At 37.8% G+C, this 72,089-nt stretch overlaps 1 protein-coding gene across 1 annotated transcript; it reads right to left on the reverse strand.

The window, feature by feature from the left end:
- Positions 1-14,334: 14,334 nt before the first annotated feature.
- On the reverse strand, positions 14,335-53,872 carry CRISPLD1 (cysteine rich secretory protein LCCL domain containing 1). Its single transcript, XM_019725209.2, has 15 exons — positions 53,438-53,872; positions 52,180-52,499; positions 31,227-31,345; positions 30,739-30,871; positions 29,604-29,719; positions 28,771-28,871; positions 26,958-27,098; positions 26,699-26,759; positions 26,523-26,589; positions 26,187-26,317; positions 24,458-24,501; positions 24,291-24,363; positions 22,178-22,253; positions 17,736-17,866; positions 14,335-15,328 (listed from the first exon to the last, which is right to left on the reverse strand). Exons 2-15 carry the CDS (start codon positions 52,435-52,437, stop codon positions 15,277-15,279), a joined length of 1,503 nt encoding a protein of 500 aa, XP_019580768.1. The 5' UTR covers positions 52,438-52,499; positions 53,438-53,872; the 3' UTR covers positions 14,335-15,276.
- Between the last annotated feature and the right edge of the window lie 18,217 nt (positions 53,873-72,089).

Genomic DNA, 72,089 nt, shown 5'->3' on the forward strand with positions numbered 1-72,089 from the left:
GTTGAAACACACAACTTGTTGTGTTATTCTTATTGGTGTTGACTACACCTTGTTGCCTATACACAACAAGAACTTCTTTGAGATACATTTTACACATTTATGTCATCTACATCCTACTTAGATGAACTATAGTTGGTTTCTTATCAGAAGACAGAAGGAGAAAAGGATGACCCCCCCCCAGAGGGGCACTGTCAGAAGCCAAGGATATTTACAAGGGGAGTAGGGACATGCCACCACACCACAGAGCTCATATGACATAGGACCTCAAGTCACAGACATTGCAGATACCATTGATCCGCTTTAACAAGAAGTATGGAGATTATGGTAGCAGGAACTGTAATAATAACCAAAAGCATAAGGCATCTGATATAATAATACCTGTGTTTCTCCAAATGGACGATTTAATGGACAAAATAATGACTTTTCACACTTCTTACCAACATTTAAACATGTGAGACTAACTGGAATTTTTTTTAAATATGAATAGTAAACCACACCAAATGTAAAAAATATTACAAAGGAAACTGATAAAACATGTTAGTACAGGCCAATACCTAGATCAATGGGTTAGAAGATAGAGCCAATAATCATATCAAATATTTATAGACATTTAGTTCAAATATGGCAGCATTTTCAAATTTATGTGGGAAAGATGAACATTCAAAAACATTGGAAAAAGATGGATACCCACTTGGAAAAATATTGTTGGATTTCTCCTTCCTCAGTCCTTACACCAAAATAAGTTTTGGATTAATCAAACATTTAAACATGATAAATAAAAATCATAAAGCGTGGTAAGAAAACATTGAAGATTCTTTTTTGAACATATGCTTGAAGTAAGAATGGCTCTTCTAAGCAGGGTGACACAAAATTCAGAAATCATTAAGGGAAAGATTTGATAAATTTAACAACATACAAATATAAAGTTTAAAAATGAAGAGAAAAAGGATTGGCAAAGTGTTTTAAATTAATGAGGAAGTGTTAATTTATTCATTAAAGTGGCATAATGGTTAAGAGTTTACATGCATGTATGCACAAATTCATAAATACATAAAAAGACATTCATATCTGTGATTATAAATGCACACAAAGCTTAGTTGACTTTATAAACAATAACTGGGGCCAAAGTAATACATTTTCACCATATATCTTCCAAGTTTCTGAAATTTTTAAATTGTTGTCATGGGTAGCATTATTTTTTGAATAAAATACAATTTATAAAAATAAACAAATGTTTGGGCAAGGGAAACCAAAGAAAAAAGAAACAAATGGGACTATATCAACTAAAAAGCTTTTTCACAGCAAAAGAAACCATCAACAAAACAAAAAGACATCCTACTGAATAGGAAAAGATATTTTCCAATAGTACATCTGATAAGGGGTTAATATCCAACATTTATTAAAAAAACTCATAAAACACCAAAAATATAAACAAGCCAATTAAAAAATGAGCAGAGGACATGAATAGACATTTCTCCAAAGAGGACATACAGATGGCCAATAGACATATGAAAAGATGCTCAATGTCACTAATCGTCAGATAAGTGCAAATTAAAACCACAATGAGATAACACCTCACTCCTCTTAGAATGGTTGTCATCAATAAATCAACAAACAACAAGTGTCGGTGTGGATGTGGAGAAAAGGGAACCCCCATGCACTGTTGATGGGATTGTAAATTGGTGCAGCCACTATGGAAAACAGTAAGAAGATTCCGCAAAAAATTAAAATTAGTACTTTATGACCCAGCAATTCCACTCCCAGGTATTTATCTAAAGAAACCCAAAACACTAATTTGAAAAAAATATATACACACTTATGTTTACTGCAGCACTATTCACAATAGCCAAGATACGAAAGCAACCCAAGTGCCCATCAACAGATGATTGGATAAAGAAATTTTGGTACATAAATACAAGGGAATATTATGCTGCCATAAAGAAGAATGAAATCTTACCATTTGCAACAATGTGAATTGACCTAGAGGATATTATGCTAAGTGAAATAAGTCAGACTGAGAAAGACAAATGGCACATGATCTCACTTATATGTGGAATCTAAAAAACAGAATAAACAAGCAAACAAAACAGAAAGAGACTCATAGATACAGAGAAAAAAACTGAGGGTTGCTAGATGGGAGGGGGGTTTGGGGATGGAGGAAAGGTGAAGGGATTAGAAAGTACAAATTAGTAGTCACCAAATAGTCACAGGGATGTGAAATACAGTATGGGGGATATAATTAATGTTATAAAGACTATGTAGGGTGTCAGATGGGTATTGGACTTATGGGAGGGATCATTTCATAGATAATATAAATGCCTAATCCTGCGCTGTACACCTGAAACTAATAAAAATAATATTGAATGTGAACTACAACTAAACATATATATAGTTATATACATATATATATATATATATATATATATATATATATATAGAGAGAGAGAGAGAGAGAGAGAGAGAGAGAATGAGTTATGGGTTGTAAAGTACAACATAGGGAATACAGTCAACGGTATTGTAACAGCTATGTACGACATCAGATGGGTAGTAGATATGGGAGGGGTTATCACTTTTTGAAGGGTGTATATGTCTAATCATTATGTTGTTTCATACACCTGAAACTACTAAAAAAAAGAATATTTCACATCAGGGAATCATAAAAAAATAAATAAATGTAATGGGTTGCATTACATTTTCTGAATAAAATACAGTTTATCAAAATAAACATTTGTCTGGTTCCAGCCACAGTCAAAGAGCTTGCTTTGGACTAACTCTCCAGCACAAAACAACTGAAAAGCCGGAAACTTTTATAAAATATGGACTTAGAAGTTTTGGAAAGCATCGATATAGGCAGGGCTTGAAGGGCTAAAATCTTTGAGTGAAAGGAAGTCTATAACGTGAGATTCACATTCTTTCTGGCCTTTTCACTTAAGTCATTTTCCAAATATCAGACCAGGGAAATAGAGCATCGAAGTGTACATCTTACTGTACTGAGAAGACTGAGACCAGATTTGGGGACTGCCATACTGGCTGGGATTTAAAGGGCAAACATCAGGAATGGAGGAAACATCAGAGTAGGAATTCATAAATTAGTACACAACTCACCCCTAACTCATCAGCGGACTATTATTCTAAACTGTGCACTGACAGGAAAAGACTCAAATTAAAAAAAAAAAAAAAAAATCTTAGTAGATACAGCAAGTGGGAGGTTAGAATGCTAAAGCAGAAATGACGGCAGCCACATGGGGTTAGGAGAATGGTTAGAGATCAACCCTGCCAAGGTGGGGTAGCTTTGGTAAGTGCCCAAGGCTTTCATTTGAGGCCCCCGAAGGACTATGCTCTAACAGTAAGGGCCACACCTTGGAAATAAAGACAGAAATAAAATAAGTTGCCCTATGAAAGGCTGAAAACAAGCTCTCATAGGAGCAGGTGATCCACTAGTGCTCTGTTTTCCAAAAGAAAATTTAGCCCACCTGGAGGAAGACAACATCATTTAGAATTTCTACCATTTTCATCCAATCCAAACATATGAGGCATGCAAAAAGAAAACAAACAAACAAAAAACCCACAAACAACAACAAAAAACACTAACAACCAAAAATCAAAGAAAAATAAGAAAAAAAGAGAAAAATCTACAGGTGATTTAGATAATTTATATGCCTCTTGTCGCCACTCAAGCTGACAAAAAAAAAAAAAAAAACAGAGAAAGACATTTTTAAGAAGAGCCAAAGAAAATCACACTTTACTTTCAAAGGAGCAAAAATAAAAAAGCTTAAGTGTCATCATTACTATGGGAGGCAGAAGACAATGGAATATCTTTAAAGTGATCAAATAGAAAAGATAATTCACCTAGAATTCTCTCTCTAGCAAAAATATCCTTCAAAAATTACGGTGAAGCCAAAAGGTATCAGATGAAAGCTGAGCTAATACACGATCAACAGGCCTGCACTACTGGATATTATAAGACAGTTCCTCATATTAAATAAATATGACACTAGATGGAAACACAGAACTTCAGAAATACAGACAAATACTGGAAAAGGTAAATATCAAGGAATACTGACTGCTGCAATGAACAATAATGTCATACAAGGCAGATCACCAATGTAAAGTAAAATGTATAACAACAGGAGCACAAAACGCAGGAGTGCAATAAATGGAGTTCAACTGGTTGAAGGTGTTTGCACTGAGACATGACAAATGTGCTAATTTAAAGTAGACAGTAATATATTTTTAAAAATGCACATCAGAGTTTCTATAAATTACCACTGTAAGAACAGTAAAAGAATACAAAGCTAAAAAATGACTGGAGAAGGAAAAATGGAATAATTAAATATACCCGATTCATCGAAGTAAGACAGGAAAGGAGGAATAAAGAAATTTGCAAAACAGATGGGCAAATAGAAAACATACTAAGTGCAGGGAGGGGGCTCAAGGAATTGCAGAGCTGATCAAGGAAAACTATATAACCACAAGATGGCAGGGGCACACACGAGCTTCACTGGGCAACACTTGGTTGGACAGGTTTGCATTGGGGCAAGGACCCTCATAACATGAGACGGATCAGAGGCTAAGGGGTGGGGAAAAAAGATGAGGAAATATAACTAAGACACCTGGATATCAATAGGGGACTTAGGATATTCTAGGTGATGTCCCTTAGCAGCCTGGCGGGGAGCTTGTCTCCCTGGTTACTGGAAGTCTCCTCTGAGTAGATGACTTCTTTCCAGGCATTTGCTTCTGACAAAAAGATGTTCACACTTTGTACCAATTCTGAAAAGTACGTTTACATACAGAGATCAGGCTATCTACATACCCACCAAAAAAGATGCTGGCTGTGGAAGGGTAAATACTAATAGCACAGAATCTAGAGCCATATTTTAAGAGTTTAAATCCTAGCTCCAGGATTTATTTTCTAGGTAATTCCGAGGAAGTTACCGTATTCCTCTTATCATCTATAAAACGAACAGGGTAATACGTGTACTCTTCTCACTGGACTATAGTGTGGATCATGTGAGTTTATGTATAAACTGCTTAGACCGTGCCTGGTACAAAATAAGCACTGTTTGAAGATGGCTACCATTAGTACTATGTTAAGAAGCATTTGATAGGCTTCTGAGTACTCCACACAGAAATACCAGTTGTCTCGTAGCTTTTTAATATCTTAGAGTGTGTATGTTGTAAAAGATGGTGTTTTTTACTTTTTAAAAAATAACTTCTGATGCAACAAACCCATATGCTTCTAAATTCACATGTTAAACTAGCTAATTGGGTTTATTGCCACATGTAGAGTGTTTGTAATATAATCGCTGGGTTTTGATACTTTTCGAAGTTTGTGAGAATGTGTTCAAAGTTCTTAGGCATCAGGACTCTAACATTTGCTTTGTGTTCTTATACTGGCTTTATCTGAGGGAAACAGAAAATATTATTGGAAATCTAAAGAACTTATTTAAAATTAGTTACAGCTCTTCGTGACTTGGGCCAAGTCAGTGCATATTCAGTTTTTTCCATCTGCAAACTGACTGAATGGTAGTTAGATGAACACTAAGACATTTATCTAATACACCATTAATCTGTGAAAAATGTAAATGTATACACATACATAAACTCACACACAAAATAGGCAGAGGTTGCCCAACCACAGTTCTCAAAGGAGACTAAGATTTTGTTTTGTTTTGCTTTGTCTATTAAAACCATATCAAAGTTATGAGCCAATTTCCAGCACATATGTTCTGGATAATATTATCATAATTATTTCCTTCCATTGAACGTCTCAGCGGTGCCAGAGCAACAGGCCAAGTAGGAGCAAAAATCGTATTATTAAGTAGTAACAACAGTCTCCAATTCTTTTCTTCCTCTAATGTACTATAATTGAAGCCAATTAAAGACTTCTGGTGGAATTCTTTAAGTTAAAATAAAAGTTATTTGTATTTAACAGCTATAAATGAACACTCACTTCTCAGCCAAGTGCAAACACAGGATTGGGCTCGTTTTTCTTACTGCAGGGTCCAGTGGGCAGGGCCAACGTCCAGCATGCGTGCTGCCCAGCCAGGTGTGGGCAGTCGAGGGACTGGTCGGGCCACAAGCTGGGGCTTCTGGGGCACACATCCTGCAGCCAACGTCCAGGGTACCCCACAAGAGAGGTTCCTGTTCCCCACAAGCCAGATCTCAGGAGCTCCTTAGTCTTGCCACCGAAGGCAGTGCCAGTAAGTCAGCTTGTTAGGGACACTGGGCGACCTGAACCCCACGGAGGCCTGCGTGTCTTCTCAGCACAGTGCCATAGGGAATGGCTCAAATGACCTTCCGCAATCAGCCTCAGAAGTGCAGCGAGGGCACCGCGGGTCCCAGGAAGATGGGCTGCTCGCTGCGTCGGCCCCTTGCGCTTGCAGGCTGGGGTTCTCGGATGCAGGAGCACAGGTGAAGCGACCTGTGCGTGTCCTGCTGACTTGGCACCCGGGATCCGTGGACTCGGCCCCGGGGTCTGAGCGGTGCGGGACTAAGCCTGGCCACAGGTGGGGGCTGCTCGTGGACACGCCAAGATACTGCACGGTCCACCCTGCTCGGCTCCAGGGCTGAGTTGCTACAGCCCCTGAAGCCAGATCTCGCGGGATCTCGAGCCAGATCTCGTGCAAACAGAAGCCTTTCCCGAGCTGCCCAGAGCTACGTGGGAGGGGAGACACCGGCCAATCGGCTGCCAAACAAGCCCCACCTGGCCCAGCAGGACCAGGTGGGGTATGACAGTGATCACCTTTCCTGACTCTGAATCAGTGAGGAGTGGGGGGAACCGCTGGCCCCAGAAACATTTCCTGGTGGAGGAGGGCAGCCCTGTGCAACAGGCCGAGAGGGCCTGATGCCTGAGGGCAGGTGCCGGGGCCACCTGCACTCCCGCTGCCAGGGAGAGCCAGGATCCAGGCTCCCTGGGGTCTGTCCTGGGACTGGGGCAGGTCTGGGCCCTGTAGGGATGGATGGAGCCTCAGGCAGGGACTTCAGGGGGACAAACGTGCTCCCAACTTGCAGCCCTGTGCAAAACAAATGCCCGTTCTCCTGAAGCCAGATCTCAGAACTCTTCAGTCTTGGCATCCAGGGCAGTGTTGGGAAGTCCGCTGATTTGGAGACACCTCGGAGTCCTGCTTCCCACGGAGGCCTTGGGTGTCCTCCCAACGCAGAGCCATAGAGGGGTCTGGCCCCACGGACCTTCCTCCGCATTAGGAGTGCACTGGGGGAAACTAACGGCCCCAGGAACGTGGCCTGCTGGGTTCGCCCGGGTTCTGAAATTTTCATGGGGTTACCTTGAATATTGGCTTAATACCAACCTATTCACATAAAGTAAAGCCCCCAGAGACTGAAAAAGAGCAATCTGAGAAGACTTAACTGTTTCCAGAGCTCAGGAAACAAACAAGCTCACGTTAACCTGAGTTGGAGATTCCTGGGAACACTTACTAGACCCCAGATAGATCAGACCATAGTATGAGACTATACTATCTTTGCATAGTGATAAAAAGAAAATCTTAAAAGTTGCCAAAGAAGGAAGGTATACATGAATACAAACAGGATTGCAGAGGTCTCAGGAAAATACCTGTCAGAAGTCAATGAAATGACATCTTTAGAATGCTAAAAGCAAACAACACAGGATTCTATACCCAGTGAAAATAATTCTCAAAAGTGAAAGCAAAATTCTTTTGAAGAACACCTGTAACAATAAATTTTGAGTGGATAAAAATGAAGTAAATGGATGAAAATCTATAATTCAAGTATTATCATAAGAATCCTAGAGCGGTAATGTTAATGTAAAATAGTCTCCTGAACAAAATTGTTACCAGGAATTTTTAAATAGATTATGTGTTGAAATGTTAATTTTTGGATGCTTTGAGTTAAATGTATTATTAAAATAAACTTAATCATTTTTTTCTATTAATGTAGTGATTAGAAAATTTAAGATCATATAACTGATCTTATAAATTTATAAATTAAACTGTACATTATATGACATAATTTATATAAATATGAGCATATTTAATAGTTACATAAATTATCAAATAATTATATTAATAATTATATAAATTATATATAATATTATACAAATATGTATAACTGATTATATTACTTATATATTTAATTTCTATAGGGCATTACTGGAACAGAGTATCCAGAAATAGACCCATATATATATATGATCAGTTTATATTTAACAGAAGTATCATTGTAATTCAATGAGAAAGCATAGTTTTTTCAACAATGGTACTTGGAAAATTGGATATCCATATGGAAAAAAAAAACTTCTACCCTGACCTCATACAATGGACAAAAATTAAATCAAATGGATCACAGACTTAATCTTGAAATATATATATATATATATATATATATATATATATATATATGTATGTATATATATACACACACACAATACACACACGAGTATACACACACACATATGTACGAGTACGTATGTATATATGTATGTATGTATGTATAGGACAAATAACATGAAATGTAAAGCAGTGTATCCAAGATATTAAAATTTTTACTATTATAAATCAATAATAAAAAGATCTAATTTTAAAAGGCAAAAGATTTGAGTAGACACTTTACAGAGTAGATATACTTCACAGAGTAGATACACAAATGACACATGAAAAGTATTAGTCATCAGGTAAATGCAAAGTAAAACCACAATGAGATATCACTACATACATGTTGAAAATCTAAAATTATCTCTAACAAATTTTCTATGTTTTCCATTTCTATACATCTCTCAAAATTCCTACTTTTAGACCACATCACACTTTTGAAGCATGTTTTCTTTCTCACTTCCTGAAGTGCAATAGCTAAGTCTTGGGTATTGTAAACTCTTCCAAGTCCTGTTAATTTTCATGTTCTCTGTTTCTTTTCTATACTGGCCTATACTTGTTCTATGGGTATAGTGTCATCTAGATTCCCCTTAGGGATATTAATGATAATATTTTCAGAGGTACTCTTCTCTGAAATGTCTGCTTCTAATCTTCTAATATCAGTTGATGTGATATTTGCTTATCTGTACATATGTCTGTTGCTCCTTCTGTCTGTTCATATATAAGTTTGAGAAACTGGTTTGATGAACATAACTATCTCTTACTGTCAGCCTGTTTCCTGAATGAGAAGGGTCTGACTTCAAGTTCTTTGTGTGTGGTGGAATGTTGATTACTTGAACTCATTTGAGGGTATGTGGGCAGGTTGGGTGGGGTTTGAGAGTAAACAGTGAAGTCAGGGAAGCCCGGTGAAGGGAAATAGAAAAGCTCCTTCTTCCGTCAATTTGGTTTATGGCTCCACCAATAAGAAAGGCCCGCTTGTTAAATGTAGCCTTCCCTTGTGCAGGTTCTGAACTGAGGGCCCATGTGCCATCCGTTTTATTTCTTCATCTTTATTATCCTTTTAATGAATTTGGGGGAGGGGAAATATTTAATCTATTGTCTTGAAAAAGCAGTCCACTAGTTCAAAATCTATAGAACACAAACCTCATTCTTTTCTGGTGTTCCCTGAACCAGTGTTCTTTTTCATCTTGTTGGCCACTTCTAAAGGAAACTAATTCTCTAATTTCTCCTCTGAATATCTTCCCACATCTAACACATTTTGCATATTTAAGGATTATAAAATTTTCTGCAATAGTATTTCTCAGCCTGATGTGGGAGGAATTAGTGAAGTCGTTCACAATCTCCATGGAAATATCTAGCAGGGATGATCTAGCAGCAAGAGCATGGGCTTTGGAATTGGATGAATGGAGACGTGAGTTACGTATCTCAAACTCAAGAGCCTAGAGAACATTGCTTAACCTTTTAGAACCTACTTTCTAAATACATAAGTTTGGAAAAGTAATCTTGTCTCACAGGTTTGTTGTGAGACTCAAGTAATAACATGAAATGTAAAGCAGTGTTAACACATAGTTGGTGATCCATACGTGTCATTCCCTCTCCCCTGTCTTATACAATCATCTACAATCCATGCTTTAGACATGCAAATCATAGAAGAATCAAACTTTTTAGATCCCAAGAACATTAAACAAAACTCTAAGATTGGTATTATTATAGAATGTATTCAAATCGTTTGCTTCTCTGCTCAAACTCTGAATACCTGAGTGTCTTTCAAGCACATTAATATGTGTCATGTCATAGGATTACTCGATTTGGGCATCTCTTTGAGCTGCAACCCTTCCCTATTTACTCGCACTCATCCTTAAGAGCTAAGCTTTCATGTAAATTCCTTGGTAAAGTCATCCTTCCTCTCCCCAACTAAGTCCCAATTTTAAGTACTCCCACCATACTATCAACATTTTCTTTGTCACTGCAGTTCTACAACTGTCATGGTTTGTAATCATATTATTTGTGGGATTGATTAATATCTGTCTCGTTCACTAGATACTAATTTCCTGAGGGCGTTTTTTATTATAAGCCTATCTACAGTGATCAGCCAGTCCTTAAGCAAATTCGAGGAACTCTATATTTTTGGAAGAAATGAAGCAAAAAGCTTTAGGAGGGGCTATTTATTTGTGTTTATCGTTATATTGTTCCTAACCAAGTTGTTCTCATATGGCTTTAAAAAAAAAAATCCTTGTTTGAGCATAAGGGCTCAATCAGGTTGGGATTTAACATTTCCAGTATTATTTTAAATCAGTTAATGCACTTTTAAATATTTATTCTTGATTTGTGCTTCGTTTTCTATACATGCTCTTTCTTAAAACTGAGCTTGTCAATCTTGGCCTTGTATAGGCTCTCTGCTTTTCATCTTCATCAACATAGTCATACAAGTCATTGACAATTAATTATGAATTTAATTAGAATTTTTTAGTAGTCATGAACAGTTTTGTTTTCATAATTTAATGGTCTAGTCCAAAGATGTTTGCTTATCAGCATGAGTTTACACTCTTATTATTTTTGTGGAATACGACACAGGGATTGAATGGTAAAAGCAAAAGAGTATCTAATTTCTACGCATAATAGCAGAGTTCTAAAGAGTTTGCCTGCCTTTTAAAAACCTCAGACCAATATGATTTAGCCTTTAATTCCAGCAAATTAGTGAAAGAGGATCAGATTATTTGGCTAAACTATTTCCTCAGCTCCTGAATGTTATGGCCGCAGGGTTGAAATACCACCTCAGATAAGTACTTTAAATTAACTCAAACAATGTAATTCTTTGTGCAATAACTTAGCTTAAACCCCAAATCTGAAGTTTGTTATGTTTGCAAAGGATAGCTCTATTTCTTTGCTTAGCTTACCGTGCTCTTCAAAAGAGTTTACATTTCTTTTAATAATATTAGAAATCCTAGAGAACATTCAAGACTAAAATAAAATATTGACTAGAGAAGGACACCATATAATATACCAATTACCTAACAGATTGGGAAAGAATTTTTTGGAGAATTCTTCTTTGCTTGAACTAAACAGATTGTTTTTATTCGATATGGAACATTAAAGAAATAATTAAAATGTGGTCTGGTAAACTTGGAAAGCTAAAAGAATGATGTTGATACTATTTTATAAGCATTGACATCTGTTTTAAATCCACATTTAGGATGTTTATCAGTAAACTACTTTCATTAGCTGTAATGTGTTATTTTTGCTACCATAATATGCAATAATACTCACTTATGTTGTCAAGAATAAAGTCAGGGATTGTTGAATATTCATTTAGTAACATTGACCTATCATTTACAGATGATAAAAATAACTATCCTTGGAGTAGAGATATCAGTAAAGAGTATTATTAATCTCCAGGAGCTTATCCTTAAGTTTAAGAACTAAATATGATACAAAGCAAAATTTAAATATTAACATGATCAAATTAAAAGGGCATATTAAAGAGCATTATTTAATTCTTACCAGGATAATTGCAGGCGAATTCCTGTAAGAGTTCACATTTAGTTAAATGCTGAAAAATAACTGGTGTAATAGATGTGTAGTTTCCCCAAGGTAAACAACAAAAATAATTATATTAATAAAAACAAACATATGTTTACCACATACTATGTGTTTGATGTTCTTTTAAGTACAGTATACATAATACCTCAAGTAATTCTTAGAGCAATCCCTATGAGGTATTATTTGTCCCATTTTCATGTGAATAATTAAAGCATAAAAAGTTGAGTAACCATTCATCTATTAAAGGACACTTTGGTTGTTTCCATGTCTTGACCACCGTAAATAAAGCTGCAATGAACATAGGAACACATACAGCTTTACGGATGTTTTCAGTTGGGTAGATACCTAGAAGAGGGATTGCTGGGTCATATGGTAATTCTATTCTTAATATTTTGAGGAAACTCCACACTGCCTTCCATAGCGGCTGCACCAATCTGCATTTCCACCAACAGTGTATGAGGGCTCCTTTTTCTCCACAGCCTCTCCAACATGTTATTTGTCTTATTGATGGTAGCCATTCTAATTAGTTCGAAGCAATATATCATCACGGTTTTTGTTTGCATTTCTCTGATAATTAGTGATGTTGTGCATTTTTTCATATGTCTATTGGCCATTTAGAGAAATGTCTGTTCAGGTCCTCTGCCCATTTTTTAATTGAATTATTTTTGTTGTTGAGTTATGTGAGTGTCCTTCAATAGATGATTGGATAAAGAAAATGTGGTATATATACACAATGGAATGATATTCTGCCATAAGAAAAGATGAAGTAATGCCATTTGCGACAATATGGATGGATCTTGAGATTATTATACTAAGCGAAATAAGTCAGACAGAAAAAGTAGAGAACCATATGATTTCACTGATATGTGGTATATAAAACTAAAAACAACAAAGGAATAAGACAAACAAATGAAGAAACAAAAACTCATAGACACAGACAATAGTTTAGTGGTTACCACACAGTGAGGGGGGAAGGGTGGTAGATGAGGGTAAGGGGGATCAAATATATGGTGATGGAAGGAGAACTGACTCTGGGTGATGAACACACAATATGATATACAGATGATGCATTACAGAATTGTATACCTGAAACCTATGTAACTTCACTAGCCTTTGTTACCCCAATAAATTTTAATTAAAAAAAGAAAAAGAAAAATTGATCATGAACTGGGTAACAGGAAAGAAAAAAAATAAGTTGAGTAATATACTCAAGGCCATACATTCTGTATAAGATCATAGAAAAGCAATATGGAACAAGACTACAGAGGTCTTTAAATGCTTTTTATGAGATGGTTTGTTTTTCTTAAATAATGGCAACTTATAGCAGAGAGTAAGTAATTCCAGTGACAAAATTAAGGATGAATTGAAAAGGGATTGAGAGGAACAAAATGAGGAAAGTCCAGTTGGAGACATCGAAATAATATGGGAAGTTGACGATAACTATCTAAACTAGGGACAAATATTAGAATCCTGACAGAATTGATGGGGTTTCCCCATTGGGGTGGGGAGCAGTGAAATAGACGATGAACCTCCATAAAGTCTACATTTCAATCATGCTATTTAAGAAGGCGTAATGTCTTTTGGAAAAAAAGCGTTTCCACAAAATCTGCTTTAAGTTTTGAAATTTTTATTAGTGTATAAATGCTTAAGTTTTTATTACCTATGTTTTGAGCCATTTAATTTCTGGCCAATACTTGATAACTGATCATGATGTTAGTTTTTTTCACAATTTTCTCGCCCACAGCTGTTTGTATGAGTCCCCTTTCTTTAATTATCCATCTCACTTGCTTTCCCTGATCTCTAAATGTAATTTATCTCTTTTATCGGCTCCTAAACACCTACTCATTTACTTTCTAAAAATATTTGAAGTATCTATTTTCTTGTCAGTTCTTTTATAATCACTTTTATCTTTCAGATTATTTCTCATTTAGAAATTCCTCTCTTGTTTTACACAAATTTTCCCTTAGTATAATGCTTTTACACTTACGACTGTCTTCTCTTTCAGATACAAATACCTAAATAATTAGGTTGACTTTGCAGACTTCTGGTATTAAAGGTATTATTTATGTTAATGTCAATAACTCAATTTTTTATGAAATTTATTGGGGTTACAATGGTTAGTAAAATTATATAGGTTTCAAGTGTACAATTCTATAGTATCACATCTATATATCACATTATGTGTTTACCACCCAGAGTCAGTTCTCCTTCCATCACCATATATTTGATCCCCTTTTCCCTCTTCTACCCCCCCCCCCACCCTCTTACCCTCTGGTAACCATTAACCCAAATTTAAAACACAATAATTTTGTAAATTAAAATGATTTCTAAACCAAAATAAAGACGCAAAGGAGACTGAAAATAATACTTTGAAACACGATTAATTTTAATATGTTTACAGGTAAAGAGCAAATTCATCAGCAGAAAAAAAAAATTACCCAAATTAACGTTTTACAGATTTTTATTCTCAAAGCACAATACATTTTTCATAGAAACAAATATATCACCATTATAGGTACCATAATATGACAACAATTATACACACAGCCATTTACCATTAAAGAAATCAGTGGCAATGGTGATGCAATATCATAGTTCATCTTCGTTAAACTTTTTGCTATTATACTTCCTGGCCTGCAGGAGTGTTTGCCAGAATACAAAAGAAAATGTGTGACCCCAGTTTGAACAATACATGGAAAGTTCTGGCTGCCTATACGTCCCCCTTTGTTTATTATATGATCTCTAGGAATGTTTTCATACAAACCACTCTGACTTCCTTCCATTTATTATTCAGGCCATTCCCAAGGAATCAAAGAAATACAGTATCAGGACTTAATATCCTATGTGCTTAAATTTGGAAGAGAAAGACTATACAGGTATTAAGTGGAAAATAATTTGAGATTATTTGGAGTAGGTAATGGCATAGCATTAAACTGGGGGAAATGTTATAACATGGTTACTTTAAGTTTTAGAGTTACTATTTTTGTTATTAATATTTTTAAATGCACCAGATCATTATCTAAAGGCCATTCACATTCAATGTTTAGATTCATTTTATTAGTGGCATATACAAAGCACCATATAACATAATATATAAAAGTAGAACAATCATGACTATGTAATTAACTGTAGAAATAACTGCTAAGAAAATATAGCAATATTTAACACAGGATTTCTAAAACCATTACATGTTCATTACTTTTTCCAAAGCGAATAATGTCCCATGTTTTACTTTATAGACTTTGTCTATCAAGATTTGTATGCATTTGGCACTTTTGGGGGCTGAAAATAGTTGATATCTTCTGTACAGTAATGTTACAGTTTTATACAAACTTCAGAAATATGGCATTTGGAATAGTCTTTACGATGCTCTTCCAAGTGTTCCATTTCACACAACAGCAAATACTCTGAATGCCTTTCCTCCTGGAGGATTCTGCAAACTGTAAAAATACAAAAAGGATATTGATGTCATCTCCACATGTAATTCCTCAAATAAATCATGCTTTCTTATGACAGTCCAGAAAGCAGCTCTGTGAATCCAGATGGTCAACTTTCTTAGGCTGCCATAATTTATAGTTATTGGAAAGCTTGAGTGAGAATGACATAATTCTTTAAATCTTGGTTGTATGCTGGGCTGCAAGTTTACTAAAGATATTTAAGGTGAATGATGGTAATAATAGTATTTTACATAGAACTTCAAGGATTCCAGATCATGTTTTTATTTATTACCACCTTTCACTAGAATAAAGCAGAGTTAGGCATCTGCTATTCAGTTTTACTGGGGAAATATCGATCCAGATTTACTACTGACTGGCATGGTTAAAAGTTAACTGCAAGTTAAAAAGATGGTGATACTTAAGCAATACTCCATATAATACTATAATTTACTAAGGCTGACAAGATTTAAATTTTATTACTATCATACTTATTAATATTTTTAACATCTATGGTTTCAAGAAAAATCTTAGAAAATTTAACAGTCAAATCTGAAAGGTGCTAAGAATTTTTTTTACTAAAATGAAAACAGAGAGAGAGAGAGAGAGAGAGAGAGAGAGCAGTCAATCTTATTTTGGAGGTATTTTAAAATAAAAGTTAAAAGCAATGCAGAATCATAGATTAACCCTTTCTTAAATTATTTATATTTTATTTGGCAATATCAATCAAGGTATGTTTTGTTTAAATGCCTAACATTTAAAACAGATTAATAATGCTATTAATCATTATATATTCTACTCAAATTTAGACTTTTGAAATCTTTACATTTTTGTATAAAATTTTATTTTCTTAATAACCAAAGAGGCTTTAGAGACCAATACAATAAACGCTGAGAGAGACAAAGTGCAATTCCTTTTATATATTTATTCATGTACAAGAAAAGGGGAGAATTTTAGAGTGAAAAAGGATGAGGATATCACAAATGTGCACACACAACAAACACATGCCAGGTTTTTTTATATAAGCAGGTGGCCACTCAAAAGCCATTTTTATTTACAGGACAAAGACTGGCTAAGTGCTCTAGAAAGTGAATGTGTTTGGTGTGTTTTTTTTTTCTTTGTTCACAGTGATACACTGGGAAAATGCATATTTCTGAGCCTACAGACTTACCACTGAACCTGACCTCTGACACTGACCCCTTATATGGTCTTGGGCATATCACTTAGCCTCTCCGAGGCTCAGTTAACACGTCTATAAATTAGGATTTATAGAATCGACTTTATAGGGTTATTGGCAGAACTGAGCTAAGATACGTAAAGTATCCAGCAGCGTCTGTAAAATTCATAGCAGGTTCTCAAACATCATCATTCTCAGTTTTCTTAGGCTAGCACCTATCATCTTATTGTTTTAAAAAGTTATGAAATATGAGAGGTAAATGAGACCACATCAATCAGTTTAACTTATAAAATTTCATACCAGATTCTATAACTCGAGAATTTATTTTGTACATACATATCTGCTTAAGAAGACTATAAGCCAGGTTGTAGAAAAGCCACTTTCTCATGAATGGCCTCTTAATATTGTCTCACCTGAAAATATGGTAAATGCAAATCTGTCTTTTATGAAGATGGCACTCGGATGGTTATGGGGAAGGCAGATACCCTGCATGGTATATATCCTTTGGTGTCTTTTAGAGAAACTGTATGTGTGAAACTTCCAATAACAATTTGAATAACTCAGTAAATACCCAAAAGTTAGGGATTTTTCTCTATCTATACACCATACCTGGGACTTAATATTACTTCCACAAGTACCAGTGATTTGAAAAGTCACTATCGGTTCTTTTAACTTTTATTAATACTTCACTAAGTCACATGAATTTTCTCAAGCCACCAAAATATATGAACTCATGGGCCAGATGCTATGAGATGACCTGAAAGAGGTCATTTATATCATATTAGACATCAAAACGAACATTTGGTTCTGGGGAAAATCCGACTCATTGTCTTTGTCAAATACTTTGCCAGATAACTGGCTGAGAGAAATGTTCAGTGCCTTGCTCACCTAGAAAGAATTACATATAAAAAGTGAATCCAGAAATTTTAAAAGAGGATGAAAGATATTTCCTTATTATAAGATCAATTAACAAAAGAGTGGTTCTGACTTTAATCCGATTTTCATTTTGATTATTATGAGCCTGCAGGAGACAGGCACCTCGGATACTGCAGCTTCTCCCATCTCTGGAAAACCTACACTGCTGAAAACACAGTGTGCAAAGGAAACACTGGCTCAAACACGCGACTTCAAACCCATCGTGAAGTGGTTGTTAGGCAAGCATAAAAGATTGTGTGTGTGTGTGTGTGTGTGTGTGTGTGTTTCTGTGTGTGTGCGCACGCGCGCGCTTTAATTTACCTTTCTGAGAATATGCCATTCTGAACCGAAGCGGTGTAAGTCCTTCTTTTGTCCACAGGCATAACATCAACATAACCCCCATGATTCCGAACCACCCCAGCGTGTACTGCTGCTCTGCAGATACTGGACACCTGTAGGGACAAGGAACAACCCCCCATTAGTGAGTTCTTGCGCAACTGGATGGCTTACGTTTCTAATTGGCGGAAGTCACATCTGTCTCTATGTGGACACTCAGAAAGCAAATACAGGATGACGGGCATAAAGGAATGCTACAAAAGTCACAAAGTTAAAGGCAGTTCCGAGCAAGTCTGAAGACAGATCTTCAGAGTGGCTGCAATAGTAAGATCCCTTCACCATCTAATCTAACAAACACTTGTCTGTCCCGACAACAGGATTTTTCTGTTATTGAAGCAATGAAATGCAAATGAGCTTTTATCTCTTCAAGGGCCTATGCATCTTTAATTTCAACCTTTGCTAGTCCCTATTGGAATCACTCTGACCCAGTGTTCACAGGCTGGATTATCTGTATCTCATTTATCTTCTGTTTTTTGACTTAACAACTCAAACATAGTTCCGTATATCTCTACAGTCCTTTTTTTTCTAAAATACAGGCATACATTAAATGGGAAGTTTTTCTTATTAAATAATATATCCTACTCAGAGAAAATTTACCCAAAAGAGTACCCACAAAAGCAAACATGAAGAACCATCACAGCTTCCACCGAGATTTGCACGTCTGCCACTCTGGTTTGAATGGACTGACAAGGAAAATTTTGTGATGACATTGTGCCAGTTACATTATCTGAATTGAATGGGATTTCTATGGAGGAGAAAATTATTGTTTCAGGTCCAACACTTGCAAATGTTTAAAACTATTCACTTCTAGAAGTCAACTTTTTTGGCCCATCAACATCTTCTCTAGATTTTAACATTTGCTTTAATACAAATATTCTACCGATATTTGTCAATAGCAGAGCACAGCCTGAGGAAATCCCACAACATGAAAGGAACTGTTTCAGTACAAAGTGGTCCCACCTCATTTCCCCACAGGTCTTCTCTGATCCCACTGGTGTGTTCTTATCTGCATGCACAGGGGAGTGACCTACTGCACTTTTTCAAGTTCACATAAGCGTGTGCATGTTACATAACCTTGCTTTATGAGTGTGCTCTGACACTTGTGGCATCCTTCAGTATTTATTAGATCAGACAGCCCGAGTGCCAAGCAGTTTAAACTTTTTCATGTTTTTGCTCTATTACAAAATGCCATATATCTGAAACCTCATATCGTGACTCTCAGGAGGCATTTTATTCACCATTTAAAATCCATTGCTGAATATTTGGATCCAATATGGTTCGTAACACATGGAATTAAAAATAATTCTGTACACATTTCAGTATTTATCTTGCGCTGTTAAAAAGGTATCATCAGCATTTTTCCCAAGGCAGTAAAAGTGCTTATAAATAACAATTCACTAAATCCAAGCCCTTAGTATGTTTTGAAACTGTTCTTTTGCCAATAACTATGTAGTCAGCAAGCATTCCTATGAGTTCAAATGTCAGAAGACATTTTCTTTTTATCCCCACACTTTATAACAATTAACACATCACAAAAAAAAAAAAAAGAATTTATCTGTGAGAACAGTGGAACATGTTTAATGAATGCAGAAATTAACTTCTGTCACAAATGGGAAATAAAAGCAAAAGGAATAAAATGTACAAATTGGAACTCTATAAATGGAAAGAGAGAAAGAGGAAGAGAGGGTAAGGCAGGGAGGCGGGGAAGGAGAGAAAAGGAGGGATGTTGGAGATTGCTTCTTGTCCCTCCACGTTGTATTTAAAGAGCTAATGTATTTTATAGGAGGTGGGAAGACTGGCAGATAATAATTGAATCTCTGACTCTGTCTGCACTTAAAAGTAATAGTAATCTTTATATTTTCAACTTACTCTCAAAAGGACCTACATAATAATACACAATTACTTACCCATTTCTTTGAAGTAGGAAGATAAAATGATCTCAGGATTTAAGTTCTAACAAACCATCACTGTAGCAAAGAAATAGCTTATTGGTATAGAAGTGTATAGGATATTTTGAAAGATTTTCACCAGACATAACTAAAATTAAAAGTTTTGGTGCTTAACGGGACAATCTGGAAAGAATGATTTCTTTGGAAATCTCTGCTGATTCTAGATATGCTCATCCATATCCACTTACTCATTCATTTTTTTTTTCAACAAATATTTATGTGCAAGGTGTTTGCTTAATTTTGGATGTTACTCTGTGCTCTAGGTTCTGTAAAGTCAGGAAGCCAGCCTGTCTTGTTCACAGCTTGGCACACATCAAATTGTTGATGACAAAACGATGCATGAAATGCCCAGCTGCTTTCTTCAAGAGGTTGAAAAGTTAACAAAAGAGGTGGGGAAACAATCATAACACCTCACAGAATCGGCTAACTGCTAAAAGGAAAAAACAAAGTCATAGGGTTGAAAGAAGGGCGACGTCATCCTTGAATTAGGAGATCTAGCAATACCCACTTCACAGAGAAAGTGGCAACAATTTAGGACGTGACTTTGACAGACAGGAAATGAGAAAAAGGATGTTTTTAAACAGAAAAAAGAAGACAAGAAAAAGCATGAGGATTAGCCAATTAAGACACCAGCAGGACATTTAAGCTACACATAGGAGAATTGCAACGCTGCAACTTGGGAGAGAACTTAGACTGGAGAATAATTTCAAAGGTAAAGCTGAACTGAAAGAAACCTGGACCTAAATGAACTCACCCAGAGAAATAAGGTGGTGATATACATATTTCAGGCTTCTTTTCAGGATCATATTTCCATAGTTCTCTATTAACTGTGTGGATCAGAGTATATTTCCTGTTTGTTTTTGTAACTCGGGTTTAGAAATCCGTAATGGCTTCTAAATGTCTGCCACATACAATCTGAATTCATCGATGTGCATTCCGACTCTCCACTGACACGTTTCACGAGCTGGATCCTCCACCCCTCACAGTAAACTGGCTGCAGCCTCTTTTATCTTCAGTTCTCACCAGCGCAGACAAGCAAACCTCTGTGCTGGGCTCACTTGCAGCTCCCATGCTCTCACCTCCATCTCTTCAGATGCCACTCATGCCACCTAGAATGTGTCCCTTCATCCTCTTTACCAACCCACACATCAAACCTGGCTCAGAAGCACTTGTCCATTCTGAAGCCATCACAGCTAATATCCCTGGTCCAGTCCCAGGAATGTCATACATTCACATCCCCTCAACTGGTTTCCTTTTGTATGTTTTCTGTTTTGGATTCTATGCGGCTTTTTAAATGCCCCTTGGGCAGTGAAGATACTGTTCATACATTCAGCAAATTCTTAATTGTCCAGTTTATACTTCAAATACTGAAGAACCCAAAGGAAGATTAAAGAAAAGCAAACTGCATTTTCCTTCCTAGAATGCCTCCAGACTATTTCATTAAGGGTCTGATGTAAGACATATGGGTAGGATATAAAGAAAATTTTAGTCAAAATAAACTATTACGCACTCATGTTTACATACGGATACTCATGTCTCAGTGTTAGTGGTGATTAACTATTCTGAGAACATGTTTATCAGCACAAATCTGTTTCCCTTATTCTGCACAGTCGTCCCCACTTATCCACGGAGGACACGTTCCAAGATGCCCAGTGGATGTCTGAAACCGCAGATAATACCGAACCCTATATAACCCCTGTATTTTCCTACACATACGTGTTATGATCAAGTTCAATTTATAAATTAGGCACAGTAAGAAATTAACAATAAAACAACTATAGTAAGATACTGTAATAAAAGTTATGTGAATGAGGTCTGTCTCTCTCTTTGTCTCTCTGTCTCTGTCCTCAGACTATCTCATTGTACTGTACTCATCTTTTCACTTAAGGAAGTACTTTCTGGCATCTTTTTGACATATGCAAATGGCCAGCACCACGGCTCTTGTGCTTTGGGACCCTTATGAAGTAAAATAAGGGTAACTTAGACATAAGCACTCTGATACCGGGACAGTTGATGTGATAACCCAGACGGCTACTAAGTGACCGATGGGTAGGGGTGTCTACAGCATGGAGACGCTGCACAGAGGGAGGATTCACACCCCAGGTGGGACAGAGCAGGATGGTTTGAGATTTCATCACACGCCTCAATGTGCAATTTAAAACTTAGGAATTATTTATTTCTGGAATTCTCCATTTAATATTTTTCGGACCACAGTTGGCTGCCAGTAATGGAAAGTGAAAAATATGGAAAGTGAAACCACAGATAAGGGGGGAATACAGTATATAAACATACATATTCACATTTAAATGTGAGTGTGTGTATATATGTATGGAACCTATGGAACCAATACATACACACACACACACACACACACACACACACACGAATGCTGAGAGCTGCATAAATTAGGATACTTACATCAGAATAAACTCTAGTTCCAATAACTCGAGCATAGTGTGGATTTGCCTGCCTACAGTTCCGAGGGCAGTATACTCTGAAAAATACGTACATATTGACAAATATTAAGTAGCTGGTTATTTCAGTCTTTCTTATTGGTAAGACTAAAGACACGCATACACAATAGCAAAATCAGCATTCTGAACCCTACTCATTTTTTTGCTTCTGAAATAGGTCAATTGTAAAAGCCAGGCAAGAGACACAATTGCTTCTGCTTCACTCACTATCCACTCCCAGCTTTTGGCACAAATGTGTTTTTCTTTTTCAAAAAAGTTAACTGGGACCTTTCTAATGTAGGGATTCAAAGCAGAAAGAAATATCAGAAAATATTTCGAAGCATCTGGGAACTTGGGACCCATTGTGTCAGCAGAATTTAGTAAACAGACAACTTGGAAATTCTGAATCATTGCCTGACTCATACATCTCATAATTTCTTTACTGTACGTTCACATCTTCAGTATCTCATCCAGTTTCATGGTTTTAATTATCATCTATAAACTGTTGACTTTCAAATTTACATCAATAGTTGAGACCATGTCTCTTAGTCATAAATTTCTATGTCCTACTGCTTATTCTATATCTCCACTTAGATCTAATAAACATCCCAAACTTAACATGCTTGAAGCCAAATTCCTAATCTCCTCTCCCAGCCCCCAAATACGTTGTTTCTGTAGGCTTCCTACAATAAATGGCAACTCCATTATTCCAGGTGCTCAGGCCAAAAACCTTTATTCTATCCTCAATCCCTCTCCTTACCTCACATCTTTCAAACCACCAGCAATTTCTACCAACTATAAATTAAATATACCCCAAAGCAGAGCACTCCTAAGCATCTCATCACTGTAACTCTGGACTCCTGCTTCCTACTTTGCCCCCTCCAATCTACTTTTTGCACACACTTATATTGAAGCACACATGTCCACTCATAGCATTCCTCTGCTTCAAATACTCCAGTGGCTTTCCATCTCTTTCAGAATAAATGATTAAGACCCTTGTAGTAAGTCCTGCATAGCCCATCCTGCATTTCCTCTCTGACCTCATGTACTATTCTCCCACTTTCTCATCCAGATGCAGTCACAGTGGTCTAATGGCTATGCCTCAGGGCCTTTGCAGTTACTTTCTCTCTGCATGGAATGTTCTTTCTGCAGATACCCTACAGCCTACCTTATTGACATGTGATTGGCTTAGCTAATTTTCAGACATGTTTCCAAAGCTTTTTATTTAAACATAGGGTCCAATTATCAGTGTTCAACCAATCACATAATATTGAAAAATAATCCACTCCCAGAATTTAAGAAACTGTCATGTGGCACTTCTTTTTTTTTTTTACTCAATTGGCTCTTCTGAGTTCATTCTCTCTCTCTCTCTCTCTCTCTCTCTCTCTCTCTCTCTCTCTCTCTCTCTGTCTGTCTCATGCACAAAACTGGAAAAAACATAATTCGCTTTACATAGTAAATCAGTCTCAACAAAATGCCTACAGAAAAATCACTGTTTGATGAAAGTATTCATGATTTTCCTAAAAGTTCTGAAAAAAGTTTATTGGTTTATTGGCAACTACCTTTACCAAGTGAAGCAGATCTTCCTTAAGATAGCTTTTAAGAAATAGTGACATTTCTTATTTAAGTTTCTTATTTCTAAAATAGGTATAACACCGTACACTCTAGAGTATATATACTTTCTATAACATCTAAACCACAGCTATTTACATATAAGTAATACATGAATCTGAGTTTTTGTAACTTTGAATTAAAGGGTGATTTTTGTAAAGACACTGTTGGGGCTTTCTGTAGGAGGAAGGGTGTCCCCAGTGGCTGTAAAATTTTCTCCTTGTATTTGGGAACAGTTGGGCATTCAGTGCCCACCCTATGGTGGTAAAACCACCTGCTTTGCCCTTAGCATCGTGCTGTGAGGGCTCAACCTTGACCTTATTTTTATCACTTGGTTCACACTTTGAGATCACATACTCTTTGAATCCTAGAGACACCACAATTTCAGGCAAAAACAGTTATCACAGGATAAAAGCACCTTCTGTGTTCGCTGGTAAAAAAGAATGAGCGAATTTAGAAAACATTACCTTGGGCAATGGGAAGCAGGCTTATGAAATGGACAGAGCTGTTCCACAGTTGTTTCACAAGTGACAGCCTGAACTGAGGAATTAAAACACGGGACAATAAGCAAATTATTTGGAAACAATAACGTGCAACATAGTAGTAAGAAAATCAGATGAAAAAAAGTACTAACCTGTTACTTTAGAGACTGTGAAGGAATTAGCTGACTGATATTTGCTGAAAATGAAAACAAAGAAAATGTCAATCACTTTCTAATATGCATCATTATCAACATAACTTAGGGCATTTTTTTAGGTCTATGAATATTTTTTCTTAGACACTTATTTAAATATCTAAATAAACAGTAATATAAGAACACATCACCTGTTTTATGCTAAATCCCTATTACCTTCAAGTCTGTACCAAATCAATACCATTCTTACTACTAGAGGATGATTTATTTTCATTATCAATCTCAAAAACTTATAGATAATGTAAAACAATATACATTTATATCTATATCTCTTTGTTTCCCATTAAAATTAAAACTATCAATTTATCAATTCCTTATCACCACAGAAACAAACTACTTAATCTTTCACAATAACACAAGACAGTGTTGTAATAAGACTACTAAATAATAAGTACCTTAAAGGAGTGTGCATTATTCATTCCCCCTAGTAATTAGTAAAATGTCTACAATAAATGAATTATTGCTCCTCACTAAATAAAAAACATGAATATAAGAATACGTATACCATTATATATCAAAAATTTAATTGGTTTATCTATATCCAAATTTTCTGAAAAACCTCTATGGCAAAAGGTAAACCTTATTTGTGATGGTACTTTTAGTATGACGTACCCTGCAAATTTCAAGAGAGTTTCCATAATAAACATAGTCAAAAACTAGGTTAAAAGAAAAAAGTAAATAAAAGTAAATAGTAGGATACATGGTTTTTAATCCAGCACCCAGCGTTTGGCTTCCTAAAACTAATAACTAATATTTATTCTTTACTCAAGGTAGTTAATAAATATTTGCTGAATGAACCAGTCAATAAATGTTTCTGTAAAACTTTCACTTGAGAGTAATGGCTAGTGGCTGAACACACCAAGTCTTCAAACAAAATTGCATATATAGGAGATCATTCTACCAATTTGCAAGGTTTTTAATAAATTCTTATTTTGAACTCCATCATGACTGGAATTTCATGCAATTGTGCATTTAGAAAAGAAAGAAACTATGTCACATTTCTTAAGAAAAGGCATTCCATATGAGGTTAAATAATGTTTTTTTTTTACATAGAAGCAGGAGACACTACAAAGATATTTCCAAAACCCACATTTTTCTACTTTTTATAGAGTATATATGAAAATGCACAGTGTTTTAGAATAATATATTTAGTGATTTTAACATGAGAAACATTTTAAAAGGTAATCAATGTTTTTATGTTGGGTTAAATTACGTTTAAACTGGCAAAAGGAAGGTGACATAGTATATTACATATTTAGAGATTTTTCAAAATGCTCTTTTACTTATTAATTTATCTTATTAACAACGTTACTGTGGTAGGAAATAAACTATTCTCCCTAAACAGAGCAGTTACCCTTCTCTGCAGTATTTTCTGCTATAGCTGAAAAGCTTATTGCTTCACATTGGAAATAACTGTAAGTTTGTACATTCTTGATGAAACTCTAGAAAATGTGGAATTTCAGCATGCTCGTTGTAAGAAAAAGACTTCAACTTTAATTTAGATACTTTTTCTTCTTTTAATCTTTGGAAATCTAGCTGAAATGCACCTTGAAAATTACCAGGTTCTCTCGTGATAAATCAAATTCTTTCATGCTTTGCTCTAAAATAATCTATTAGTTCACTGTTACAATTAAAATCATCTGGTCCAAAAGATCATTCGGGTACTTACCCAATTGTTTGAACACCATTTCTACTGGATTTGATGAAATAATGTTTTCTTCCTTGTCTGGTGATATCTACCCAACCACCATCATTGTCTATTACACCATAATGAATTGCAGCTCTACAGATGCTGGATTGCTTGGTGAAAAGGAGAGACAAATATGTTAAAATATTAGAGCTCTGCACAAAACACAACTAGATACTATCTCTATGACTTTAAACAAATGAATTATACTTACATAAATTATTATGAGTTATACTTACATAAATTATTTTTCACGTTAAAAAATCAAATATTATACGAAAGGGCTCTACCCCAAACAATTGTATTTATAATACTTACCATTTCATAATGGACACTGCCAATAACTTTCGCTTTACTATCCAAACAGCCAGCAGGGCATTCATATCTAAATGAAAGCAATTGGAAACAAAATTTAGTTTCTCTGCATGTCAGTATAAACTGAAAATAGTTCTTATATTTTGTAAGTTAATTTTAAGAATAATAATAAACATTACCGATTGCAGGTTGTTCCTTTGCACTGATCCCTTAATCTTACTTCACAGGAAACAATTTGGGCTAAAAGGAAAAAATAAAAAATAAAATAATAATAATAATAATAATAATATTTAGATAATGTAAAAGGTGCTATAATTCTTCACATTTAGTGTAATGCCAAGCTTTTACCATTCTAAAAATATTAAAGCTAATTAAATATAGATGGATATATCACCTATGGGAACTTTAAAATTTTTATAAACAAGGCAGAAGTCTTACACATTTGCTGTGTGCTGACAACTTCGTTTATGTTACTGTCATCAGCTCTTGTCCGAACGTGGGTATCGTGTACTTGTGACTGCTGCCGTTCAATTTCATTGGTTTCTTCTTCTCGAGGAGTATAGTATCTGTCTGATCCTTCTGTTAGAATGGAGTTAAGAAATATGAATCCCATTCTAAATGTGCACAAATGATCAACTAATGGCATACATTTCCATGCCTGTTGAACATTTAAAACTAGAAAAATCAGTACTGTTTTTTGGCACCGGTTTTGGCTTAAGGTGGTGACCTCACGTACTCCATTGGTGTACATGAAACATTCATATAGACTTTTGGGCCCTTGATTTAATTGATGCTACCATTTGACTAATATTAAATGGAGTCATTTCTAAACATTGTTTATATTTTAACATGGTATCAGTGATTGATTTTCATAATGGCACTATGAAGTCTACACAGTGATCTAATAAAGTCAGGGCTTAGTAAATTTGAATTTGTTTTCCCAAATGAAATCATATTTGTAATATTTTCAGGAGAATCACATTTAAAATTCTCCCATAGAAAAAAACTCAGCTTAAAGAAGACTTGATATACCCTTGTTATTTATTACAATATCAGTTTCCCTGGAAAGGTTTTTCTCCTTCAGAAGGAAATTCAATGTGCAGAAATTGAAGCTTGACAATGGAGAATAATTTCAAACTTTGAATTGAACAGTTTTTTTCCAGGTTGGGTTATATCAAAGGCTTGACACTGGCACATTTTGGAGAGTTGTGTTATTTTTATTGTGTCTAAGAACTTAGAACCCAGAAAAAGAAGTATGAAGTCAGAGGAAAGTCAGTTTTAGTAAAATATAGTGGCCATTGGTGAAGGGGCAAGTAGGGAGGAGGTTTCGGGGTAAAGAGAATTGAAAACAGACTCACACACAATGAAAAAAACGCTTCCAGAAATTAAATGGCTCATATAACAGAGTGAAATATATGCCACTTCTTGTCTGCTCATTATAGCTAATGAGCATTGAGTCATTAACGGGGAAAAAAAGACACATCTGCTGTATTCATTCATATATTTTATAATACACTCAGTCTACATTAATCTTCATTTAGTCATCATTAAGAAAAAAGTACAAGGAAGTCAAAAATGTTCACCTGGATGCCCAACAAAACCGTGACAACTTTCACAAAGCTTTGTCATATGCATTTCATCTTCATGTGCTATAAACAGGACACCCTATTTATACTTACTTTTTAGGTCATCAAATGCATTTGAGAGCACTACTGTTACAATAGCTTTATAATACTATTATACTTTTTTTCTTACTTTGGCATGAGAAATTGTACAGTCTACAGTAAGAAGCAGAGAATCAGTACAATTCATTGAGTAAGACTCAATGTAAGACTCAAGTAAGACTCATAGATAGGTATTTCGGCAAAAATGTTTAAAGTTCTAAAAATAAATTGTATTAAACTGCCAAATCCTTTAAAAATGATGAGTTATGAAAATAACTCAGTCAACACTATATCAAGATGGCTTTTAAGAATGTAAATATACTTGTCCCTTTGGGATAAATTTCAAATACAATTAGAAGTCATCTGGAATAATCATGAAACCTTCCTTTAAATACATATTGGTATAAAAGGCATTAATATTATAAATATTTTTTTTAATATTCTAAATGGCTTCAAAATATTTGAAATAGAGTTCTAGAAATTTTCTGGGCAATAAATAAATATTTTGTTCTTTTAAAACAGAAATTAATGCATATGTTGGATTAAAATATCACTCATACTGAATATTATGACACAGTAGCACATACCTTTGTAGCACAGATTTTCTCTACAGCCTCCTCCAAAACTAGGAGGACAAGCAGAACAGGGCCTTCCGTGTTTGTAGGGGGCATGGCCCCACCAGTTTCCCCTTAAAAAGATAAGCACCCTTTTAAGAGGTATTGTAATAGCATAATTTCTAATACATTGCAAAATACTATATAAGAGTCTTCTAAGTAATGATTTTGAGGTGTCGATTTAAGATGTCTATATTTTTTACCACAGAGTCCTTTTGGCTACTAGATTTAAATATAAATCACTGCCTCATTCTTTTGAAAATATAGTAAATAATTTGCTAGGCATAATGTTAAAAATTACAAAATCAAACGTTTGCAGAACACCAAACTCTGCTATGTGATATTCATCTATATTCCATTTGTTTTAATAAAAACAGATTTTAGACTCAGTTATGACCCTAAATGCATAGAACTACATAGACACACATTTCCATAAGTATGGCTATATAATATGTTCAATGTCATCATTTGAATGGTCTGTACACAGATGAAAATGCATTTCTCAGTTAATCTATAGCTGTTCATCTCTAGTAAACCAAATTTATGCAATATGATAGTGCAGTAAAACTCAAGGCATAAAAACATGAATCCTGTCATCACAAAGATCATATTTTCAACTGCCTATTCCTTTTAATCACTGATTTTACGCATCAGGCAACCATAATTACTGCCATATTAAGTAAATTGAGTTCAAACAATATACTCAAGACTACACACTGAAAATTAATAAATTCAAGTACATAAAGTTTTTAAGAAAAATTTGTTAAGAAAAATTTACATATGAGAGTATTGTTTTGTCTACTTACTTTGGGGAATAATTGCACACCAAGTAGACAGCTTTGGGCCATATCTGCCCCCAGATGTTCATGTTATGGCATAAATTAATGGCACAGCCTATTCTGCTACTTGTGGCCCACACAACCTACATTAGAGAACAGACAGGCTCAAAAAAAAGCAAGTTGTGATGAAATAAGACACAACATATCTGAGCGAAAATGTGCAAAACTGAAGTTGAGAAACATTTACCATTCAAGTGAAAGGAGGCAATGTCAAAAAGGATATTTTTCCTGAGACTTTGAAAAGTGTTTAATTCAATTAAAAGAAGAGATCTACAGCTCGGTAACTCTGTCTGGCTACAAAATGTAAGCATCTTCAAAGTACAGATTTACTAAATAATTCAAAAGTTATCCTCACAAACCTAAATTCTGTGTTAGTATTTCTGTAAAGAAACTTAGCTAACAAAGGGACAGAATTTCTCATCTTAAACAAAAAGTACTGGAGAAAACACTTAGGTGTTCAAACATATCATTATACAACATGATATTTGCATTGTACCAGTGGTTTTTAAGGAGTTTAATACTGATCTTAATCTCGTCACAGGCAAAGGCATAAAGAACAATCGGTCTGCTTTATATTCACCAATAATCAGCCATAGAACTTCCAGGAACTCAGATCTATGCTGAGCTCATATCTAGTCGAATCTGCCTTTAGTTGTGTGATTTCAGTGTTGGGAACATATCCAATACCAAATATGTACACTATTGAAAAAAAAGATAAATGCTGCACACATGGAAATACCAAATGTCACTGGTAAAAAAAACTATGTTTTTAATCTTTGGAAAATAAAAGACTAATGACATCTGATTTAAAGATGGTAACATTCTCCCCATTTGCATTATTGGACCTGTACTATAAATGTTTCATATGTAAAATCATTGCTATAATGTCTTTTTCAGTAGGTGTTTGGACATTTTCTTTCTGATTATTACTTTTATTGTTTACGGAAATTTCTAAGCTTATTCTACATAAATCAATAACTATCTAATTTTTTTAATAGCCATACCAAAAAACAAGAAAGTCACAAGTTGCATAGCTTAAGTTCTCCACATAGTTACACCAACCCAACTTAGAGCAATAAAGTGTAATATTCCGCAAACATACCTGTGTGTAATGAGTGCAGACGGGACCAGAACATCTGAATGGACAGTATGGATTGCACTCATGTTCATACGGGTAGCTAAAGTCTCTCACTTCATCATACCATGCTTGTACGTGAAATGTTGGGGGCCTATACCTATTTGAAATGAAATAACCATAAAGAGCACGTAAAGTTGAAGCACATGGAAAACCAAATATTGCAAACAGATTGATCAAGTTTGGTAAAGAGATCGTTTTTGTGGAAGTTAGTAATTGGAAATATTGTGCCCGTTGTATTAGTATTATATCAGAGATTTATACAAAAATAAGTCTCGAATACTGCTGATCATTCCTGCATGATATTTAATTTTTTTTTATTTTTTTATTATCCGTGTTGGTGGGATTACTTGTTTTCCTTTTAGGCACTTAGCCTTTGAAAATGGGCAACATAAATTAATATGCAATTCGTTTCAAACACGTGTTTTCAGAAGCAAAGTTACATTGTAAGCTACCTTCCCCAGTGTGCTCCCAAATTCTGTCCAATTGAGGGAAGCAAGCTTCCAGGTCCGTGTTCCCACAAACAAGTTTCAGCCCAAGACTCTGCAGATCTTTCCAGCTCTACATCCCATGTCTAAAGTTTAAAACAAAAACAAAATAGAGATGCAAACATTTAATGCATGTGTATAGTTTGGATATTTCTTCAGAATCTAGTGCTGTTCAGTTGTTACGCTTTCTCCCTTCTTAGTCGGATTTATAAAGTCAGTATCTTAGTCTGGGTTCTCACCTACATTTGTGCACTAGCCTAATTAGTCTCCTTACCTTAGTTTTCATCCTTCCAACCTGCCCTACAAATGTTTAGAATTATCTAACTGAGCACAAATACACCTCATTGATTCTTCTGTCTAAACAGATCCAGCAAATCCCCGCATACATGAAGTCTGAAATCTTGGTCCCACTGTCCACTGTCATGAAACCTGCTGTCCCTTCCCCTTGCTGGCATTGTTTCCTCTGCCTAAAAAACATTCTTCTCCCAATTATTTGTCAGACAGACCTCTATTCTTTCTTCACAATACAGCTTTATGTAACTTTCTTGACACCTTGCAATTCTCTCTTTCCTCCTTGGTCCCCGCAAAGCTTTGTTCTACTCCTTTGTTTAACAGCTATTACACTGCTATGTTGGTATTTGTCTATATGTTTAACTCTTTCACAAGACTATAAGTTGCTCGGGGGCAGTTATTTAAGTCATGCTGGTATTTTAGGCCTATTTTCTGCATCCGTCATATGGACAAGGTGGTTAATAAATGTACGTTGAATACATGAATGATTGATGAATGAAAATCCTATAAATATATATGTGTGTGTGTATACATATATATATGCATTCTATATACAAAATTCAATTAGGGCAATTCATACTTTTAGAATAATTTATAAAGAAATATTTAAAATTAGAAAATTATTGCTGAAATTATTTTGCATATCTCAGGTTCAATATTCAAATTGCTCATCTGAAAAACAGTGTCATGAGTGTGGTAAAAACAGAGTTAGGTAGACCTGGGGTCAGTCTTGGCAGTGTCAGTGACAGGCCTCTGGGCATGTTAAGCGGATAGGTAATCGTCCTGGAACGAGAACAGGAGGACATGACCTAAGGCAATCACAATGAGCCAGAAAGGGCAGACAGGCTGAACTGATGCTTGGGAATTTAAATTCCTAGAAGTTGATGTATGACTAGAAGTAGGTGGTGAGGGGAAAATAAGTGAAGACTGATGAGGTTACCAAATTGGGAGAAAGAAAACACAGAAAGAGAAATAGGTTGTTGTCATGGAAATGTGTGCCTGTGTATTTCTGTGCATATTTGGAGGGTGAGGTGTGAGGTACCTGCAATGCATACACTGTATATGTCAAACAGAGTGAAAATATATGACTGGGGTTCTGAGAAAAGAAACAAGCTCTGAACATAGGAATTCTAAAGTGATTCACCCAGAGATGAATTTCCTCAGGAAGATAATACAGAAGGAGAATTCTGGAGTTATCAAAATTGAAGGGGAGAAAAAAACAACGTGTTAGTGAAAAAGACTAGGAAAAATGGGATCAGAAAGATGAAGGGCAAATTGAAAGAGGATTAAATTAAAGTGAAGGGACTGGGACGAGAGATTTCAGGAAGAGAGAGTGGGCAACAAGGTCAAATGTCAGAAGTCAAGAACAATGAGGTCTGTTCAGTACTACTTCATGATTAAGAGTAATTTCAGGTCAATACTAGGTAGAGAAGTCAGAACATAGAGGGTTAATAAGTGAGTGGAAAGAGAAAGTGGACAGAGCAAGTGTGGGTTTTTTGCTAATAATACTTTAGCGAGGAAGAAAAGAGATGGGGATGAAAAAGCTTAAAAAGATAAGATGCTAGGGTCTGGGGAGAATGTGTTTGCGTGCTTTCATTTTTAAAGGATGGAAGATACCTAACCATCACTGTAGACCAAAAGGAAAAGACACCGGGGAGAGGAAAAAAAATGGTGGAGGGATGTGTGGGGAGAAGTGTCTTCATGTATTCATGTAAGTTTTTATAAATGAACAGTCTTTATTCGATTGTGAATCTGAAATATATAAATACATGTTTTCAAAACCAAGAAGTAAAATTTATACCCAATTAGAATAAGTATATTCTTATTCTAATTGGGTATAATTATAATGAGTATAATTGGGCATCTTTATTATCTACCAAAAATACAAAAATATATACTTACATGTAACTAAAAAATTAAGAGCAGCAAAAGTAGCTGATTTTCATAAAAGCTTTAATTTAACTTTGAATCAATATGAAATATTCACGATGACTGGCTTTGTGATAGAGACATCAGAAATGTATGCCATAAATATTTATCAGACAAGCACTTTATTTCCCAAACATGGGCATATGATTTCTTAAATCCAGTACTCAAGTTAAACCTAATTATATAATTTAATATTTTATATAATTCTACAAAGATATAATTCAAGTTGCTGTCATTATTTACCCAAACAACTTAGGTAGAAACAAAGAATTTGGCTAACATCCCAGAAAATGAGCAAGATGATAATTTCCTTTTGTATCCAGAAGGTTGGAGAGTTCATCTCTCAAAAGCAAGCAGGTTTCCAGGTAGAGTTCCCTGGAAAGCAGTTTGTCCTTAAGAGACAAACAATTCTTGTCTTCAGTCTTAGAAATTCAGTTCTCGCCTACCTTAGTACTTTATTCATACGCACAGCGAAACTATACTTAATCCCTAGGTTTCTAATCTAGCAACCTCATACTCAAAGAGTAGCCAGGCACCAGAAGAAAAACAAACAGTCCCTAGATGGCTTTAAAAAATGTCTTAAAACCTCTGTGATGGTTTTCAAGCACAAAAGTTGGAGTTTGAATTCCCTTCCCTTCCTTTCCATTTGACCTGGACAGTGACTGCTAAGGGATAGAATGGCACTGAGAGACTTCTCAGGCTCGGTTAGGAATGCAGCCTCTGTGGTTCTTTCTCTTTTAAAACACACATCTTGACAGACCTGAGACAACAAATTAAGAGTCCAGCTGCCCTGCAGAGGTGGCTGGCAAGGTCATGGGGAGAGACCACACAGAGACAGAGAGATGCCGGACGAGTGCCCCTTTGCGATTTCCTAGCCCAGGCAGGAGACCTGTCAGTATGTAAGTCCAGGTGACTGCAAACATGTGAGAGACCCAGTGAGAAACACCCATGTGAGCCCTGGGAAGAGACCTTAGCACCCTGTTCAAGGTCATTTTACTCTTTTCTATCTATGCATAATGCTACAGTCTTAGATGTCAGTTTTTCCTATGAAATCGAAGATGGATCCTTTTTGGAGAGCATATACAACTAGTTCCAAATTCACAAGTATATTTTGAAAACTTGTTTATATATCTGAAGTACAGAAATTGAAATGAAATCTAAAACATATCATTCAAATACTCTAGGCTAAGTTTTCTTATTTGTAAAATGTATCAGTTGAAATAGAAGATAACGCAGGCCCCTTTGAGGACTAAAATTCAATGATTAAGTATGTACTATGGATAAGCTTTTATTACAGCATACAAGTTTTCTATCCCATTAAAAATAAGAGGGAAAGTGAACTCTAATAAGGCTAAAATAGGGACATACATTATTTTAATATAAGAACTAAGGTAGAGGGGACTACAACTAAAATTTACTATCAATATTTAATAAATACTAATTAGTGACAATTTTAAAGGTAATTATCTACTTAAAGAATCTAATCAAACATAGGTGTTTAGGTCAAGTTCAATAATACAAATCAAGAAGATTCTTTAAAAAAGAAATTTACTGCGGATATAGCTGTCTTGGAAGAAATATTACTGTAACATGATAACAGGATGGAATGTATATTTTTATGCTACAACATTCCATTTCAGGTTTTAAGACTACCAGTAATGCCTACCAGTCCCATTTAAATGCAGGTTAGTCTCTATACATTTCTATTTAAATTCAGGTTTGTAAATTAAATCAAGATGGCCTGAAGGGCTTCTTTTTTTTCCCCCTCTCTGAACTATTTACCCAGCACTAATTTAAAGCCAAACCACACTTAAAATTACCATTTCTTTATAAGACGGTACTTAAGGTGTGTAGAAATGAAAACCATTTCCATTTTCCAACTACATCCTCATAAGCTGTTTCTTCTTAGAGCGCAGTAAAACGTTCAAAAAAGTTTTATTACTAAGAGAAAAACAATATGATTGACATTCTTTGTCTCCAATGATATTTTTAAGCCAGTTCAACATGGAGGCTCTATCATTTCCTGTGTGTGTGTTTGTGTGTGTGTGTCTGCACGCACGTGCACTCCTCTGTATGAAATCTTAAATATTAACAAAGGACTTCCAAAAGTAAACCTAGAAATATACAGGAATTTTAGTACTAAAGTATCGTACTTGTAGAAATTGGAAATTATGCAACTATCTAGACGTGTACAGAAAATTCCATTGACTGCTATCCTTTGGTGGGAAGTATGAATGAGCATATACAATCCAGTCCTATCAGACTATCTGCTATCTTGCTTTAATAAGAGACAATCAATGAAGGTTGGAAATCACTGAAGAATGTAGTTTGAAATAGAGTTAATATCGCTAGCTTACCAATACTTTAGACAAAACCAGTACTGTATATTAAGCAAAAACAGTCATTAATCGTATTAATTTTTTCTTTTTCTTTGACACTGGGAATAGTTTTCTCTCTTAAAAATGATTAAATGTTTTCAAATATATCTTCTTAACCATAGAAAATTTACAGCTCTTTCCAGATTCATATAATTTGAAAATTCATGCCCTGGGACTTGTTTAAATCTTTACAGCTTCAAAATTGTTATAGTACATTAAACAAGAGTTGAAGGTCAGTGTTAATTAGTCACCAAGAATTTGTATGTAGATGAGCATTTTCTTATAATTTATGCTTCAAAAATGTTAGTAAAAAAAAAAAAAAACTAAAGGGAAAAGTAGGCTATTTTTCAAATAAAAATCAAACATAAATTTTACACAGACTAATCTTAAAGAACTTTTTAATTAACTATTATCATTTCAGATTATTAAAGTATATGGAGTAAAGTTTTGTGAGATTATGTGTTTGATGCAAATTTGTGTAATTAAGACTCTTCATATAAATTATCCCAAAGGTCTACCATAGGGGAGAAGATGATGGCATCTGTTAGTCCACAAAGGTACTGGTAAGCACTTAATAGGAAGGTATCACAATAGTACTTAGTCTACCATTGAGAGTATCTTAGGTGACACTGATGTTGTTAAGCAGCTTATTTTATTGAGTTAGATTCATCAATGAAAAAAATATATAAATTAATAAAGAAATTTGAATAGGGAATTAACCGGCATGGTCTGACACCTTTAAATGCACACAGAAATAATGTATTGACTAGAAACTCTCACATAATTTTCTAATTGTTAAATGCCATTCTAAGCAGGGAGATACAGGATTGTAAGATTGTCTATAATACCATTCTAAGAAACTCACCTAAGTGGATGAAGCTACAATAGGTCTTTTCAAAGACATGCTAGGTAAAATGTCTTTAAGTAGTTAAGAATCATTTTTTAATGGAAAATAGGAATTAATGTAATTATCGAACAATATGAAAGAATATCTAAATAATATAGAAATGTTTTAATTCATTGGACCTTTATGCAAAATTGATATAGCTTTAATGGATTTCCAAGATAAATGCAAAAAAGTAATTGGTCTTTGACTCTCATACTATGAGGTAGCCTATTAATGACAACAAACACCATTCCATGATACAATTTGCAATTTAGTATGGACTTTTAAAATATGCACTGCTCTCTGGCAACATAATATGAAATCACAGTGGTGTCAAAAAGGCAATTATGCTAGAAGTCCTGATCAAGGCCGGAAGCTCTGGTCTTCCTACCGCTGAAAACATTAAAGAGCATGATGAAATTATTTTTTAAACCTGAGCATTTGAAATGAATTTTGAGAAATGGATCCCACAAGCATCCTTCTTTTGCGGTGTATATATCTTCATACTTATCTTGGGATACCCCCCTCATATCTCCAAGCCTACTTCAGTTCTGAGCTCTCAGAAGTGACGATAGCACTCTAGCTTTCAAAGGTATTGAAAATCCTCCTCCGGAGTGCTATGTCTTCTGCGCATATGCAAGTGAGGTCATCAGTGATAAATTTTCCTCTCATTTTCTTATATAGACAGAGAGAAAAGTGAGCTTGCACTTGTTCAAATTACTCACATTATGAGTACTTAAAACACACGATACACCCTGGGAGAGTTTTCCTTACTACTGAAATTGTATATTTTCAAATTTATCTCTTTGTTTTTGTCAAGATTTGTTTGTTTCTTTATATGTAACATTAGGAAGCTGGAATAAGTTTCTTCAGTTTCTCTTAGCTTTAAAATTCTATTATTTTGTATGTAGTCTCTTATAGAATGCCCTGTATTGCTTGTGAGAACATACAAACTGTAAAATAATCTTTCTGGTGATATGGTGATAATTAAGGGCATTTCTTAACCAAGAAGCAAAGGCTATTTTGTGGTTTGCAAGACTGCAACACCAAGAATATTTCAGTTCTTCCAATTATAGGTCTAGAACAGAATGCAGTTTTTTCTGAATCATCTCTATTCAAGAAAGGTTTAATGTTATCCCAAACTGATAAATATAACTGAAACTTAATTGAATAAGTCAAGAAGATATTCTCAATAAAAGATTAAACGCAAGCCTTTCTTCAGCTTAGTCCTAAAAACCCAATGCTAAAATCTTTGAAATATGAATTTTTCCCACAGTTGAAAGGAAGAGCAGCATTTTTCATCCAGCTCATGAATGTAGAAGTGATTAAAGACAATCAGACATACAAGAGTTATTTCTTTCTAATTACCACCGTTAAAAGATAAGTCTTGCTGGGCCACCACTTCTGGAAAACCAGATTTGCAAGTTGTCCATCATTATGTCAAAATGAAATCCCTCCCAAATCACTGTTGTGTTTTCCTATTTAAATCAGAAAGTGCAATCCCAAAATCTGATGAAATAAGGTGTCAGTGTGATCCTCTAAACAGCAATAACTTGACCTTCAAGAACGAATTCACTCTATGGAAGTAAGACATTTGAGAGTTCACGAGATTTCAGACCTAAATTCCAAATATAATGCTTCATTATAAATTCTTTAAAGCCACCTTCTTTCCCCCTTTGGTAGAACTATAAAGCAACTGACATCAATGAAATAAGCCAGTCAGTCTGCTCTGAAAGAGTGCAAGATGTTTTTCAGACAAAGTCATCTGGTATAAAAAACACTATGGAAAACAGCAGTAATACATTCCTGACAACTTGGAAATGACCTCAGGTATTTAACTACTCTGCTTCACCTGTTTTGAAAAGACTTTGTAGTTACAGGGAAAATGCACGAGCTCAGATTTCAAAGGGAACACCTGTTCTCCTGGGCATCCAGGCCTTGCAGGTACCGGAGGGTGGCACTACCTCGGGGCAATGCACTTATTAGGGTCTCCCAGAAGTTAAAGATGTGAGGCACATGTGGCAGTATTTTACTTAAAATCCACTTGAAAACAAGGCCTGAAAACCTTAAAACTGTAGCAACCTAATAACTTATGGAACTGCCTCTTCCTTTTAGTAAACTTAAAATGATTTTTGCAATGGAAATTTCATGTGTGGATAAACTCACAACACGGTTTCAATGAAACCCATTATTTCAATGTTATACAGACTGAATGTGTGACGTAGGACGGGCTGTACTTTTGGGGCGGCAGAGCCATTAATTTGACACAATCCTTACATTTCTACAGAATGTCTGCTAATTCACCCCATCTTATGTCACTGCCAAGGCCCTCTGAGTCTGGCCATAACTGCCCCACCTCATTTATATCCCACCCGTCTTCAACACGGGCCCCTCCACAGCTGCCTCCCTTTAAAGAGCTTACAAATCACCAGAAGATCTGTTTAAAATGCAGTTTCTTATTTGGTAGATAGGCCAGGAGAGAAATCCAAGCTTCGGCGTTTCTGAGACCTGGGCCAGGCCCATACCTTGCATAACCACACATTAGGAGCAAGGTCTTGGCCACTGAATCCATCAGAGATTTTCCCCGAAAGGAACTGTTCTTTCTCTCTTCTTCTCTCCTCTTTAGTTACTTAAACTTTATCCTTTCACCCAAGTCCTGTTCACATTCTCTCTTGAAAGTCATTCCAACGCCAATACCCCATTTATCTCACCCTTCTCTGAGGCTTCTTAAACACATAATTTACCAATTATTAGAAAGATCTGTATCTAATGCTTTGGCTCTTAATTCCCAAACTAGAAAAAACCTTGAAAAGCTCAATTTGGATTATTTTGGTAAATGTCATATCTTTGTATTGACTTGGTGATAAATTCAGGGCTATGATGCCTTCATTATTTTTCTCGTCATTTAAGAGAGGAGTAGTTAATAATTTTCAAGACTACATTCTGGATGTTTGAGACAGCAGTATTTAAAGATTTCCTTTAGCATGTGAGAAAGTACCATCTATTGGTTCTTTGTATCTTGATCTATGGCGTTAGATCAATTTTTATAACAATGGACACGTGTACTTTAGTTTACTCATAGCCCATTAATTTGATCTGAAAGTCAAGCCCCAAAATAATACATGAAAGGAAAGATAAACTCTCATAATAAATTACTCTATAGTATTTACTTATGCATTAGTTTACAGTTTATATTTGAATATCAAAATAATAACTTGAGTTTTGAAAGTAAATACAGTATTAATTGCTTTTATCTATTGTACTTATGGGTACTTTTCTAATTTTCCAAAGGAAAAAAAGTTGGGTTAGCAAATGAAAAACTTCTTGGACAAATCAGTAAAAGAAAAAGTTTATGGACACATAGAAACTGAAACCTACAATTTAACACTATAACTTCATTTCAAACCAAAGGCTAATATAAAAAACATTAAAATGCATATGTTTACATACTTTAACAAAACTGCTATATTAAGTTGCTCATTGTTCCTATATTGAGAAATCTGTGTTAAGTTTTCACTAATAATTCCTGCCTCATGAATGATAAATTATGTTTCCAGTCATTGGAAGCTATGTTAACCATTTGGTTTCCTGCTTTCCCTGGCTGTGAGGAAGCTCAAAGCTAGTTTAATAACTAAAGCATTCTCAATCAGATTTTTAGGCATTCCTTAGCGATTATTCCTTAGGAATAATATGCCTCCTGGCTTTGTTTTCTTCAACAATTACATAATGACTAAGGTGATAGTTTAAAAAATATGGTTTTCAAAAGTCCTTAATTAAAAATCTGAGAAAGAATACTGTGTTAAATATTCTTCATTTGTTCCCACTTAGCCATTCTCAGCCCCTAAGTGCCACTCCCTTTGTCCCAAAAGGTTCAACTCTACATACTCAGTTACTTCAGGTTTTCTTAGCCCCTGGATTCCAATTCATTTTGGCCAATGGCACACACCAACAGGAAGTCAGAGAGTAGGAGGTGAATTTAAGTATGAATTCCCCGCTTTTGACCCCACTCATCGCCTCCAAGTAGAGGCGATCCTCAACTTAGGATGGGGTGACGTTCCCATAAACCCATTGTAAATGGGAAATAGCGTTGTCGAAAACGCATTTAATGCACGTCACCTACTGAACACCATCATGTACCCTCGCCCTCCTTAAACGTGCTCAGAACACTTCCATTAGCCTACGATCAGGCAGTTATCAGCATTTCATCTCAGGGGTAACTGCCTTCCTCTTCTAATCACCAGAAGCAGGAGACACAGCTGGGTGTTTTGTAGACATGATGGGATGTGAAAAGAGAACACACAATATCCAAAACACGCTGGCCACACAGTACACTGTAGAGTGCTGGCCGTTTACCCTGGTGACCGCCTGGCTGACTGGGAGCTGTGGCTGTCGCTGCCCAGCCTCATGAGAGAGTGTCGTACTGCATATCACTAGCCCGGGAAGTGTCAACATGCAGAATCTGAGGTATGGTTTCTCATGAACAGGTATCGGTTTCACACCATGGTGGTCAAACAATCTTAAACCAAACCATCCTGAGTCAGGGACTGTCTGTTCTCTGCCTCACCACAATGGTGACCAGGTCCTTTCACACAGCCCTACTGCCAGGCTCCAGTCCCCACCAGGCGGTGACACCACCATTCAAGCCTGGGCGCCTCCATCCTCATGGCTCCCCTTAGCCCTGCCCATACTCTACAGATGGACCTCTCAGGATTTTTTTTTTTCCTGTGGGACCCTTGTTACTATGGCATTTGCTTCCTGCTGAGAAATAATATTTGAGAATAAAAATATCTCACAGAATCTGTATTAGGAAACTGCCTAACATATTACCTGATACTTGTGAAATCTTAATAAATGTGCTTATTCACATGTTCCTTTAAGAATCTGAGTAACTTGCTGTGGGTCACATAGCCTTTTCGTGGAACTTTGCTGATATCATGTGACTAAGGGAGAAATGCAAAGTTTTGAGTGATTAAGAAATAAGATAATCACTGCCACCTAAAGTTCCAATGAAAAAGTAAATAATTGTCTTAGAATTTAAATTTAACACAATATTAATTATAAAACAAAGCTTACAGTTAATTATCCCTAGCTTTGCTTTGAATCTATTGACAATAAACTCTCTCATTTAAGATCTTTGTTCGCATCTAACTCTGCATGGGAGGGTTTAGACAAAAATCAGGTTATTCGTTAAGTGAGTCTTAAAGGAAGAGGAGAAATTAGAGAGAAAACAAGTAGGGCACGAGGCATTCTGACATCTGTAAATGCAGGTGGGCTTGGCAATATTCCTACAGCATAAAAAAAAAAATCCAAGGCGTACGGAATAATGGCACAGCTCTGCTTTTCATTTGTTTAGGTTGTACTCAGTGTTCACAAAAGTCTTGGTCAACTGACCTCTCAGCCACTTCTTTCTAGAAAGGAGTTCTGAAGCTCTCATTCCAGTTTCATTCCAAAGCCTCCTCTTGATCGGTTTGGTTTCCCTTCTCTGGACAACATCCGATCTGTTTCTTCGAGGGTTATCAGTTAACCCTTCGGTATTTCAGATATGGATTTGATATGCTTGAGCAAGTATAAGATACCATTTTATGTCTTCACTCCCAGCACCTTTATTGGATTGTCCCATTCAAGTGGTGACTTTGAATTGCTTGAGGTGCAACAACAACAAACGGAGAGTCTATGAGCAGTAATCCCTTGATTATTCCCGAGTCTTACCGACTCGCTCATTAGCCTACATAGTTGCCCCCTATATTTGCCCACTTTGAAATTCCACTTCATCCCTTCTCACTCGTGTGGCCTTTAGAGTTTATCCTGTCACGGACTGCACTGCATGGGTCCCTATCCAGTCGACCTGTGCCATTAGCTAATTTTGAGATTTCATTTCGCATTCCTGCTCCAGGTAGTCAAACATTAGGCCTTCAGGAATCTTACTGTTCAAGCTTCCCCATCCTTTTGGTTTCTAAGCACTTCTTGGAAGGAAGTGAAAAGGAGTTTCTGTTTCCCAGCACTAATAGTTACAGACACTACCTTATAAAAAGGAAGGTGAGTGTAGCAGTTGAGGAGGAAGGAAAAAACAAGAAAGAATCTGAATTCTAGTCAACTTTTCATGTCTCAACTTAGACCCGGCTTCCTCCAGGGAGCCTGAAGTCTTCTGCTCAAAGTGGGGTTCACGTCATCCAGAAGCTCGTTAGGGATGCAGACTACCAGGGCCCACCAAGACCTATTGAAGCAAAATGCAACAAGATTCCCAGGGGTTCAAATTCAAGTCAGGGTGGTGATCAACTAAAGTGTCCCTTATTTCTGGTTCCCAAATCCTACCTACCTGCTTTTCCATGAGAAACAATCACTATCCTTAATTTCCTGATGATTGGTTTCAAAATTTTCTTTGGTTAAAAACTTAAAACATAAAGTATGCACAGCCTACTACGTATATTGTGTCCATATTCATATTTTGTCTTTGAGGTTACCAATATAGAAAATGGGTTGTGTTACCCCATAAGTTATATGCAAATAGTTGACTGAATCACAGCTTGTTGATTCTGTTAACTAGTTAAAAGGGGGGAAAAAAAAAAAAGATTTCCCAGATCACAGTTCCAGGTTCTTATCTTTGGAAAGTTTAGTAACCCACTAACTCAAGTCACGTATTTGGGTCAGTTCCGTAATTTAATTTTTAGAGTTCCCTATCTCTATCTGTATCTAGCATTCAGTTTGCAATTTGAACCTCAAACACACTGTTCAGTCGGTATCTATTTCTGCACTTGATCTACATTATGTACTATCTGAATACTTTAAAAATTGAAACCCCACTCACATGCTTATAACCATCTGATCTCCATTGGCTGAGAAGAGTGGTGTGGCCAATGGCAACCCACAGAAGCCATCATTACTGTCAGTCCCCTTGTATTTTGGAAATACCTTGACATACTATAGTAAATCTCTTCCATATCTACTAGATTTTTTTAACTTAAAGCATTGTGAACAAAATGAACTTGAAGAACCTCAGAAACGGTTCATACATTTGACTCCACAAAGACCTTTATGCATGTCTCCAAAATGAGCATTTCGTAATGTGCTGTCCTCACACCCCTTCATTCCTGCCCTCTCCGTCTCAGCTGATGCTCTTGCTCCATACTTCGCTGGTTAAAGCAGAAGCATCCCCATGAAAATCTTCTCTTTTACTCATGAAATATACCCAGCCACCTCCTTCTGTACCTACAGCCTCAGTCTTTCCTGTTACAATAAATGAACTGACTCTGTAGTTATATTTTCTCCCTCCCACGCCAAGTGCTTTCTCAACTTGTTCATTCCCATCAACCTGCAAACATTCTCTTTAAAAACAAAACAATTCCCATATTCCCCTCTAACAATAGCTAGTTCTGTTTCTCCGATCTCCTTCACTGCAACATCACCTTGAGGAATTGAAGTTCCTTCTCCACTTCCTCACCTCCCATTCTCTTCTTACTTCCACAAGACTTCCGGTCGTACTCCACCGCTGAAATGGCTCTTCTACCAACTTCGCCAGCAGCCTCCGTTTTGATGTGACCACTGTAGCTTTTCTTCTTCATCTTACTCAGCCTCTCAGCAATACGGACGCACTGGCTTTGCCCTTGAACTCTCTTCTCCTGGATTCTGGGGCACTGGTCTACCCTGTCTTTTCCTCCAACCTTGCTGGCCACTTGTTCCCAGATTCCCTCGCCAGCTTTCCCTTTCTGCTCAACCTCTATATATTGCCGAGCCCCAGGGCTCAATCCAAGGCTTTCTGCCCTTGTCCTTCAAAATCTTCTCCTTGGCTGAGTTTGTTCCGTGAGGTAAGTTAAGATGGTTCCTAATAACAGCGACATGATTTCCACATTTTTATCTCAAGGCCCACCTCCCTGATGGCCACTAAACTCAGTTGGGGATGACCTGGCATCACAAACTAAGCTTGGCCAGAAAGGATTGCATGGTTTTATCCTTCCCTCCTCCTGTCAGTTTTTCCTGCAAATCTTTCAACTATCCACCAATGCGCTTAAGTAAAACCCTAAGAACAGCCCAGATTCTTCCTTATCCTTCACCTTCACATTGATGCTATCCACACAACCATCAACAATGCCATCAAAGCATACCCTGAAACGCCTCACCTCTCTCCATCTTTACCACTACCACCCGGGGCCCAGTCCCCACCATCTCTCACTCAGATATAGCGATGGCTTTCTCACTGTCTCTCTGCTTTCAGCGTTGGCCCTCTTTCAGACCACTCTTCATAACACAGAGTAATTTTATGAAACTGGGAGTAAGACCAAGTCAATCTCTTGCAAGAAATTTTCCAATGGCTTTCCATTTCACTTGGCAAATGGTAATGACCGAACAGGAACTGGGCCACTGTCCTGTCCTGCTCCTCATGCTGAAGTTCTCATCTTCTGTTGTTTATGGAGGGAGTGAGAGCAGACTGGCTTTTGGGAGGGGAGGATGGAGCATGGGGGAAAACAGGAGGCATCCTTGTCCTGGGAAGTGAAGAGGCAGAGGTTGGCTCCAAGTCCTCTAACGTCTTGGAGTTGGGTTAGCCAAATGGGTATCAAGTAACCGGGCAATTTCCAGCATCTCTAACCATTCTGGAAGTCACTATAAATTGAAAGATCCAGAATCTTCCCCATTGATATTTAAACCAGCATGGAAACTGCCACTGGTTTACAAAAAAGTGCAGTCAGGGTTTGGGTGGATTTAGGTCTTGGAAGAGATGCAGGAAGTCCCAGCCTACGGGCTGCCTGGCTGTCCAAGCCAACGCCATCCATCCTACAACAAGGCTTCCTTGAATTTTGATTGCTGTTGTGATTACAAAGGGGCTTTAGTGTGTATTCCTACTCTTGCCACCTCTCCCCACCTTAACGGCTCCCACCCCACCATCAACTGTTGGATGATTGCAATAGCCTTTCTCTCTGCTTACACCTTTGTCTCACCTAAAGTCTGTTCTCAACAAAGCCAGAATGGTTCTGAATAAGTGCAAGTAAGATCATGCTGTTCCTCTCCTCCAATGGCTTAAACATCTTCTTAGCACGCAGACTAAAATTGAGCCTTGACAGCAACCTGTATCCACCCTCCTCAGTTGACTCCCCAACCTCATTTCCTACATCACTTTGCATCTTCACTCTGTGTCAGCTACATGGGCCTCTCGCTGAACTTGGAGAGTCGGGGTCTTTCCCAACGATTCCAAGCAAGCAAGAATGTTTGTTGTGTACTGCTAGGCTCTCCATGGTGCCTGGCATATGGTAAACTCCTAACAACTGGGAAGAATAAATAACAGTAACAATTTCACAATTTTCTGGTGGTGGGTGTTCCATTCTCCTGTTAAAACTACCTCGTTTCTGTCTTGCTAAGATCCTAGATTTGCCGCTTACATTTAAGGAGGAATGTTTAATCACCCAGAACTCCAGGGTAATTACTAAATTCAATAGAACTGGATGGTAATGTCATTTTCTTCCAAAAAGAAAAATAGATTAATTTTAAAGTGTCAATGTCTTTTAAAAAAACAAACACCATTATCTAGTCCAGCTAAGATTTTGTAAACTTTTAAATTCTGTAGATCAAGATAATTAAAACATAACTTGATTGTACCTAAACCATATTATTAAAGTAAAATAAAAACACTTTAGGAAAATAAAATAAGTTATTTTAAATATATAATTAAAAATCTTAATAACTTTACATAATGATAATATTCTTTGAACCCAGATATTCCATGTACCCCTTAGTGCAATAGTTTTGAAATTTTTGAGACTTACCAGGTAAGTGTCAGTATACAGAAAGAAAACTATAATTTTAGGAATAAGGAGTTGCAATAAAACCTTAATCACAATGAATTCCTGCCACTTTTAGCAAGATAAGAAATGTGTAAACATTGAGCTTTGGGTAAATAAATGAGCGATCGGGCCATCGTTTTGTAATTTCGATTACTCTGTATATATGTCACTTGTGACAGATAATGTCAGAAAATATGGATGCATGAGAGTAAACAAGCTAAAGGACACTTTTTCAGGATTGGATTCAGGCTACAGACAATCAGAAATATGGCAAAACCCACATTAGCATCACCCTGCAAATGAGGTGGTCCTATGTCCAGTTTCTGGAATTATCTGCTGTACAGAAGCACAGAAGAGAAAAAGAAAAAGAAAAATTCTATTTCCAGTATTAAGCATGGCCTTAGAAAGAAGGTAAGTGACAAACTGGACCCAAGCCATCCCGGGCTGGAAGTACCACTGGTTGCCTGGCAAAAGGCGAGGCATCCAGCTGTATTTTGTTCTCCATTTGGAAAACTGTGCCAAGCTTCTGCCCATAGTCTCGCCCACATGTGAGGTGACAGTAAGCAGCCAGAGCCACCCACCCTCCCGCAGTGTCTGTCAGCAGTCTCTAAAAGACGTGGACATAGTTATAATGGTGGAAAATGGCTTATGTAATTGGTCCATGTGTCCTTTTTTGGTAAAGAGTCCTGGTTGCTAAAGCACAATCTAGATTTCGGTACACTTTGTATCACAGTGAACGATTTTTGATTTTAGTCAATCTATAATGTCTTTGAGGCTCTATGTTAAATATTTGTATCAAGAGGTAAATACCCATTAATTCATTTTATTACTTATTATGTAAATTCCAGAACATTTGAATATTTTCACTATTTTCTCAGGAACTCTATATTACAGAAGAATTTTTAGTATGTCATGAATATTTTTTTAAAATAGGGGGAAAATTCTGAATTATTTGAAACATTTATTCCTTCCTACCATTTATTTATTTAGTTATTTATTCCTTCCTCGTATTTGCAAATTCCACGTCAGTATCTCTGGTGTTGGTGATATCCTTCCTTCCAGAACTTTTATTATTTTAATTCCTCTTTCTCACCTGTCCTCTACATTTATCTCATATATAAATTTGCCTATTCATTCCTTTATTCAACACATATTTACTGAGCATTCAACAGTATTCCATCAACACATATTTACTGAGTACTTCTGTGCATGAGGCACAGGGTTATAAAGAGAAATAAGGTACGATCCTTCCTTACCCTCTAGGAATTCAAAATCTTGAAAAGGAAAATAGACGTAAACATTTCATTGGAACAAAATGTCAATACTGTAAACAGGGTTGACTAAAAATACTTTAGGAGCACAGAAGAAGGCAGGGGAGTGGGTGCACCCACCAGAAAAAGCTTTACAGAAAGATGTTAGCGCTTCGTCTTGAGTAAGAGTTTGTCAGGAGACAGGCGTTCGGGGCACAGAAGAAATGGAACGAATGAGGAGGCGCAGAAGCAGGGGCAGTGAGCAGTTCAGTTCACACACAGATTCAAATATACGCAAGGGAGTGGAAGGCAAGGGGCACTGGACTGGCCATGCTCCGTGGTGTAAGCTGATCAGAATGGGCTTTGAGCAGCAGCAGTTTGGTGCCACTGGCAAGCACCCCAGATTTGTTTGAGAGAAAGGAAAGATTTAGTAACAGTGAGGAAGGTGGGCTACAGTGGAAATAAAGTAGGAATAGATTGGTGTAGCCTGCTGTGGGGGGAAGCTGTGGTACCCATCTCGGGGTGAGATAATGAGCAGAGGTTAGGGTGCAATAGAAGAGATGGTCCAAAAGACATTTCAGAGACAGAATCTACAGAACTTGGCAAGTAATTGTGTATCTATATGCATGTGTGTATGTTATGTGGGAGAGGGTAGAGGGAATGAGAGCAAGGCAGGAAGTGAGGCTGTGCTCACCAGTTTTCTGATTTGTCTTTTCTTCCTTAGAAAACTGAGCCGACTTTGATGACATTCACTGAGAAAGAATCCAGGAACGGAAGTAGGACGACAGGCAAGAGTGGAGGGAAAAGGTAAGGCAGTTTGATTTCTTTGTAGACAGCCCAGGCTTGAAGTAACTGCAGAGTAATATTACACAGAGATGACCCGACAGCAGGAGGAAATTGAAAATGAAGCTCAAAGAGAATTGTAGGATAGAGTTAGACTATGGCGCCATCAATACATACTTGGTATTTAAAGTCAAAGGTGTGGATCCCGAAGGACGGGAGGAGGCCACAGGTGAAGGCTCAGGAAACAAAGTTTTAAGAAGGGACCAGGAAACAACATGTTGATGTAATAACCAGGACAAGGAAAGAACCAGGTGATGCGGTCTTAAAACCCACGGAAAGGAAAGGGGTGAAGAAAGAGAGTATGCTCAACAGCTCAAATGTGTTCTCTCCTTATAGCACGTGGGGTTCGTGTTCTTATACCGATTTCACCCACGATGAAGCAGTGCCCTGAGTGCTGACTGTCAGAGCTCATATACAAGGAAGCAGCAGAGACAAAAGGTGAACCAAAGGCAGTATTGTTCTCCTCAATCACCCATTGCCTCTTCAGCAACAGCCCCATTTGATGACCCCAAAGCTCCAGTTTCTCAATTTACCCTCCATTAAATGCACGTCATCTCTCGCCTTAGCATCACCGGTTTCTATAATCACCAACTCATTTCTCCCCATCCTGATTCTGCCACAGGTCTATGCTGTCATCAACCGAATCTGCCTCTAGTTCCCCACAACCAGCCAGCCACCACACATCTGTCTATTCCTCGTCCTCTAATTGAGATACGCCCCCTACTCTTTGCCACAATTCAGGGTCCTGACCACCTGCCAGGGACAACACAGACATCAAGGTCCCCACTGAGGGACTCTCGCCATTAGGCAGAGTCCCTCATCCCGTGCTCCCTGGGTACTATTCATACACGTACATGGAATTGCATTTTCTTTGCTTACTTGAAAATTTTCAAATATGTCTATTCTTTCTTCTCAACCTATAAGCTCTTCAAAGGAAGATGTAGCTTTCCAGAGTCACTTTTTAACCTTATTAATTGGATATAAGAGTGGGGAAAGGGATGTGATGTCACCAAACGTGCATGTGGCTTGGCTGCCATAGGTTCAACGACAAATAGACCAAAATAAGCACCAAATGTAAATAAGGAAATTGGCTATTCAAACTTTTAATGTAATATGATGTATGAGAGTATCAGTGGCCAAATGTGGTGGCACTTACCATCCAGCATTGCAGATTTTACAGGAAACAGCTCTTTAGCCAGCTTTTCATTTTGTTTTCTCAGAATAAATTCACTACAAATAACTATTTGAATAAACCACTTTCACAAGGTTGATCGACATCTGTACTTATATTATCATGGAATACATAAAACAACAGTATTTGGAATAAACTAGTATTGTTCTTTTAGACTTGCCCTTAAATATGTATTCTAGAAAATGTGTGCCAGCATTACAGCTGGGCATTGAACTCTGCAGCCCAAGGGAATGGCCAACACACCATTCCAGGGCTAACAGTATCTAAGGGCAACACAACATAAGCCCTGGCTGCTTTCTGAATCTCCATTTCAAGGATAGAATGAAACCAGTGAAACTAAACAGAAAGTCGTCTAAACACCCCAGACCAGACATCATACAATAGACAGTTATTTTCTTTGGAAGTCAGACCTAAACACGAGTCACAGAACTGTTCTTTCAGTATTTCCATGTTACTTAAAACACACAGAGATATTCTCAGATTTCTCTTGGTGGGTTTCAACTCCCAAGGTCTTCCTTATTTTAAATAAAAAAGGAACTGAATACCTATCCACGCGGAATAAGCATACAGTGGCCTACTTGGCAAGGCCCCATAATTGGCTCTTTCTGTTTGAAAGCTCACAAATGAAGAAGTCATAAAATTTTTTTTTTACTTTGGAACAAATGCTGTAAAATACACAGAAAGCAGAAATGGGAGCCATTACAGATGCCATTTCCTGCACAGAATTTTGAAAAGAGGTAACGATTTACTTAGATATTCCATTTAAACAATATTTGGAGACATTAAACTAGTTATATGTCTTATTAACATTTAACGAGACCTTGCATTATGCCTGAAAACGAGGTAAACTTTACATCCCATCCAACCCTCAGGACAGTCCTCAGAGGTGAGTATGCATACTGGACAGGAGGAGACTGAAGTGGAGACAAATTAGTAAGTTGCCCGAAGTCACATAGCTAATGGCTATCAGCGTCAGAATTCAAACTCAGACAGCCTGATTGCTGCGCCCCAATTCTGAATCTCTGATGAGTTCTCTTGAGTGCTACAGAGAACTCTTGAGTTCTCTGATGAGAATCTCTGATGAGTTCTCTTGAGTCACTTTCTTTAGAGTAAAATATTTTGCCAATAAAAGTTAAAATAATATAATGTCCTATTTTGCAATGGGTAATGTGAATTTTAAACTCCCACATGCCATGAAAGTTACCTAAACAGAGAATAACCTATCAAACCTAACGTAAATGCAGGAAAAAAGAAAAACCAGAATGCATAAAATTAACTGCACCCTGCAGTGTGTACAAGGAGAAATGCTATTCCCAATATTCATTAAATAAGTTTGTGATCACCAATAATTATTTATTATCAGTCTTTGCTAGTACACTTCTAATCATGCAAGTAGCACAAGAGATTTTTTTTGAAAATTTTTCTAAATATTTAGGGTATGAAGTAGTATATTAATGAGTTATATGTTAATACTCTTTAAAAAGTAATTTTGTTTCCCAAACTTGCTAATTTAATTTACTCTAAGAGTAAATATAAGGTTATTAAGGATACGTCACATATTTTTGTTAATCCTTTGCCCCAGCTTGCTGTCACACTTCAAAGTCCACAAATAAATCCAGAAGAGGGAAAAAAAAGCCAATGCCAAGTACTCCTTGACAAAGCAACCACAGAAATGTACCCTTTACAATATGTCATTCACAGAACCGTAAGGAACATTGCCCACTTGGAAAAAAAAAAGTATCTACAGCAATCAAGAAAGCTTCTTCAAATTATTGGTTCCTGATTTTTCAGATCTACCATTCATAAGAAGGTTCCATTAATTAGGAATTAGGAGTAGTTGTCCTACTACTGTGTTTCCCCAAAAATAAGACCTACCCCGAAAATAAGCCCCAGTCAAGATCTCAGCCAGACGGACGCACTTAGTACGTAATGACGATGTTCCAGAAGATGATGTGACTGTATTTGAATAAATGTAGATTGTTGTACATGAAAAAAATAAGACATCCCCTGAAAATAAGCCCTAATAGAGCAGAAATTAATATAAGACCCAGTCTTATTTTCAGGGAAACACGGTAAGTCCCTTATAAGCAAATACACCGGCTGTTCAGCATTTTCAGGTTCAGAATCTTCCTAGTAAGAGTAGAATTTAGAGCACTTAGTAGGAACACTGCATCGAAAGGAAGCTAGCTCTACTACTAAACCTAGAGCACTAATAAAAGAATATACAGAGGAAGATGCTCTCGAAGAAAATCTTTCTTTCTTTTTATTTCATACAAGACACATGGTAAAAGATGAAACAGTAGCATGAGGGAATTCAACCAGGCAGGCTGAAAGCATCAAAATACATTTCTTTGTACATACCATCAGAAAATGTTCCTTACCATATACTCCATATTAGATGCTGTCGGATACACCTGACTTCGTAATTTATTATGAAGGTCCAAGATACTCTGCATATCATTGTCTGTGATGGCCCTCTTCCCTCTTTGCTTGGCCGTCCACCACTCACCATCCTCATCCGTGTACTTTTCCAAAAGTTTCTCCAATAAAGTGGCATTAGGAACCACCATGGCTGGAATTGCTTTAGCCATGAATAGCATTGTGGTCACTCTCAGCCACTCAAGCGAGGTACACTTCATAATGAATGATCTCAGGATTTCCCCAGGAAAATCTCCAAGACAGCCTCTTCCACTCCTTTGGGCTATAACGACATGCAGTGTGATTAAGGTGAAAATCTGGACACGTATTAATTTTCTGAGAACAAAAGTAACACAAGTTACAAAGGGACTGTGCCAGCAAATGGACACTGCACTGTTGAAATACCTTATCTCCAACACGTTTTTCCTCCAGGGGACTTTTCACAACGTATTATTTCCACAAAATAGACTACTGTATTTTCCAAGATGATATATATGCATGAGGCCAAAACTAAATGGCAAAAGTAGCCCAACAGAGCCAAAGCTTGAAAATAATGTTTGAATTAAAGGTTTTACATGGCTGTAATTAAATACAGCTTGAAAGGGCACTGCCTACTTAGCCCGTTTTATATCAATCTAGAGGGCCACGTTTCTGTGTTTTAAGGTATTATTTTATCCCAGCGTATTTTCTCTCCAGTTCACAGACATTCAGAATGTCCGCCACATGCTGAAACGGAGGTGACCGTTTTAAAGAAGTACAAAACGTTATTCATACGAATATCCATGGGTACACCTAGAGGGCTTAGAGGACTAATGCGAATGGATGGTTCGGGTCAGTGGGGGAAGCCTCTTCTGCAGGCGCACGCCAAGAATTCATTATTTCCTGGAAAGTGTGCCTACCCTGTGGCCCGCACCGGAGAAAGCCGACAGCTCTCCCGCAACTTCAGAGCTTTTCGTGCCACGCGCCCCGGGCGCACACGGTTCTCTTAACCCCAGAGGAAAGCGCGCGCTGCGAGGAGGAGGAGGCGAAGCGCACAAAGTCACTTACAAGAACCCGCTCCCGGTAATTTCCATCGCCGCTGCCTTCCCAGGAGCCCACCCCTGGCGTCTGGTCCTTCTCTACAAGTTGGCTTTATTTAAAAGTGGCGGTGAAGACAAAGACGGTTGATAGTAAAAGGTGGGAGCTTGAGGACTCAGCGGTGAGTTTTAGAAACGGCCTTACCTCTCCAGTGTGAAGCTCCCTCGGAGAGCAGAGCCCAAGGAGACGCCGGCCTTCCTCCCCGCAGCCGTCCCACTCCACACACCACTGCACACAGACAGCCCCCTTCGGGAAGCACCGGGCACCGCGCGTCCTTGGGCGACCGCGCGCTGACTGCAGCGGGTCGCGAGCCTCGGCCTCCGCGGTTCCTTTTGGACCTGGACCAAAGAGCAGGAAAAGCGCTCCAAAGTTAGAGCCTGAAGTTGGGGTGGAAAGGGAGCAGCCTAGTTAGCTGGCCAGGGTGGGCTCCGCAGCGTCTCCGAACGCTATCTGCAAGGGCGATGGGCGGGGACAGAAGCAGAGCCCGCGGCGGCGGCTGGCGGCGACCTTGCGCTCCTGCTCGGTGCAGCCGCGGTGCAGAGCCAGGCGCCCAGCGCTTCCGCAGTTCGCTCCAGCTCCGGGGCATTTATTGCGGTCCTTGCGCGCGCACGTGACGTGAGCGCCCTCCTCGCCCACCCCCACCTCTCGCAGCCCTGGACGGATGCCCGCCAGAGAGAGGACCAGCCGCCCAGCTTCTTCCCTGGCCCAGCGAAGCCAGCACGCTTGGCCTCTGTGGGTGTGCTTTGGGATTCAGAGACCTGGCCGTTGGACCCTGTGGGAGGCGAGTGCGAGGAGGGCCCGACTCTTCCCGCCCCTCACAGCTCCCCTCCTCCTGGTTTCTTCATGACGAGATGCTAAAATGGCTTTAACAACTTTTACAGAAAAGGAGCTGCCCCAGAGAGCTTGCGGAGGCAGTGGGATGGTGTTCGCACCTTTGCTCTTGAAGGTGCAGAAGGGAAACTGGCGGGGCGGGGGCGGGGGGGGGATTCCTTCTGTTTCCAAGAGCCATTGCCTAGAATTGAGAAGTTGTTATTTTGGGCTCCTTTAAACCTTGATGGTGATCAGATGGGGGAAGGGGGCTTGTAGAATGATGGGTGATCTGTGACTCAGGATTGCCTGACCGTGGAGAGCCCCACTTCAATGGTAAAATATGTGGCATTCGCTTCCCAGGGTGACGACAGCACTTTTTCTTTTCCTGATAATGTAGACATTCATCCAGTTGCTATAAAGTGTACCCTCAATTAATGTATCGCAGCTACATGGATAGGAACTCAAAACGCAAACCCAGACTTGATAGCGAAATGAGCCACTGGGTTTCCTCGTTGTTCATGCTATAATCTGGAGTAGGAAAATTACTAATTTCAAATTCACAAAGGCTCACCCTACTGAGTGTGGTGTTGCTTCTCCAGGTACCTTTTTTTTTTAAATCAAGAAACATTTATTTAATTCATTTACCTTCACTTCCCTTCTGTAGTGAACTAAGACCTCAATTTTCTTTATCTCTAAATGCTAGAGTACAGAGCATATGATCCAACAAAGTAAAACCTTCTGAGAGTGGTAACTCCCAAATCATCCCAAGCTGCTGGCTGTCTCTTTCCACCATCCAACTACACTTTATCAAACCTAAAACTTCAGATCTAAGCCTCTGGTGAACACGAGAACTTGCTTCTTCTCAACATAGAGAAGACGGCAACGTCAAGTATCAGAGGGGCCCAGAGCTAAAAGGCTTTGGCTGCATGGGACTTTCATAGAAGGTGTAACTTCGCGGTTTCCTAGCAGCTTAAGCACAAAAAGACTATGAAGGCTTATACTTTACAAGTAATTATTTATAACTCTCATGCACAGGCTTCGGAAAACTGGCTTTCCCTCCAGAAAACTGACGGAAGACCCCAAAGTTCGTGGTAAAACAACTGTCATTTATCACAGCTGACAAAGAACATGCTTCTAGACTCTTGTAAAGTATCCTGAGTATCGAAAATAATTTAAAATAATAACATTGCTTGAAATAGTTTCAAAGACAATTTAGTTTGAGAAGAAGGAGATTAAGATGATAAAGAAATGAAATTAAATGCATTGACTCTTGAATATTCGTTTCCATTATAAACTCTGTATATATTGTATACACATTATACATCTAACAGGCTTACATTAAAGAAAATAAGATTTGGTTTTAAGGTTTAATTCCAAACCTTTCCTCAGGCACAAAAAAAAAAAAAAAGGTATATACGAAGTCGGACAATTAAGTTTGTGAACTTATTGCAACGATGTTGCTAACCTTTTTTGATATCAGAGGGATTACTCATTACGAATTTGTACCAACTGGAGAAACAGTTAACCAAGTTTACTATTTGGAAGTGCTGAAAAGGCTGCGTGAAAAAGACGAAAACGACCTGAACTTTTTGCCAACAATTCATGGCTCTTGCATCACGACAATGCACCAGCTCACATGGCACTGTCTGTGAGGGAGTTTTTAGCCAGTAAACAAATACCTATATTGGAACACTCTCCCTACTCACCTGATCTGGCCCCCAATGACTTCTTTCTCTACCCAAAGATAAAGGAAATATTGAAAGGAAGACATTTTGATGACATTCGGGATATCAGAGTAATACGACGACAGCTCTGATGGCCATTCCAGAAAAAGAGTTCCAAAATTGCTTTGAAGGGTGGACTAGGCGCTGGCGTCAGTGCATAGCTTCCCAAGGGGAGTACTTGGAAGGTGACTGTAGTGATATTCAGCAATGAGGTATGGAGCACTTTTTCTAGGATGAGTTTGCGAATTTAATTGTCCGAGCTCATACTCCTTGTCTCAGTGTTTCTATTGGCATCCAATTTGGTACTGCAGGTCATATTCTTCTATAAAAGAATGATTTAAATATTCATTACAGAGGGTGCCAAAAAAATGTATACATATTTTCAGAAAGGAAAAAACTGTATTAAAATTGTAATACTATCTACCGATAACAAAAGATGAATACAAGTCATGCTTGACTTCTGCAGTTAACAAGAGGTGCTCAAAGTGGTTACCATCAGCATTATTTTAATACAGTTTTTTTCCTTTCTTAAAATGTGTATGCATTTTTTGGCACCCTCTATATATTAAGCATTAATACTTCAATACCATATCTTATAACTGATTTAATATAGATAAAGGTTGGAAATGCCATTTTGAAGAGTAAGAAAACACAATATTCTCCAATACTCAGAGATGGTACTGTTCACATTTTTATTTGTTGAGAAATCTGTATGTAGACAGAAGGATAGTTCTCCACACAGAATTCATGTAAAAGTGGCACTTTGGTTTGTGGCTAAGGCGGTTACTTGTAAAGTCCTGGTTGTTTTTAGCATGACTGCTTTCTTGTGGCAGATACTGGTTAGTTGCCTAACCCACACCATCTTCCCACCCCTTTTCTACTGGGGCTTCACACAGGCTGTCAAACTGGCATCCCTAGGAGGTGATTGTTGGTTCAAAGCCAGTGACTTGTCTCATTAGGGAGACCACCTCAGGGATGATGTAGATGCCTGATCACTGCACTGTACACCTGAAGCTGAAGCTGAACAATAATGAATGTCAGGTATAATTTTATATATGTATATATATAGTTACAACTATATACATATAGTTACAAAAAGCAGAGTACAGCATTCAGAATAGAGACAGTGGAAATGTAATGGCTGTGTGCGATGTCAGAGGGGTAGTGGATGGGGGACGGGGGTTGTCACTGTGTGAGGGATACAAATGATAAATGCCTAACTATTGCATTGTTTTGTTTACCTGAAACTAAAAAAAAAAAAAAAAAAAAAAAAGCCAGTGATAGCAATCCATCCCCTCTACCAGTGACTGACTCAGCATTGGACGTGTCATGCTGCCCTGGCTACTGAAAACAAGTAATGAATTTGGGGATTAGGAGGAGGGTTGGTATGTGTATTCAGTTATGAGGAAAAGAGATGCAAAAGGAAAAAATGTCCCTTCAGGTGCTCATGGGTAAGTTTGTGACATTTAAAGATGCAGCTGTGATTGTGCAAAGAAAGGGACAAGCCTGAGAATGGAGACCTATCATCGTGACTGAGCAGAAAGACAGATTGAGCCTGAATTTGCCCGCCATTGACCAACCACTGAACACCTAACATCCATTTTTCTGGCTATGAGAGACACTAAGTGTATTGTTTAAGGCACAATCACTTGGGTATTCCGTTACCTGCCGCTCAAAACATCCTAACAGATACGCTTCTACACAGAGGATACTTTCCTGTGGCAATGTCATATTTTCTCCATGCTGCTTGTGCATACCTGGGAGCGATCTTTAAATACACCTGTACGTGTGTTTTCTATCCATGTACTTGCAAAAGTGGGTATGTATTCATTTCTAGGCACTTCATGTACTGTACAGCCTCGTGACCCCGAACCTCAATCTCAAGCCTAGGCACTGGCTGTTCTATCGCCAGCTTTTAGTAAGTCCATCCTCCATTGGGGAACGTAAAAATGGAATTTGGGTTGTGTTTGTGGAGGTGGAATCAATGTAGTGCAATGTTTCAAAGCGTGTAATTTTAAGTTAAGAGGTCCAGGTTAGTTTCATGACGTGTCACTAGTTGTGGGACCTTGATTATGCTACTTGGCCTCTATGACCCTGGATCCTTCCTTTTTAAAGAGAAGTAATAATAGTAGATATCTCACTTTGTCACTTTGTGTATTAAGACAAGTTAACACAAAAAAGCCCTTAAAACAAAGAGTACTCGATCAGAGTTAAATATTAATGTCTTAAGAACTGAAGTAGAAGCTTTCTAGTTGCTATTTTATAAACTTAATGTTTTTAATTACTGTGCAGTTTAAAAGTTTAATTTTTAAATAGAAGATAGAAGTAACTGGCTATATACATGATGAAAAAAACCATCTATAGTATTTCTGGCAATGCATAGTGGACTTTCCTCTCATAAGTGATACAGTATTCAATTCTACTTACCACAGGACACAGTTTCCATTTGTGGGGACAGAGGCAGGAGTGCAGTTTCCAGGCTCTCGGCCTCACATAGACAGGTGCTGGCTCAGGTAGTAAATGGCCATCAACTGTGACTGGATGGCCATCAGCTGTGGCTAGTTTGCCGTCAGCTGTAACCAGTGAGTCATTAGCCACTAATATAACCGCTGTGGCTACACTAACAGAAAAATGGGGGCTAGCAAGAAGATGGTGGCTGAGCTAGCAAGCATGGATTGCAGTTAGCACGGCGGATTGCAGCTAGCAAGTGAGGTTGGTTGGCAGAGAGAAGCAGACAGCAGGTTGCAGATGGTGTGGCTCCTGCTTCCTGTGTCTCCAACCCAGCTGCCAGTGAGACTATAGTGGTGTGACTCCCCTACCTATGGCTCCGTGGGTGTTCCTTTTTGGCCTCACCATATCCTGCATTCTTATGTGGGGAGTGGGACTAGAGACCCCACATGATACCCTGCATGACACCATTCTTAATCCAAAGCAGCCATCCATCTGGGCCTCAGGACCTGAAGATACAGTTGACACGTGAACAGTGCAGGCATTGGGGGCACCGACCCACACACAGTCCAACAGCCAAGGCTAACTTTTGACTCCCTCAAAACTTATCTACAGTCTGTCCGTTGCACCCGCTGCCTCAACCAACCGTGGATCGAAAACAGTATTTTTGACCCAGTAGTTCTGACCCAGGGCTGGGAATCCGACTGGGAATGTGGAAAAGCTGTTTTCAATCTGTCGTTGGCGGAAGCCCCGGATGCAAAAGCCCCGGATGCAAAAGGCCCGGATGTGAAGGGCCCACTGTCCTTATGGAGAAACACTGGCGTGTCAGTGGACCCGCACAGTTCAAACCCGTGTTGTTCAAGGGTCAGCTGTGTGTGCATGTGATATGTGGATACAAAAGCCACATGTGGTCTTTCTCTTGAGTGTACAGCTCCGTGGAATTTTACAAAGTTAACACACCTGTGTGAAAGCCACTCGGAACCCGAGAGAGAACACACCCACCTCCAGAAGCCTCCTTTGGGTCTCCCTCCAGGCAGCCTCTCCGAAGGTAAGAGTTCATCTTGCCTAAAATCGGTTCTCTTGTTTTTAATCTTGACTGAAATGGAACCATACAGTGGACAAGTCCACTGTCTGGCTTCTTTGGTGTTTTGTTTCTTTTATTGAATGTGTGTGAACGGTTCGTCCATGTTGTTATACATGGCAGTGATTCGTCCTTTTTCTTTGATGAACATACCAGTTTCTTGACCCGTTCTGTTGTTGACTAGTAGAGTTGTTTCCCGTTTAGGACTGTTTAAAATAATGCTACTGAGAGCATTCCTGTAACACGTCTTTTTGCACACCTATTTACACTTTTTGTTCTTTTATTGGCTATAGAGCTAGGAGTAGAACTCTGGGTCCTAACACATATATACTTATTGATTTGTAGGAATCTTATTCCTCTTCTGTCATTGCCTTTTCACTCTCTTAATCATGTCTCTTAATGAACAGAAGGTCCTGATTTTTCAGTCTTTTTCTGTGTGGTTAGTGATGTGTGTGTGTGGCCTGTTGGAGAAATATTTCCCTACCCCAAAGTCATGAAGAAAAATCGGCGTTATCTTCTAGCTTTTATTTATTTATTTATTTTACATTTTGCAATCAGGTCTTTGATTCAGCTGGAAGGGATTTTTGTGTTATGTTATGACAAGGGAGTGAGTGAATTTTTGAAGAAAAGATCGCAATGATTATATTAAGAGCCTGCAGTTCTTGTAGTCGTCACGCTAAAACTCTTTATGAATTTGTTCTGGAGAAAGCGTAAATTTCAGAGAGAGCGAGAGAGCGAGAGAGCGAGAGAGCGAGAGAGCGAGAGAGAGAGAGAAATGTCTGTGTTCTTTGATCTACAGTATTTAAATGATTCAACCAGATTATTTAAAAATATAAATGCTGAGATCCATGTTGATGCTATAACCTGCAAACCCGTTAACCTGTGTCCTGGTGTATAGGAAAGTAATTACTTTAAGTTTCTTTCTAATTTTGCAGAGGGTCTATTTTGTCATTTATCTTAAGTTTGACAAAATGCAGCAAATCATTTGTAAGTGATCTTCCACCAGCAGCGCTGCCCTCTGTGCACTTGGGGAAAAAATTCGGTGATTTCTGGGCATGCTTCTGTGTCTTTCTTGATACCATTTTCACTGCTTGAAGTCTCTTCCATTCATTCTTTTCTGAGGATTCACACCCTAATCATTTTTCTCCGCGAAGATTTTCACGGATCCAGCCAGCCATGATCTTCTAAATCTTATCAGTTTCTGTTTTACAAATCGTAGCTATTCGTGGACTTGTCTTACCTCTCCAACAATGCGAAAAGCTGTTTGAGAAAAACAAGATCTTGTTTGTGCGATCTTGGTATTACTAACAAAGTATATTAAATGAAAAATTGAATTTGGATTTTTGCAATATTCTGTATTTCTCAGAAAAGTACACACATATCCCTGGATATATAAGCCTGTGGGTAGCAGCACTAGAATCCATAAAATAAACCAAAGACAGCATGCCAGAGATGATTTTCATCTGGATTTTCTTTTTTTTTCTTTTTGGAAGGGAAGTTTCTTATATCGAAACAAACATTTATGTTATAAATGATCTATAGAGCAGACAGGCAATTGAGATTAACATGAAAATGTAAACCAGGCAAGGCATAACCGTTCTCTACAATATCTTCAGACCCGCTCCCAGTAGTGGTTCTTCATTGGGAAAGTTTGAGGAACACTGCCTTCCACCATTAATTGGACAAATTTATGTATGTAAACGTTTCTTTAAAAAAAAAAAAAAAAAGAAGAAGAAGAAGAAGAAGGCAATCCCCTTCCAAACCACTCATTCTTTTCCATATACCATTTCTGAACATTCACAGGAAAATGACGTTTCCTACCGTAAAGAGAGAGAAGTCACATATTTCTTAACCATTGTGTTTCAGAATGATGCTGTACTTGGCTGGGGTCCTGCTGTGTATGTTTTATCTAGTGATGGCTTATATTTCCATAAACCTCCTTATGGTACATATGAAGATGGGGCACATGTGCAGTGTTCACATCTGCAGCATTATAAATCACAGCACAGACCATCGAGGTCAAATGGAAAAGAGGCATTCCTTGGTACATACTGTCCAGCCTGGTTGAAGCAATGTATTTTAATTTCTTTACATGAGAATATCCACAGCAGTAGGTAATGCTAGAAACTTTTACAATTAAAGAAGTATCTTTGAAGTACCCCCAGAGTGGGCTGAGAAGCCTGGCTGCCATTTGGTCTTCTGGTGCTCGATCACTTTTCTTCCTAGATCTGCAGAAGTAATGCACCCAGGTGAGCCTGGATTAGCACTGCCTTTCAGGTTTACCAGGACGACTGTTGAAAGGCTAGCATTACAAAGGAAAAGTATGTACCCTCTCATCTACAGAATTAATGTCAGAGATAGGCTTTTCATCCTCATAGAAGAAGGAAACTTCCTCAACTATCACTAGCTCACCCACGAAGAAATAGTTGGCAAAAACCCTGCAGTCCATTTTCAATGGTAATTTTAAGGAATATATTTAGCAAAGTGAAACAGGTAAAATCCCTGGTATTTTCCTGCAAACATATACCCTCCATAATTAAACAATTATATATAAAATATAAAGTGATACACATATGAAAGATACATACGTAGTTGGACAATTAAGTTTGCGAACTGGTTGCCACAATGTTGCTAACCTTTTATGACATCAGAGGGTCTATTATTTATGAATTTGTACCAATTGTTGGTTAACAAATAGTTAACCAAGTTTACTATTTAGCAGTGTTGAAAAGGCTGCGTGAAAAAGTTAGACAACCTGAACTTTTCGCCAACAATCCTGGCTCTTGCATCACGACAATGCACCACCTCTCACAGCACTGTCTGGGGGGTAGTTTTTAGCCAGTAAACAAATAACTGTATTGGAACACCCTCCCTACTCACTTGATCTGGCCCCCAATGACTTCTTTCTTTACCCGAAGATAAAGGAAATATTGAAAGGAAAACATTTTGATGACATTCAGGACATCAAGGGTAATACGAGGACAGCTCTGATGGCCATTCCAGAAAAAGTTCCAAAATTGCTTTGAAGGGTGGACTAGGCACTGGCATCAGTACATAGCTTCCCAAGGGGAGTACTTCAAACATGACTGTAGTGATATTCAGCAATGAGGTATCCAGCACTTTGTCTAGGATGAGTTCGCGAACTTAATTTTCCGACTGTGTTTGTATGTGTGTGTATGGTATTTGAATGTTAAACACATTTCACTAGATAATGGGAGAGGTTAAGAAAATGTAATTTTAACTAGGCAGGCTGTAGGGAAAACCCTGCACATGTGGAAGAAAATGTGCAACTTTTCATTTGTCATATGTTACCTCTAGTTATTCTCCTGAGAACAAGTCCAAGAATTAACAGAGATTTTAGAAATGCTTTGGTCTAAAAAATTTCAAATAACCACAAGATAATGGCCTTGGTAAATAATGGCTTTTTAAAATAATAAACAGAGCGCAGGAACAAATAGGAAATATGCTTAAATAAACAGCTTTCACAAACAGATCTGAAACGTTCATAACCGCAATACTGTGTAACTGTTGTTTACAAAAGGTACCTTTTGCTTCTGCTCCTGTCTTGGCATCTCACCGCCTCCTAAATATTCCTGTCTCTGTGCCCTTTGCCCCAGTTCTTTCCTAAATTATAACAGCATTCCCAGTTGCTGCATGTATCTCTCCGCCCTTCAGGGTTTCATCTCAAATCCCCATTCTGCCGAGAAATCACTCTAATCGTCCTCATATAGACATATTCTATCAATACTTCAAAATCCCAGAGACCCTAAAACTTTGAAGAAAAGCCAAGGTTAAGAGCAAGATCTCTTTTTCAGACTTGAGAAGACCCTATTCTTTACGTGGAAGCATCAGTTACACTGGTAATACAGATACTAGGATCTCTAAAATATAAACTTTTATTTCCTGTTTACTGTGCTCGTTTATTCTTTTCTTTAGATGCCACATATAAGTGAGATCATATGGTATTTGTCTTTCTCCGTCTGACTTATTTCACTTAGCATAATACCCTCTAGGTCCATCCATATCGTTGCAAATGGTAAAATTTCATTCTTCTTTATGGCCAAGTAATAGTCCATTGTATAAATATACCACAGTTTCTTAATCCAGTCATCTACCAATGGGCATTTTGGTTGTTTCCAAGTCTTGGCTATTGTAAATTGTGCTGCAGTAAACATAGGGGTGCATATATTTTTTCTAATTAGCATCTTGGATTTCTCTGGATACATACCTAAGAGTGGAATTACTGGGTCATAAAGTAGTTGCATTTCCAGTTTTTTGGGAAACCTGCATACTGATTTCCATAGTGGCTGTACCAATCTGCAATCCCACCAACAGTGCACCAGGGTTCCCTTTTCTCCACAGCCTCGCCAGCACTTGTTGTTTGTTGATTTACCGATAATAGCCCTTCGAACAGGTGTGAGGTGTATCTCATTGTGGTGTTTTTGCATTTCTCTAATGATTAGTGAGGTTGAGCATTTTTTCTTATGTCTGTTTGCCATGTGTATGTCCTCTTTAGAGAAATGTCTCTTCATGTCCTCTGCCCATTTTTTAAATTGGGTTGTTTGCTTTTTTGGTGTTGAGTTGAATAAGTGTTTTATAAATTTTGGATATTAACCCCTTATCAGATGTATCATTGATAAATATCTTCTCCCATTCAGTAGGCTGCCTTTTGGTTTTATTGGTGGTTTCCTTTGCTGTGAAAAAACTTTTAAGTTTGATGCAATCCCATATGTTTATCTTTTTTTTTTTTTTTTAACTTCCCTTGCTGAAGGGGACATATCAGTAAAAATATTACTCAGGGTAATGTCTGCAAATTTACTTCCTATATTTTCTTCTAGGAGTTTTATGGTTTGTGGTCTTACATTTAAGTCTTTAATCCATTTTGAATTTGTTCTTGTATATGGTGTAAGGAGGTGGTTAAAATATAAACTCTTTCATATAGAAGAAATACTTAACAATCTAACTCATAACAAACAATATTAAATTTAATATGTACTTGCTAGAATTGAGGTATAAAATTTGACGTTTTAGGTGTAAAAATGTGACTTTTCAAGGACATAGCTTTTCTTTCTTAGCGTTCATTGAAAACCAAGCATATTATAGCTGGTGTTAGATTGAATTATTTGCCAACAATTCTCTTGTTACTGACTTTGACCTTAGCCATTGGACTTGCTTTGCTGGATAAAATGTGGGTGGAAGCTTAGGCCTTTGGAGGCTTGGCAGTTTCCACCCACCCTCTTGGAGCTTCTGCCTTCTGTCATGAAAGGTGCCTTCCTCAGTGGTGGTTTCTCCTCTAGTTTCGGTAGGACTGAACCAGTCTAAACCCTGGAGTCCAGCCTGGTCCAGCTGAGGCCAACCAAGACAAGACCCAACCTCTCAGATCCCAGAATACCTTGTTAATATTTCTATAACCCCCCTGGATTTTCATGTAGTGTGCTGCACAAAAGGATCACAGCAAAAGACTGACTAATAAATACTTTTATATTTAATGTATCAACATAACAACCCTGTGAAATACATGTTATTGAGCTTTAGAAAGTGACCCGCACAGAATTTGGTGATAAATCTTTTCCTTAAGGCCAGTGTGCCAACTATGACATCCATCTCCCTGCCACCACACCTGCCACAATCCCACTGCTCCTTTCTTTTTCATGTGTAAGTAAAGAGTCCTTTGAAAATGCAATAATTGGATAAGATAAGAAATAGTAGATTAATAGAAAACATCTGTGCCGAGCAGTTTGTTTTGAAGTTTCTAAATCTCGCTCGTGGCTGCATACCCTCATGTGTGACACTCAACATATGAGAACATTTTGGGGAGGCTTGACAAAATGCTGATTGATCTATCTTAAGAAAATAACAAATATTATTAAGCAGTGGCATCTATGTGGCCTAACCAATAAGTAACAGGATGAAAGTTTCTCTCATGAAACCCCACAGTTACCTAGAATTAGAGATTGCTCCTGTTTTGAAGCATTGTACCACTTCTCTAAAGAATTTCTTGCCTTAAAAGATTGGGTAAATGTGTTCTAGTCAATCCCAGGATAATGTTGTATTTTAAGAAATAATGTCATATTTTTAAAAATATCATGTTTTCCTACACGATGGAAAAACAGCCTTGAAAGACTGGTTCAATCCTGAGCAAGACTCTTGAGTTTAGAAGGGTCGGATGGTGCAAAAAAAAGTATATTCACTTGACTGAAGAAATAAACAACAGGAAGCGTATAGGCCCAAATCCAAGATGAGACATATTTCTTGATATTGGAAGAGGGAAAATGAAGTACAAAGGTTTTCTGCCCTGAACAATATTATATAAAGGAAGTTATTTCTGAAAGCAGGGCCATACTTGTGCCAGGGAGGAAGAAGTAGGTGTGTATCTTTTGAGATGTGAAGCATGGCTGTCATCCAGATGGCCGACTGGACGGCTGAGGGAGGAATCAGAGGAATTCTAGACATGTTTCTCGTTTGGCCAAGGCAGCAGTCTATCCAAGTTTATTCAAGATTTAATACTTTGAATTTGAGGTGAAACTAACTTTAATTATACATTTGGAATATTTGAAAATTAAGATTGCCTGTAGTTATAAAAAGAACATCTGGACAGGAATAGGGAGGAAAAATCATTACTTCTGCAAATCCCAGAAGACAGATTCAATTTCGATTTTAAATTAATAGCTTATCTGTTAGTAACAATTCAGCTCACAGACCCTCTATTAATAAGACGAAGCACTGCTCCCACATGTTGAACAAATTGCCCTTACTTTATCAAACCAGGTTTCCTGTCCCACTTCTGGCTGCTCACAATTTGTTTAAAGTCTGCCCTTGGCTTGCTTTTTTAACCAAGGGATAGGAATAGAGTGAAAGGAATACAAACGTGAAGAAAAACAATTCAAAGTTATACAATATACCCCTTCTTTCTAGCTGTTATTTCTTTTTTTACTATCTCTCTTAAAAGACAACTTCTTTTTGTGATACTCCATTTTACTTTTACTATTAACATGTTTAGACCTTAAACACGCATTTAACTAAGAATCATTTTTGGATTTTTTTTTTTTTTAGATATTTAGTTTAGTGAAATACGCGTATACCTTGCTATGGATCTTCAGTGTGGGGCATAAACCTGGCATCGCTGCACTACTGTGGCTGTCTAAGGGAGAATATGCAATCCTTAAACAGAGATATCTCTGTCTGGCATTTCTTGAATACTTAGTAGTTATGACTTACTGGTTCATAAGTCTACATGACTTTGGTTACTTTCCTTTGGTAATCGGCACCATGCAAATACCAACAGAGCTTCAGCAAACCTCTGGAAATGCATTTTATTCATTAGTTTTCACCTATTCATTTGTTCTGTAATAACAGGGTTAAGTACCTTTGGGCGATTACAAATTATTATTGCGTAATGATATAGAAAAAGTTATATTAAAAAGTTTGTTTATTGAAAAGTAAGCTCAAGTAAAAGAAATAGCCCTTCACTGTTGTGTATGCATATACATTTACTAAGCCAAATGATTGGCAGAACATTGTCAGTTTTTAAAAACTAATACTTCACTACATTAAAAAGTGTTCTTCCAGGAAAGTACCATAATGTAGTTTGACTTGGTCTGTTCTCAAATGTAAGAATCAAGTCTGTCCGGACTCTGAGAAAACGGTAAAAGCCAAAGGTCAGTCTAGTCTTGGGGGAAACCAGTGGAGATAATATCGCAAAAGACAGAAGTATGCAAGATATCAGCTTTATTATTACATGCGTTTAATTAAATATGGAAAACTCAAAGGTCATCATGCCTGCTAAGGACAACTAACAACATTGATTCCGTGTTCTGAGATAATATTCCCACCTAATTTGCCAACTTTCCTAAGACTGTTTGCTGTTTAGTTCATAGGTATTTCTTGATTTCGAGTACAAATAACTTTGCTAGTTGACTCAAGTCTGATAGAATCATAGTTTAACCAATTTAACTGAATGAATGGAAAAGCATGGAGGGCTCAGCACACATGTATGTTTTCTACACCCATTGTTTTTTATAACCAGGGTATTATTTTCTAAATAGAAGAATAGTTTACAGATAAAACTCAGCCAATCAACTTTGTATTTATTCTGTCTAAAAGTTGAATGCTTAGGACTCTAGTCAATGTACCATCCACTTGATTGAGCTTCTGATGGAATTACTGCATTCCTTTGGATGAAATCTGAGGGTTGGTCCTGAGACAACATCAGAGAAGCTTCTCAGGCATGGCTTGGCAGGGTGACACCCTCTGACTACTGTCAGAACCAGGCACTTTACCTGCCACAGGTACTCAGAGTATAAGGGGAGGGAGGGAAATATCAATGGCAAAATATAGTGTTTCATGAGATTGATGGGTGAATTGTCTGATTATGAAACTGGAGCCAATGGGTTTTACTCCATTATTCTATCTAGGTGGAAGGTTTTCTGATATGTTTTAACCATTTTTTATTTAACCTAGCTTATGGGGGTGAAAGTTTCGTAAATGTATAAGAATTTCAATTCCTTCCATGTAGCCAAGTCATGTTCTTTATAACTTCTGAGCCCAAAGCAGGATATAGTCATCTATACAGACACCAACTCCCCTGAGGACAAACCTTGACGAAATGGATCCTAGCTGTAGATTTATAAGATTTTTGATTTTGGAAAAAGGAGAAAATACAACTAATCATGAGCAAAAGAAATAAGTTGAATGAGCCTTTGTTTTCTGGGCAAGATAGTTATTAAAAAGATAACAATAAATGGGTGTTAGGAAGGGCAGTGCTTTCTGCCTCACGTGGCAACACTACGGATGGCATAAATTGGTGGAATGTGTTTTAATAATGCACTTCCTGCAGATTTTCTATGATTCAATTACTCCAAGCTCATTTTTTTCAGGGATCACATTTATACGTCATGACTAGTTAAGTGAAAGCTCAACTAGCTCATTGTCGTGTGTCTTTTTAAAGGATTTTAATACCCATTGAAGTGGTCAGCAAGTAAAGAAGGCAGGAGTGAGTTGGCAGGAAGCCATTCTTCCTAGATAGCAGCCCATAAGGATGTCTGTATAATGGAAGTGAGGTGGCTAAAGATCTTTAAATGTGACCTGAAGGAAAAGTAGCGAGTGCCGTCCACGTGCTTGGCTACAGAACCTCTGGCTAGTTACATTCTGTGAACACAGTCCTCTCTACCCATCATTGGAAAGCTTGGTGGTTCAGGGATTAGCTGTTTGGCCAATGGGTCAGAACACAGTAAGTCCACTCATTTGGAAATGTGGTATATAACAGGTGTGGCATTATCTGTAAAGAAATGGGACTGGACCGTTCAGTAATAGAAAACAAAAATAGTATCAGTTTCATTAAAGACATTTATTAGGGGGAGCTTGAAACTTATAGAATAAATATAGGTAGAATAGCTTTTTAATACCAGGTGAGGAAAGAATTTCTTGAACAGGATAGAAAAACCACAGTACCCAAAAGAAAACTTGATATATTTAGGATAAAAATTCATAGCATTGGTATGATTAAAAAAAATTAACAAAAATAAAAGACAAGTCGTAGGTTAAAAGAAGATATTTATAACTTACATAAGTCACAAATTTATATTCAGAATAAGCAAAGAACCTCAAAAATTCTTAAGAAAAACCAGGGAAAATTATCAAAGAACAGAATAAGAAAATTGAATGGCTAATAAACTAATGAAATTCACTACCCCATTAGTAATGAGGAAAATGCACATTAAAATAATAAATACCATTTTAAATCCCTCATATTGGCAATATTAATATTTGACCAGGGTGCAGAAAAAAAAGGAACTCATACCCTAATATGTTTGGACGTGCTATCTGCCAGAAACTCTGCCAAGTACATAGCATCACTGGCACAAATTTAAACATGGCTAAATAAATTATAAAACGTACATAGGAATGACAGCCACCAGCTTAGAATAGATGTTGCTTTTAGGAAGGATGATAGAAGAATGTAATCAGATAGTACAGTTCCTAAGAAGCTTTGTCTGCATCTGTCACCTTTTAAATTGAGAGAGAGAGAGAGAGAGAGAGAGAGAGAGAGAGAGAGAGAGAGAGATCTGAGCCAAGAGGATAATGGTTCGATTATCAGTTGATAATCGTTAGATTATGTGTGGCTTATGCATCCTCCTTACTCTGCCCTTAGCAGTTTCATCCCATCACTCAATGCTCTGAGTATCTCCATAAACATTCACAGTCAGTTAAGATAATTATTATCATTCATTCCACCTAACAATGAAACAGAAACTGGGAGATGTTAATTGACCTGCTCAAAGATAGCAACTGGAACCCAGATCCGATCTGCTCCAAGGAAATTTTCTGGCAAGAGGTTCCCCAGCCATGCCTAGCATGGAACCAAGGGACACCCTGGTTGGAAGCGTCTGTGGCACAGAGGAAAGGCTGCGGTGTGGAGTCCAGATAGGAGATCCAGCCCAAACTCTGCCATTGATGAGAAGCATGAACTTAGCAAAGTTCCTACACTCTCTGAGGCTCTTTGAGCCTTAGCCTTCCTCTTCCTCTTCATCTCTGAAAGAACTCCAATAACAACTCTTGCAGAGATTTCAGAGGGTCAAATGTGATGCTATATATAATGCACTTTATCAGTGCAAAGATAAACTTTCTTCTGATAAGGAATGCTCAATCCCCAAATTCCCGTTGCCTAGCATAGTACCTGAATGTAGTAAGCACTCAATAACTCTTTTTTTTTTTTCTTTATGGTGATGTTGACCTAGCCCACCCAGGAACCTAGAAGTCAGCCAGAACTGGCAGCTGTCTATCAAAGTCCCGTACAAATACATTCCCCTACAAAGGACTAAAGGATCCCAGGCTGACTTGTACGGGTTTGTTAGCAGTAATTCTAGTGGAAAGAACATAGAAACACAGCATGGGGTCTTGCGGGGAGCCTATTAGGGTTCTAGGGGGGATATTTGTGTCATACACTTTCTTGCTTGCTTCCTGTCCTATTCATTATTGGAGGACAAGCAGAAATGCCAGGAAGGCAGAAGAAACTAGTGAGGTATGATAAGGTGTGTGGCACAAGTGCCCAGTTTCTGACACGAAGGAGTAACCAGGTATGGGCAGCCGTCCACTGAGGCTCAGTCAGGGCCTGAGTCAGCTTTGGTGACAAGTCTGTCAACGGAGACAAATCGCAGGACCTTGTTTAAGAAAAAGGAAACAAAACCAGGAAACAAAAATAATTTAATGGTGAATATTGATTTAAAAAGAGAACAAAATAGGAGTCACAACAAAATGCAAGTTTAGAAAAGCGAACAAACCCCACTAATATCACAAAATCTAGAAAAGTGACAAGACATTTATCAGTAACATGAAACACTTCTATAGTAAGTAATCTTGTAGTCTTTGGATAAATAGTTTTGATCGCGTCTTCCTAGGGCAGCAATCTCGTAATATTTCCTCAAGACATACTAGAAAGATAGCCTTTCCTCCAACATCATTGATCAGAGAGGACATTTCGAAGGCAGACAGCTAGCAATAACTACGCTTAGAAGAGGCCGTGAGCTGTATAAATACGTCCCATCCGTTCTCAACCAGATGGAGAAGTGCAGCCCAGCTCCTATTTACTTAACAATCTCTGGGACCACTTCAGCATCACCCTACAAAAGGAAAAGGGTGATGGAGACGTGCTCATAACAAGTTGTCACCAAAATACAACACTTTGCACATTTCCCAAAAATGTGAACACACTGCTAGTGCCTTTCCTGGGTTCCTAGAAGGGCCCTGACACTGGGTTCTGGCCGCCTCAGGGTTAATCTGCCTCTATGCATGAACCCCAGCTCCAAGACATACCCAGGGAGTTGGTCCTAAGGCGCAGGGAGGGGAGGGGCACCCCCCCCAGTGCCGCCAGTCCCTCTGGGCACCAGAATCATCTTAGTAGTCAAGCCTCCCTGACACCTGGCCAGAATCTTGAGTCTCCTCTCCAGTGGAAATTGTAGCAAAGAACACCATGCCAGAGCTCATGCTCTTCCACTGTTAAAGAAATTAAAATCAAAATGCCATTTCATTGATGTTTGAAGTCACTTAGGCGGACAGAAAGGGCTTTTATTACCTTTGGAGGGAATTCTGTTGCTGCACGCTAATGCATGAGGAAGATGCTGCAACTGTCTGGGGCGAGCAAGGTCTGCCTGGCAACAGCAGAGCGCTGTGTTACCAAGCTGTGCAGCGAGGGGATGTATGAATGTAACACGCCTGAATTAGGTTGCCTGTTGGGTCACCATTCATATTTCTTTCCATGTGCTCCATGGAACCTGGCGGCCTGCAGCCTGACTGCCTGCCTAGGTCGCCGTCCTCGAGTGATATGACATGCCTGTTGTTATAACCAGAGGGTATGTTTGGCACAGAGGAAAGTACGGCTCAATGTGAAATCCAGCTCCCTTTGCCTTTCCATCTAGGCCAGGGGGAAAAGGGAACTGGAGGTTCAAATGGGGACAGCCTCACAAGGCAACTTAAAAAAAAAAAAAAATCTCTTAAAACCAAACCACAGCCATGCTCATACAACCTGGCCTGTGGAGCCCTAATTCCAGTAACACCCTTGGACCTCATCCACTCTTCCCAAGGCTCTCTCCCAAGCCTGAACGAGCTGGGGAGTGCCTTCCTGCTCCAAGGAGACACTGAAGAACAGATTCAGCAATCTGGATGGCACAGCTCGTGGTACGTGTGGGCAGGAGAGCTGGGTGCGCAGCTGCGAAGGGGAGATGAGTGCCTCCTGATT

This window comes from Rhinolophus sinicus, linkage group LG14 (genome assembly GCF_036562045.2).
Source record: "Rhinolophus sinicus isolate RSC01 linkage group LG14, ASM3656204v1, whole genome shotgun sequence".
Classification (NCBI taxonomy): domain Eukaryota; kingdom Metazoa; phylum Chordata; class Mammalia; order Chiroptera; family Rhinolophidae; genus Rhinolophus; species Rhinolophus sinicus.

Bases quoted from the DNA above. Each gene is read 5' to 3' on its own strand.
- CRISPLD1 (XM_019725209.2), bottom strand. From the start codon at position 52,437: ATGAAGTGTACCTCGCTTGAGTGGCTGAGAGTGACCACAATGCTATTC. The intron at 31,346-52,179 runs GTAAGGAACATT...TTTAAACTTTAG, and splicing joins CATCTAATATGGAGTATATG to ACATGGGATGTAGAGCTGGA. The intron at 27,099-28,770 runs GTATGTGCTACT...CCATTCTAACAG, and splicing joins AGAAAATCTGTGCTACAAAG to AAGGATCAGACAGATACTAT.